The 70,110-nt window shown below is 51.6% G+C and overlaps 2 protein-coding genes and 1 long non-coding RNA gene across 4 annotated transcripts in view; 1 reads left to right on the top strand and 2 right to left on the bottom strand.

The window, feature by feature from the left end:
* RPL13 (ribosomal protein L13) overlaps positions 1-291 on the bottom strand; it is a 2,663-nt gene extending 2,372 nt beyond the window's left edge. Inside the window, exons 1-2 of one of the 2 annotated variants that reach the window (XM_006751767.3) lie at positions 179-291; positions 1-9 (exon numbers count right to left, since the gene is read on the bottom strand). The exon at positions 1-9 is cut by the window's left edge and continues 112 nt beyond it. The gene's annotated coding sequence lies outside the window, so the exon portion shown is untranslated. The other variant, XM_081806218.1, reaches the window with a different exon arrangement.
* Positions 292-5,298: 5,007 nt separating this feature from the next.
* On the bottom strand, positions 5,299-35,465 carry SPG7 (SPG7 matrix AAA peptidase subunit, paraplegin). Its single transcript, XM_081806217.1, has 17 exons — positions 35,257-35,465; positions 33,821-33,923; positions 32,520-32,609; positions 25,157-25,398; positions 22,915-23,054; positions 21,797-21,899; positions 19,826-19,951; positions 19,334-19,496; positions 18,834-19,007; positions 13,341-13,465; positions 12,624-12,726; positions 11,750-11,860; positions 10,089-10,204; positions 7,998-8,154; positions 7,419-7,585; positions 6,794-6,871; positions 5,299-5,677 (listed from the first exon to the last, which is right to left on the bottom strand). Exons 1-17 carry the CDS (start codon positions 35,437-35,439, stop codon positions 5,477-5,479), a joined length of 2,382 nt encoding a protein of 793 aa, XP_081662343.1. The 5' UTR covers positions 35,440-35,465; the 3' UTR covers positions 5,299-5,476.
* Positions 35,466-35,585: 120 nt separating this feature from the next.
* On the top strand, positions 35,586-42,237 carry LOC145717498 (uncharacterized). Its single transcript, XR_014140729.1, has 9 exons — positions 35,586-36,178; positions 36,413-36,522; positions 36,867-37,075; positions 37,506-37,712; positions 39,223-39,407; positions 39,664-39,886; positions 39,976-40,135; positions 41,307-41,396; positions 41,895-42,237. It is a non-coding gene; the product is annotated as an uncharacterized LOC145717498 (long non-coding RNA).
* The last annotated feature ends 27,873 nt before the right edge of the window (positions 42,238-70,110 follow it).

Below are 70,110 nucleotides of genomic sequence, written 5' to 3' on the forward strand. Positions count from 1 at the left end.
CCTACGGGCCTGGGAGCGCGGGGAGCGAGTCAGGGCCCGGGCCACGGCCCTCTCCCGTCTGCGGCGCGGGCCCGGAGCCCCTCTGTGGCCGCGCCCGGCGCAGCCCTACGCCGATGGCAGCGGATGGCGGCGGATGCGGCCCGATGCCGCCAACGGCGCCCGGATCCCGCACACTCACCTCCTCCGAAGGAGAACGGCCAGCGGAAAAGAACGGGCGCCGCAAAGCACCCTGGGATGGTACTGGGCTCAGCCAATCAAAAGCGCCGACGCTCTCTGCCCAATCAGAGCCGGGGGTCGCGGAAGTGACGTGCACGGCCTCCCGGCCCTGGGCGAACATGGCGCCTCCCACCCGCAGCGCTCTGGAAGCGGAGCCGTCCTGGGTCCAAGGCGGGCGGCTGAGGGACTCCGCGGCTCCGAAAGAGGAACGGCCAGGCCAGAGGAGAGCAGCGGCGCTGTAAGTGCCGTCTTTCCGGCGTCCGCGCGTCACGGGACTCGGTACGTGCCCCAACCCTAAAACGTCGCGTCCGCGTCCCGGTCTTTGCGCTTTCCATCTTTTTCGAACATTTGTACTTGTCTCTTTAAAAAAAAAAAATTTTTATTTATTTACTTATTTGAAGAGAGAGAGAGACACTGTGAGAGAGGGAACACAAGCAGGGGGAGTGGGAGAGGGAGGAGCAGGCTCCCCGCCGAGCAGGGAGCCCGGACCGGGGCTCGATCCCAGGACCCTGGGATCATGACCTGAGCCGAAGGCAGACGCTTAACCGCCGGAACCACCCAGGCGCCCCTTGTGCTTCTTTCTTTACACGGAATTGACCCTTGCCGAGCTTTTTCTCTCAGGGGGCAGAGTACTTCACATGCGTTTTCACGCAGCGCCGCACAACCGCCTCCTCTTGGCGGATCCCCGAGGTCGGGCGGCTGGGGCCGAATGCGGGGTCGGCCGCAGACGGCCGCCTGCACGAGACGAGCGTCCTGAAAAGATGCCAAGTTGCCAGGTAGACCTCCATGACCTGTGCCCCGCGCGTCTCCTCTTCTCCAGGGCGCGTCTAGGAAACCGCCTTTCCGTCCCAGGATCCCTTCTTTCCCACCCTCGCCCCAAGCACCAGGCTTCTAATAAAACTGAACATTCAAGGAATTTCATGACACTAAATGAGACATTTGGGGGCTTGTGTGCTGCTGATAAAGAGTTTTTCCCTGTTGAGACGCCCTTGGTGTTAGAAAGATCGGTTGGGATGCACTGAGGGATTACAGGGTTGGGCCAGGGACACAGAACGTGTGTCATCTATGGGGCCCCTTGCGGTCTGTTCAGACGCACTGAGCCTACGTGCAAAGTTCCAACCCTGGCCCTGCCTTTAATAAATACCTGCTCAGTGAGGAAACAAGGACTAGATCAGGCCTGCTTTAGCGGCAGTTGTTAGCAAATGCAAGGCTGTTAGCGAAAGCACCTCTCACAAACTTGGAAGCGTATGTGTCTGTGAAGTGCAGGGGAAGTTTAAAATCTCTTTGGTCTCCGCCACTTTCGTGAACGCAGATGGGCTAAACTGGAGGGTCAGTGACCAGTCACAAAGAAAGAGGCTGTGCGGTTGGCTTGGGTTCTACGTTTGTACTAGTTTCGAGGCGTTGGGCCCATTATTTAACTTTTCCCTTCTGTGAAGTGGGACGACTGGCTGTGTTCAGGCCACGGAACACAGCACAGCACCCGGCACGGGATGAGAACCACACACGGCTCTGCTTCCGTGTGATGTATTAGGAGCCGCTGTGGCAAAGGGGTGCAGGAGAGGAGCATGGAAGAGAGCGGATGGTCCCTCATTCAGTGCTCACAGAAACCTTGAGACGGACTCTTCCCCCATCTCATTTCACTTTTTTCTAGTGGCACTGGAGCTTGAACCCACACTCTGTTGTGGCAACGTAACTGCAGCAGAGTGATGCTGGAGAAAACACTTGTTGAATAAACACTTGCCTTGGCCCATGCCGTATTTCTTTGAACACGATCTATCAAATGGTAGCCTGCACCTCCCATGTCTTTCTCAGACCCCTTTCAGTGGATCATTGCTCTTACTAATCTCCAACACATTCCTGTCCCTACCTGCAATTTCTCTTTCTGGACAGACTCCCAGACTCATGCAGTTCCATCTGCCCCGACCCACATCTCCACCTGTGCTCCAGCCGCTCATAGTTGAGATGTGGCCATGGGTCACTGGTTGGGGGACAGAGGTCTGAAAATAGAAACACTGCTCAGAAATCAAGTTAGTGGTAAGAAAGTGAAGTTGTAATTCAAAAATCTTGGTCTCCAGCACACACCATGCCAGATTGCAGATTCCTTTGGAAAGTGTGCAGAATATTGAGGTGAAACTGGTTCTTTTTTTTTTTTTTAAAGATTTTATTTATTTATTTGACAGAGAGATAGAGAACACAAGTAGGCAGAGGGAGAGGGAGAAGCAGGCTCCCCGCAGAGCGGGGAGCCCGATGAGGGACTCGATCCCAGGACCCCGGGATCATGAGCCGAACCGAAGGCAGCCGCCTAACCGACTGAGCCACCCAGGCGCCCGGTGAAACTGGTTCTGATGTGAAATCCTGCTGGGGACGGGCTCGGCTTTCTTGTTGGAAAAGAAGAGTGAACGTTGTCAACTATTAAGCAGGAGTCCTTCTGATACAAAGACTTGGCTGGCTCAAGCATTTTAGAAATCAGTAGCTATAGGGACAGGCCCTGTCCTGGGCACAGAATTCCACAGCCACGGCTCTGCTCCAGGCTTTTGTCCCCAACTTTGGCCTGTAAGGGCCACTGAAAGAGCTTGCTAATACCCCTGGGAACTGCACTCAAGGTGGCCAGCGATTCCTGGGTGGACATCCCTGAAGGTGTGGGAGGAGCTCAGGACAGCTTCCCAGAATTTCCTTGCAAGACTGAGCCCGTTCCTCACAGCAGAGCCTGCTCATTCAGTACCTGTACCTGACTGGCGTCCTCCCACCGATGCTGTGGGTGTTGGCTTCAAAGAAATCCCACTTAAACAGTCAGCAGTAGTGTGTGGAGCCCTCTCAGACATACACCTTGAGTTCTTAAATTAGTATCATAGCAGCAAAGTGATTTTATTGTGTTTTTTGGGGCTAAAAGATATATCCCAAAATACTATGCAAAAACTAGCATGCTATGTCGTATTAATATGGCATATAAATATGTTGAGTTAGGAAAAGCAGTAGCCCAGTAACAGCTAGGACAGGATAATGTTTGCTGCTTAATCACAGAACCCCAACTCTCCAGCATCTCAGCTGTCCAGAATTGTGGCCTACAGAAAGATCAACTGTAGGCTAACTCAGAGATCCCTAACCTGAAGGAACGCTTGAGGTCAGTGAAAGGCGACAGGAAGAATATTAGAATTATAATCATAAATGTTTTATTTAAAAGTTGCTTAGAGTACGATCTTAAAAGTTTTCACCGTAGAAAATACCTGCATGACGACAGATGTTAACTAGGCCTATTGTGATCATTCTGCAATATGCATGAATGTTGCATCGTTGTATCGTACACCTGAAACTAATATGATGTGTATCATTTATACCAAAACAAAAAATAAGCCTTGAACGAGCATAACAAAACAATCATAAGTGTGTGTTGATGAGTATACATTACAGTGGAGAACAGTTTGTATTATTTAAGAACATATGTTAATTTCTCTTAGTACTTTCCTGTCTTCTGAGGAGGATTGTGTTAAATATACGTGTTTACTTAAAAAGCATTTGTCTTTCTCGGGGCGCCCGGTGGCTCAGTCAGAAGAGCATGTGACTTTTGATCTCCAGGTCGTGAGTTCGAGCCCCACGTTGGGGTGGTGTAGAGATTACTAACAAAAATGTGTCTTTCTCAGTGTGTTCCAGAAGCTACAGTCAGGCCATGTTATACAGGCTGTGCCAGGGGGAGGGCAGAGGGTCAGGGCTGCAGCTCCAGCGTTGAGCACACAGGCTGCCCAGTGTGGTCTGGCTGCTCAGGGACCCACGTGCAGTTGGAGAAGGCTCCTTATGGGAGGTGAGAGGCAGGCTCAGTCCATGAGGAGGTAGCGGGGGAGGTAGAACTTCTGGCACTCTTCTTGAGTACTAGATATCTGATGACCTGGAGGTGACATCACTCAGGACCAGTTGGAGGACCAAAGTTGGCAAACACCTGGCTTCTACCTGTCAGCACAGAGAGAGTCCCTCCCGGTGTGGCTGTGAGCCTGCTCACACCTATGAGTGCTAGGGAGACAGGCTGCACTGGTCTCCACTAGGGTGAGGGGGCCACTTTCCATGCCATTTACATTCGATTCCTAAGTATCTTCTGGCACACAGCAGAGGCCACTTCAATGGTCAAGTACAGCGGGGATGAGCTTGACCACATCCACCGTTAGGGTACCGAGGGTGCCGCCCTGGGCACAGAGACCAGAGCCCTCCTAACCACATGCCCATCTTTGGAAACGAATTTGGGGAACTGGGGTCAAAACACGAGTGTGCTGTCGGAGCTGCCCTCCCTCAGGTGTGACCTGTACCTGCCCACATGCTGCCATTGACTGTGGGACGGGCAGCAGAACACCCCATTCTGTCAGGAAGTGCCACTGCAGGGAAGGCAGAAGCAATGAGAGCAGCAGGTGCGAGCACCTGAGTGCGTGCTGCACACCCCTGGGAACAAGGAGCCCAGTGCACCCCACTTGCTGCAGTGAGGGGGTGTCCTATAGCCTTTACCCCAGATTCCTACAAAAGGGGCTCTTCAACCGGTTATCATGTGGCTGAAATTATAAACCGAAACACATGACCCTTTGTTGGGTTACAGCTGGTCGTGTGGTGCAAAGATGGACTTTCCACCCACAGAATTGCCTAGAAAGTACCGCAGCAGGTCTCAGGATGTCTGTCCCCTCCCCACCAGCACGCGGAGGCCAGACCCACGAGGAGAGGCTGTCGTGCTCGCATCCATACAGCAGTAGGTGGCAGTGTTTTCATGCTCTAGAGCCCACTGCTGTCCCCAGCGCTGACCCCGTGGGTGCGTGAGCACAGGGACGGGGCCCAGCGAGGGAGGATGGCAGCAGGCAGCTCAGGGGGGCCTTTCACTGCAGATGCTGTCAAGCACTCCGACGAAGTCAGAGGAGCTGAAGACACAGCCCCTGCACACGCCCCAGGCAGGAACAAGCTGCTTGGGGCCCGGATGCTGCGCTGCCCCTGGATCTCTCAGCGCCCACAAAATGACAGTGTCACCAACCTGGGAGCTTGAGATCCACATGCGCACCTGCACCCAGCACGGATAACCCTCCCCACGGGGAAAATGATCTACAAACCAGAGCTAAATCGTCTGCAGGGACATTTACTACTCACAGGGAGGGAAGTCAGTAAATAGATCTCAGAAGCCTTTCAGAGACCAGTGAGGGCTACGAGGAGGTACAAATCTCAGTGGGTCTGAGTAATGTGTTCCCCTCCTGCGTCCGGCAGGAACGGCACATCCCGAGGCACAATCAAGGAGGTCTAACTACTTGGGCCAAGACGGCTCCTCCCCTTGAAGTGGGGGCTGCTGAGGTGCCTCCTCCTCCCCCACGTCTTGCTTCTCCCTCTCTGCGTCACTCCACCTCTGAGGAGCGATCATCTTCTTGGGCCCGTGAGGTGGTGGACCGATGAGGGCCTCGATATCCTCGTAGTTTATCACTTCCTTCTCCAACAGGGCATTCGCCAGCTGAGGGAACAAACAGGGCAGTGTGTGAGCCCCAGACAAGGACACAGAAGGGCCTTTTGAGAGCGGAGCACCCAGGAGAGAGGGGGTGTCTGTGAGCAGGATGCCCCAGGCAGGCCACTTTCCCAGGGAAGCAGCGTAAGCAGGCAGCTCAAGTAAAGAATCCCTCCCTGTCTCGACCTTGGAGATGTTCTCCCAGCTGCCAGCCTCATTAATTTTTCTGCTTCCCTTCCAAGTCTGTTTTCTGGGGCAACTTCAACTTCCTTTACCAAACAAGGTGTGTGTGTCTGCACGTGGGGGAGCGAGGGGAGGCTGGACTGTGGGGACAAGGGAGCTGGTGTGGGAAGGGAGCCTCAGCCTCTCTAGATGTAGTCGTGGAGAACATGCTGAATGAACTGTGTGTGCGCGCTGCACGAGCAGCCCGTCCTGACGGCTCAGTCTTGGACACAAGGAACTAAGTCCCAAGTACCCTTGATGGGCGCGGCCGCTTTGTCCGCAGGCCAGGTCTGGTATGTTGCTCAGCCCTGTAACCCACCAACGGGGCAGAGGCGGGACGTCCTGGGCCCCTGCACAGGGAGCCTGAGTCCTGCACACGTGTGGCACTCGGGCCTTGTTAACAGCCGATTCTGGCTCAGTCCCTGCACTGCTCACACACGCCCTGGGGAGGCAGGTGCTGCTCGTCTGGGAGCAACCCTCTGAGGACACAGCATGCATGAGATCATGACCTGAGCCGAAATCAAGTCAGACATGTAACCGACAGAGCCACCCAGGCACCCCTGAACCTGCAACTCTTGATGTCGGGGATGAGAGTTTGAGCCCCACGTTTGGCACAGAGATCACTTAAAAAATAAAAATTGTAGGAAAAACTTAAGAGCTGGGAAAGAGTAAGTGAGGGCGACCACACACTTAGTACTACGTTCTTCTGCCTGCTTCAAGGGACTGGCTTGACGTGTTCACAGTAAGAAGCTGAGGACGAGGTATGAGAAATGGGAGATTTCAGCTGAGCTGGGTGGAGCACACAGTGGACACGTTCTCTGCGGCTGTGTGTGCCGGGAGGACTCCCGTGAGGAGCGTGTAGTGACGACTCTGCAGGGACAGGCCCGGCGCCCAGAACCTCACCGCCTGCAGCTTGTCCAGGTTTTCCTGCAGCACCTTCTCCGTGTGCCTGTAGGCCTTTGCCACCAGCAGCTTCGCTTCCTGCCAACGAAAGACAGCAGCTGGGTCATGCGCAGGGTGGCCCACCACACTCACCACGTCCTGTGTAGCCGGATCCTGGTGCCAGAGCTCACAAAGGAGCCGCAGGGACAGGAACGCAGCTTTTCTCTCATCGTGGCCAGGAGAGCTCGGCTGCCCCTACCCCGTGCCCTGGGAATGCCCCTCAGCTCTGTCCTCCGGGCCCGAGGCCCCCTCCCACGTGCACCCGCCCTGGCCCCGTCTCCCGTGGAGCACGCAGCGTGTCCTGCAGGTGCAGCGACCATGGGGCACCGCGGTATCACTGGGGCGTCTCTTCTGTTTCCTTCCTAGTGTCACATCACGGACAGTTTCACCAGAAGCCACACAAGTCCTCACCCAAGAACAGACACTCACTGAGTGTCAGGACTGGAACGCCTTTGATGAGGACCCCACGACAGCGCACTCTGCTCGGTGTGGCAGAGGGCACGGTGCCAGCACCCAAGAGAGACCCATGCCCTAACCCCATCGCAGTATGGACGCAGCCCATGCCGAGCAAGCTGTGCAGACTCACGTGGTCCATCATCTGCTGCAGGCCCTGGCTGAAGGGGCGCCGTCCAATGCCCGTGAGGCCCTCCTGCGCCTCGGGAAAGGAGACGGGCCCGATGCTTGGCGCCATCCCAAACTGCTTCACCATGGAATAGGCAATGCGTGTGACCTTCCTCAGGTCGTCCTGAGCCCCTGGAGTGTGGGGGTCAAGAAAGAGGTTTCTTTCCTGGAAGGGCCAAGTCAGGGCACCCCCCCCCCCCCGGCACAGGCAAAGGACCCAGGAGACAAGTGTATCCTGTCTTACGACTCTGAGTTACTACCTGGGATGCACATGTGGGTTCGCTCCCCTGGCACTCTCCAGCCCATGTCCCACTCTGCACCAGCATAGCTGTCAACACTGAACCCCAGTGTCACTGGGAACAAGTGAGGAACATCTCGACTTCCTCTCTGGACATCCCAGTGAAGTAACAGCTTGAGAACGCTGACTGAAACTGTCCCACTATTCAAATTCCTCCCTCAGATTCGCCCTCCCACCCCCACGCAGGAGACAGTGGGTGTGAAAGCACTTGGAGAACTCCAGGACCCGCACGGGCTGGCTTCTCACCAGAAGTGACTTTGTTGAAGGAGATATTTTCGGACACGCGGCCGCCCAAGGCCATGCACATGCGCTCAAACAGCTGCTCCTTGGTGAAGAGGTGCTGGTCTCTCGGAAGCATCTGAGCAAAGCCCAGTGCTGCATTTGTCCGTGGCGCAATGGAGACCTGCAGAGTGTCACGCGGCCCGAGTGAGCGGGCAGGATTCGCACTTTAAAGATGAAGGGGGGGAAGGTATGACGGATCTTTAATGGGAGGCTTTCAAAGCAGTTAGAGCAAATCTGTACTGGCCCCATTTTTTATAGCAAAGGAGAACCCTGTCACTGAAGAAGGACAGCTCACACGCGGTTGGGCACCCCAATGGGTACATGAAGTAAAGCACAACGGCACAGATGGGCACCACACGAACCCGCGGAGACGCCGGCTTGGGGACACCAAGGACAGTGGAGACTATCCTTGCCGCTCTGCCCCCCCGGCAGCCCAACAGCAGGTGCACACACGGCGGGGGGGGGGGGTGGGCAGCAGAGCAGGACCTGCCGCACGAGCAGCCAGTGGGGCCCCGGGCAGCAGGATGACCAGCTCCTAGTGCCCGGAAAATTTGAAGAGGAAACTTAAATCCAACACTGAGGTAAATTACAATGTAAACGGCTGTAAAGAATGACCATATCAATAGCTGGGACTTCACCACCTTCCCCTGAGTAGCCAGCCTCAGGGCCGGGGGGTGGGGGTCTCATTACGACAGATGTATTTTTTTTTTTATTTTTTAAATATTTTATTTATTTATTTGACAGAGAGAGAGAGAGCACAAGCAGGGCAAGTGGCAGGCAGAGGGAGAAGCAGGCTTCCCGTGGAGCAGGGAGCCCGATGCGGGGCTCGATCCCAGGACTCTGTGATCATGACCTGAGCCAAAGGCAGATGCTTAACGACTGAGCCACCCAGGCGCCCCCAACAAATGTATCTTTTAGACATTACATGCAGTGAAAATTCTAAGAACAGCAAGTTTTAAGTTATATTTATTTCATTTGGGATTTTTCTGCATTAATTTTTTAGTTTTTGAGCTACTGCATTAAAGTACCTACCTTGAACCCTGCCTTCCTCACCCTCGGCCTGACCCAGATCATCAGTGATGGCGGCATCCCCCCGTCTGTCACCAGACACTGGACTCCCCGCCCGCCGCTGAGTGTAAGAGGAGCTGGCCTGATCAACAGGCATTGTCAGACACCGGCAGACTGTCTACATGGCTGTAATGAACCCTTCTGAAAAGAAGGGCGTAAACGCCAACGTGCCAGGCTGGTGACTGCCACGTCCCACTGCTGGTGTCAGGGACGAGCGGTGCTGTGGCCCCCTCCCCGCACTGTGGGAGCAGAGCACCTGCGCGACTCTTCTCCGGGCCGTGCGTCAGGTCTGTGTGGAAGGCACTGTAAAATCTGCACCCACATTCTCGGGGAGTTGTTCTGATGTTAGCAGCGGATCCTAATAAATTTTCGTCAAATCACAAATGCCTCCAAGAGTGGTATTTTTTTAACGTGAACCAAACTCACTGATTTGACCCCTAAGGTTAGGGGTCACCACATCAACACTTTTAGTGAACACGGCAATTCTTAATTCCGAGAGTAACTGTGTAGATGGCAGAAGGAGACCCCAAGTTATTGTGTGACTGCAATGGTCACATCCCAAAACTAGAGCCCACTTAAGACCTCCTGTCCTTTGCTTCTGAGGATGAGGGGATCCCGCACCATCACCTCCTGCCCTGTGCCCATGTCCAGCTCACACTGCGCTTTCTCTTCAAGTAAAAACACACACGGTGCGGGGTGCCTGGGTGGCTCAGTCGTTAAGCGTCTGCCTTAGGCTCAGGTCATGATCCCAGGGTCCTGGGATCAAGCCCCGCATCGGGCTCCCTACTCGGTGGGAAGCCTGCTTCTCCCTCTCCCCACTCCCCCTGCTTGTGTTCCCTCTCTCGCTGTCTCTCTCTCTGTCAAATAAATAAATAAAATCTTTAAAAAAAAAAACCACACACGGTGCTTCCAAAGTCAGCTTTGTTCAAGGGTGAGTTGGGCTTACAGCCACCGAGACCCCAGACCCACCTGACGCGGACACCCTACCTTCATGACGGCCTCGGTATGCTCCAGCAACCAGCCGACCAGGGCATGGCCCGATTCATGAAACGCAACCACCTTCTGTTCTTCCTTTGACAGGATCTTGCTCTTTTTGGCAGTCCCTGGAAGGATGCACAAGGATTTGAGTTTGGGCACACAGGTGATCCTAGGTAAGCGTGCCGGGCACTCCCTTGGCCTCACAGAGCTGCACCCCGTGCCATCAAAGCAGTATGGTGCCTGACATTCACCTCCTGTGCCTCCGCCCCAAGCCAGCACCCCGAACTGTTCCTCGTGAGGGGAGAGATGCTGGACGGTCCCTGTTTGTTTCTACTTCTGTGAATGCCGGGGAGAGTAGACCAGCTCCTGCAGGCTTTACGAGTGCCCACCCTCAGGGGCCCACGGGGCACAGGGCCGCTGTGATTAGATGGGGTCCCCACCCAGGTCCAGGCTTCGCAGAGGCTCTTCCCCCGGACTTGCTGGAAGCTGCAGGCCCTTGCTAGCTGACCGCTTCCCACCTTGAGATTCTAGTCCATCTATCTCGTCTGAGCTACTGGGGAGGCTTCTCTCCGCAGCCCAGGGTCCCCAAACCTTCCTGTGTTCCCGTTTTATACAGCCTGGACCAGCTCTGGGTCTGGCTGTGTGCTTCGAGGGTCATCCATCTCCGTCTACTGCAACGCTGGTTCTGAGCATCTGGACCAGAGGCCACAGGCTGCGGGATGGGCTGTACGTGAACCCGAGTGCTCGAGCTCAGGTAGGCCGCACCAGCGTGGGCAGCACTTCCGTCTTTCTCGCTTTGACACTATCAGTGTGAGTTTATCAATTTCCATGTAAACAGAGTGGCTTATATGAAGACAAGTTTGTAGTACGAAACAGCCACTTTCGTTCCTTCTGTCCACACAGACTCCTAAGCTGCAGCCTGGACACCTGGTGGCATCTGTACCAGATTTTAGCTCAGCCGAGAGTGACAGGGATGAGCCCCTTGCAGACGCTCCCCACCCACACGCAAGGCCGGTGCTTCTCACACTTCCATGGGAATGAACAGTTTCCCTCTTTAAAAAACTCTCAGTGTCTTGGACTGAACACTGCTCACAAGGACAAGACACGTGGGGCCGTGGAAACTTCTGGAGACTCTCAGTTTCAATCCCACTCTCCTGACAGAAACCCAGGGACCCCACTTTGAGTAGCCACCGTTGAGCTCTGCTGGAAGGCCCCCCTCCCCGCCCCGCTGCCAAGACCCCTCCTGTCGCTACCCAGAGCAGAGACGGGCCAGGCAGCAGAGCGTAGCTCTTAGGAGACCCTCTGTACCCCGGCAGTGGCGGCCGTGACCCCACAACGTGGATGGTGCCCTGTGTGGTCTGCTCCGAGGCACCATTGACAGCTGAGGGGCTGAGTGCCACTCACACTTGCGTGTGCGAGATCCTTGTGTTTTTACCTGAAGAGTGTGTCTGCTCTTCAGCATATGCCTGGTATTTTAAACTAAGGAGAAGTCAGACACATTGGAACAACCCGACTTACAAAAATAGAAACACTTTCCTTATAGTTCTCTTGTTCAATAATTCTTCGCTGATCACTTCTGTCATGTGTCAGCCTGACCTGGCTCCCTCCACCCCCTCTTCTGTCTGGGTGCTTTCGGGGATCCAGCCCTGCTGAGAACATGCCCCTCGTACCAGCAATGACCCGTTCCACAGCGTACTCGAAGTTAAACGTGTGGACGGACGTGTGCCCTTCCCGTGCGGCGTGCAGCGCGGCCTCGTTACAGATGTTGGCGATGTCAGCACCTGTCCGCACAGTAGGGGTGAGAGAGGAGGGCGGGGGAGGGGGGCGTGGGCAGGAGGCTGAGAGCACGCAGAAGGCGCTTCTGTCCTATGCTGAAGCCACTCACACCACTAACAGACCTGGAGCACAGCCTTGTGTGGTCCCACCTCCTGCCACCTCCAAGCTCTTTCCTGCTCAGGGCCCATCGGCATGCTCAGCACCACCTGCTGTCTCATTCTCCCTGGGAATTCACGCTCCAGTACCCATGCAATTCTAGTTAAGGGCATTAAAGAAAAATCCAAAGGGAAGAAATTATAGTAAAAGGGATTTTGTTTATATTACCCTTTAAAATGAGAGCCATACAGAAAATATCTTGATTTGTGACCTGTCTCTGCTCAATGAGAACAAACCGTGAGGAGGGCCGTGGTGCGCTCGGACAGCCACGAGGCCTCGGATGGCATTGCCTTGCAGGGAGCAGTGGTACACAGCCTGAGCGTGGAGAGGCACTGAAGGGCCAGTGTGCAGAGTCCCGCGGGCAGAAGTGCCCGGAGCGCCCATGGGGGCACAGGCACAGTGCGCCCTGTATGCCGCAGCAGAACCAGTCGGGTCTGGCGCCACTCACGCAGGAAAAGCAAAGTGTAGCGTGGCTCTTTTCTCCTCTACGGGCTCTCTGTGCACGACCTCACTCCCGCCCCAGCTGTGCTGACCGTGGGGCCCAGAGCAGGGGGTGTAGGGCACCGGGGGGTGGCCTGCACCCTCAGGACTAGCAGGAACCAGCTTCCATACCGCTGAACCCCGGCGTGAGCTCTGCCAGACGCTGTGAGTAAAAGCTGCTGGCCTGGGTCAGCTTCAGGCTCTTCAGGTGCTGCTCAAAAATCTCCCGCCTTTCCTGCAGAGAAAGGACCAAGTGTGGGCTCACTCCTGCCCCGCAGACAGGAACCATGGGCTGTTAGATCCCTTTCTTTGTCTCCCGACCTACAGCAGCATTTCAAAAATGGAAGGTTGAAGAAGGAAACAATGAAGCACATCATGCACATAAGGCTTATTTTGTAGAACATCTGGTTCATATACATTCTCAGTTTCCTAGACCCCTGAGTCAGAACAATGGAAAGCTGCTCTGGAGTGCAGCGTCAGAGGGGAGCCCCGCTCTGCTTCTGAGAGAGCAGTAATGGTCTGAGTGTCAGACCCAGGAGGACTGCTGGCTGGGGCACGGGAACGGGAACCATTACGCACACGCTCTGAGCCCTTTCCCCACCCATCACTGCTTGCTGGTTCCTGCTGCCTTGGGGCACCGAGGATGCTGGTGGGGCTCAGAGACCTACAGACTCGAGGGGGTCAGGATGAGAATTCTGAGGCTCTCCCAAGATTCTTATAAAACTCAGCCCCAATGTTTATGGATAAAGAGAAAAACTATGGGTGAATGAAACAAGCTGCAAAGCCACACCAGAGCCGTAAGCCAAAGACAAGTCGGACAGACGACAGCCAGCCCCCGGCCGCACTGACCTGCAGCGTGGGAAGGTCAATGAAGACGTGTCGATCCAGTCGGCCAGGCCTCAGCAGAGCGTTGTCCAAGATGTCAGCTCGGTTGGTAGATGCCAGGACAATGACATGGTCGGTGGTGCCCATTCCTGAAGGGAAAGACAGCTGTTCAGGTAGAGCTCGCCGCTCAGGACACAGGGTGGGACTGATTTCCCACTGGGGTCCGTGAGACAGGAACACACACGGCGCTCTGAATGAGGAGATGTGGACTGACCCAGGATCAAGCTCCCCATGAGAGCAAGGATTCGCCTGTCTTCCCGAGGCTGCCACCCCAGATGCAGAACCACAGATGGTTCTTGGGGGAGCCTGCACGGCCATCCAGACAGCATCCTGGGGGGATTGCATTTCTCCTCAGTAACTGCCCAGCAGACCCGGGGAGTGAGGGGCACCGTATCCACGCTCCTTTGGTGCAAAGACGTGGGCCAAAGCGGACGTTTCTGAACACTGGTCTGTGGCCTGGGTTTGGAGGCTCCAGGTTTCTCAGAGGAATTTAAAAGTGCAAAAAGTACCACTGGTGGCCCAGATCTTCGTGAGAACTTAGACTGGACCCTAATCTGGATAAAGCAACACCTGCAGAAATGCATCCAAGAAGCAACTGGGTGATCTGGGCCTGACTGGGCATCAGAGGGTCATATATGTATTTTCAGAGTACATGTTACAGTGAGATGGTGGTGTTTCTCTGAACGTAAACAAATACGTCCAAAGCACGTAAGATTCAGAACTTTAGGCTGGCTTTAAAATCACCCACCTGGGAAGAGGATGGGAGGAGGTGTGGATGGAACGGGGCTGGCCTGCGACGTGGAGGGTTACTGCACATCTCTCTCTGCACTTAATGTATGTGTGATAAGGTCCAGACACAAAGTTTAAAAATTAAAGATTTCAGGGGCACCTGGCTGGCTGGGTCGATGGAGCGTGCAACTCTTGATCTCAGGGTCTTGAGTTCAAAGCCCCACGTTGGGCGTGGAGCCCACTTAATTAAACAAACAAAAATACCATGATCTATCTTTTGCTAATGAAAAAAATCCCTAATAAGCGGACATTGACAAGTACAACTTAAAACTACCTGTGAAGTGTTAAGTGATATTTAAAAGAAGTGTTCGAGAATTAGGCCCTGAGAGTGTGTGGGGCACCTCCCAGCAGACTGTCAGTAACGCCACCCCAGGACCCTGTGACGGCAGTGAGGGGCCTGGCTGAGCGCACGGGCCAGGGGTGGGGGGGCACTTCCTCACCAAGGACCTGACACCCGAGTCACCGAGCAGCAGCCACCAGGACACCCAAACCACACCCCACTCCCAAGGAAGTCCTTGGAACACTCCTGTGTGTGTGTGTTCTTGCTGGAATGCGATAAGCCAGGACACCGTGATGAGTCCGGTCCCATTCATGTGTCGAGCGGAGACTATGGCTCGTGATAACCGTGACTTCTGAAGTAACCCGGAAGCAAAAGCAGGCCCCACCCAGCAGGGGCAACACTTCTGACCCCATGCTGCATTTGCCTGCACCGTGGTTTTAGGAGACGTCACTCTGACACAGGAGGGCTGACTGGAGGGAGGGCCCTGGGACAGACGCAGCTCCGCTCCTCGGACAAGGCGGGGAGCCAGAGCCCTGGTCGGGGGACCTGCTGGGACTCCCTGCTCAGACTTCCGAAATGACCTCCTTCCCAGGCCAAGGCTGAGTCACCGACGCCGAAAATGACTGTGGGAGAACAGCGGTCCACTCTCTGTCTCTGATGATCTCATGTGAATGGCACTGTACGACATGGAGCCACGATCCCGAGACCCATCCAGACAGTTCAGTGTGAGAAGTTCATTTCTTTCCCGGACAAGGAAACACCGAGTTTACAAGCTGCATGCGCTGGTGGACATGCGGGCTGCTTCCAGTCTTCAGCTCCCACAGGTAAGGGAAGGTCTTGGGTAAACTTTTCTCTAGGATCAGCACGCAGGAGTGCTAGAGCTGGGTCAGACAGTAGGTGTGTGTGTGTGGTTTTGTCTCCCAGAGAGGCTGCCCCACTGGACACTCCCACCAGCAGCGTGTCCGCTCACGCCTCCCTGGCTGCTTTATTAACATTAGGCTCATCGAGGTTCACACGGGGACCTGGGTCCGACCTCTCTGCGCACTCACCAGCATCTGGCGTTGCCCCCATGCTTCCTCCTGGCTCTCCTGTGATGTGTGTGTTCCTTTCAAAAACTCAGCAGTATCTTTTGGGAGATGTGGACAAGCTTGTTCTAAAAACTATAGGAGAAAGCAAAGCACAACCACCGCAAGAGTTTCAGCTGAGGGAACCAAGCGCAAGGAGCCAGCCCACCTTCCTCCAAGACTGCTGCCCGAGGAGGGCCGAGTGCTGTGGCGGAGGGCAGACTCGTCGGCCAGCGCGGCAGACTGGGCGCCCAGAGACTCTCAGACACGCCCAGCCAAGCGCTGGCAGAGGCCCAAAAGCCATTCAGTGGAGGAAGCAACAGCCTTTTCAACAAACGGAGCTGGAGACCTGGACATCCACAGGCATAAAAAGGAGCCATGACCAAACCCTCCCATCTTTGCAAAAGTAACTTAAAACAGATCACAGATTAAAATGGAAAACGCCACGTGGATGGGAGCTAGGACTTTCTAATGACTCCGTGTCAGGCCGGAGCTCATGACCCCATAGGCTCTTGCTTAACACAGAGGCTCAGGTGAAGGCATCCACCGCAAGGGGCACTTGGTGCTATTAAAGATGTAGAAAGGTGACTGTCCACCGGTAAGTGGCCTGGTGGGACCCCAGCGCTCCGCACAGGTGCCCATCTCATGGGGCCTGGTCGTCTCGTAGTGCAGCCTCGTCCTGACCCGCGAGTGGGGGTTTCTCTTTCCAGTGAGCTTTTCCCACGACTGGCACAGCGTCTGCTCTGTGCCCCGCACTTCAATGAAGCGGCACTGCCCTTCCCCAAGGACTAACAGAGACTCCTCAGATGCATCTGAAGGGCTGAGAATGCCCGGCTGTGTCCGCACACAAAGGGACCTGTTCTCTGCAGGCCCAGCCCAACAAGGGCCTTCAGTCTGGGGGCCTGGGGGTCAGGGGCAGAAGCAAGTGCTGGGTGGAAGCACCCCATTCATGGCAGCACAGAGCGCTTTGGCTCAGAGGAAGATGCCATTTAGTAAATGCTTCCTGGTGGGCTCAGTCTTCAAGTGCAAACAACCAACATAAGCAGGAGAGACGCTACTTCCCATGGCCTCCACGTTCAGAGAGGGAGTCGTGCGGGAGTCTTGAGTGCCTTCACATCACCTGGAATGACACATGGTTGCACACAGAAGGCCACAGAGTTGCAGGTGAGGTCACACACCGACGGTGTCAAAAACCCAGAGCTTGGATGAACGAACGGGGGCCATCGTGAACCCCACGGCATCCCTCCCGTCCAGGAGCCTGAATGCTCGCGCGCGAACTGCTGTCTGCAGGAGCCGAAGGACAGACACGAACTTGAGGACACTTGAAGCCTGGACAGCCAGTGAGTCATCTGAGGACTTCTGATAGCCTGCTCTCCCTTCTCCCCTCCATAGCGCAGAGGCTGGCCATCCTTTTAAAGAGACAACCAGACGCCATCATTAAAATCTGGTACTTCTGATAGCAGAGGCTCATCAAACACATGGTCCCGGGTCTCAGCAGGCGGACGGACCTCAGGCTCGGGCACCCACAGGCCAAGCCGTGAGACCTCGTGACCAGAACCCGAGGGGACCTTCCGGATCTCTGCAGGACCCCAAGATCACTAGAGCCACACTGAGCAAAGGTGGCACAGCATTAAGAGGTCGTGGAAGGCCGTTCAAAGGAGGAGCACTGAGTGTGGTTTCTTGGGCGTTGGGAGACTCCCGAGGGTAACGGCAAAATCATGCAATAACGGCACACTGCCTGCCCTCAGAAGCGGCGTGAGGGGTTGGGGGCTTCCTGCCATCTGGCCTGGAAGGCCCTCCTGGAGGCCCCCCTGTGACAGTTTCTCGACAGCTGCGTTCAGAACCGGGGCCTCACTCTACTCACGTTTCCAAGGACATGGAGTCCGTGGAAGCTTCCTTCCCTGGAAACTTGCTCTTGAGAACAGTCCTGGAGCAAATGGTGCCAGGCAGCAGGGTCAGAGATGGGACGCAAGGGTCTGCGGGGCAGCTCCACATGCTCGCTCTTCTCCTTACGGCCTAATAACACAGCCCTTACTGCAGACTGGTTAGACAGGACACTTTGGTTTTTCATCTGTAGAGCTTGCAGGGCTTACAAAATTCATCAGTGCATCTGACTGCACATCAGCGTTTGAGGAAAGGCCTCGCCTTGCCGCCCACAGCCACGCCAATGCAAACCCCAGCACCAGGGCTGAGGAGCGTCCATGCTGTTCGCCATGACAGGCCCGTGGAGACAGCAGGGCTGCCAGGGGCCGGGGAGTCAGTGTTTAAAGGGGACAGAGTTCCAGTCAGGGAAGAGAAGGTTCTAGAGACGGACAGTGGTGGTGGATGAACAATGAGAACGTACTTAACATCACAGAAGTGGACACTTATAAGTGGTTAAAATGATAAATGTGTTACGTCTGTTAACGGGCACCTGGCTGGCTCAGTCGGTTGAGCGTCCGACTCTTGGTTTCAGGTCAGGTCGTGATCTCAGGGTCGTGAGATCGAGCCCCACATCAGGCTCCGCCCCCAGCTTGGAGTCTGCTGGAGATTCTCTCTCACTCCCCCCCCACCCCCGTTCATGCTCTCTAGCTCTCTAAAATAAATAAAATCTTTTTTTTTTTAAAGATTTTATTTATTTATTTGACAGAGAGAGAGAGAATGAGCACAAGCAGGGGGAGTGGCAGGCAGAGGCAGAAAGAGAAGCAGGCTCCCCACAGAGAAGGGGGAGCCCGATGTGGGGCTCGATCCCAGGACTCCGGGATCATGACCTGAGCTGAAGGCAGTCGCTTAACCAACTGAGCCACCCAGGCGCCCTAAAATAAATAAAATCTTAAAAAAAGAAAAAAACCATTCCCCATGTCACTCACAAGCCTGAGATCACGAGCCGCATGCTCCCCCGAGGGAGGCAGCCAGGCGCCCCAAGTCCCTTTACTGCATTGGGCAGCAGAGACAGCACAATCCCCTGGGTTTACCCAAGACTGGGAACAGTGTCATGACCTGCCCTGCCCTTTGTGCTCCCAGGTTTTTTTTATGTCTTTTCTACTATTACCTTCACTCTTTACAATTAAAACCTGTGTTTCTTGAGTGGCTCAAGGTGACAAGTACCTCTGCAACTGGCTTTGTCTCATTGCTACCTGCGGGGAGTGCTGGGCACACTCACACCTCTGGCAGGTGCTATGGTGCAGAAACGCAGACCAGTCACTGCAGGAAAATGAGATGCCAGCGAGCATCAGGGCAAGGTTCCGGAACAACACACATCAGCCACGCGGTCTATCCAGAAAGTGGATCTCAAGAAGAAACCCTTCCCCGCCCAGGAGCAGACTGGGGGTGTGGGGCACCCACCGTCCATTTCCACCAGAAGCTGGTTGAGCGTCTGCTCTTCCTCTGTGTTGGAGAAGCCAGACATGGTGGTGGAGCGCTTCTTGCCCACAGCGTCGATCTCGTCAATGTAGACGATGCAGGGAGCCCGGGCCCGGGCTTCCTTGAAGAGGCTCCGCACGCGGGCAGCGCCAAGGCCTGAGGTGACACAGAGGACCAGGAGTTGGACAGATACTGGGAGACGAGCCCAACTCTTGTGCTGGGGACCAGAGCTGCCCACTGAGGATGCCGAGGTCTCACAGAGTCACCCTGGTGGACGCTCACCCTCCTGGACTCCCCAGGCCACACATGGAAGCAGCCTCAAAAGAACATCACTACCAAGTTCCCTCCATAAACATGGCCAGTAACACGGGTTTCACGTGTCCTTCCCTGTCCCCCCAGGTCCCCGTCTATCCGGCCACCTGAGGAAGGGCCCTGCACAGATGGTTGGGCAAACTTGTCCACAGCCCCCAGGCAATACCAACCTCCAATGACCTCCACGAACTCCGGACCGGCCATCGCCAAGAATGGCACCTGGGCTTCTGTTGCCACCGCCTTGGCCAGAAGTGTCTTCCCACAGCCGGGGGGCCCGAGCAAGAGTGCACCTTTTGGGACTTTGGCGCCAAGCTGAAGGAAGCGCTCTGGGCTCTGGAAAAGCAACAGATCATAGCACACTAGTCACAGGTGTTTGACAGAGAATTTCCAAAAGAGGACTCACGTGGAGATCAGCTCCTGCACTGTCACGAATCAGCTGTGGTTCATGTGGTTTGGGAAAAGCAGAGAGCTCCGGCAGTGACCAGGTGTCCCAGATGGCCCGGGGTTAGGTCAGCAGCGGGCTCTCGGCCCTACTACTGGCTCAGGGCTGTGCACTCAGCCTGCCCTGCTGGTTTAGCAGATACGGCACACGCCTGACTGGGGCAGTCCCTCCCTCAAGGAGGGCGCTCGCATCTTGCCTCCTGCTTGGCTTGCGCACCCACCTTCAGATAATCCACAAACTCTTTGACTTCCAGTTTGGCTTCGTGCATTCCTGCTACATCTTTGAAGCTGACTCCTTTCCCCATCTTGCCATCCACAATTGTGAAACGGGCCATTTTAAGCTGATTCTGGGCAGAAAAAACAAAGGGCAGGGTGCTGTGACTCCTAGCACAACAGGGAAGATTAGCACCCGCAGGTTGGGTCTGCAAGCGCAAGGGGGCTTCGTGTCCCAGGGGCCCCAGCTCCCCTCGGCCCGGCTCTCATCTCCCACACCCTCTCCACGTATTCAGACAGATGGGACCCAAAGTCACCTTCCAGGCAGCCAAGGGGAAATGTTTATTGTGCATCGCTAACAGTAAGAAAATCATCTAGCGTCTAGCAATTTGCCTTTAAAAAAAACCAACATAAACCACCCCCCACCCAAACGAGGTAATTTAATATCTATTGCACAAAAACTATATTTTTCCATGTGATTTTTCCTACTAGTGTGGAACTCTCTGATTATAAAGGTAATGTAATAACACTCAGCTCTAGGAAGGTTTGGTAGAAATGTTAGCTGGTAAATTTCTGGAGAGCAATCAGGCAAGATAAAGCTCTCGGTGAGGGGTGCAAATGAGCTAAATTCGGCCTCAGGAGGCACACCAGGCAGTCAGGCACTCCAAAGACACATGTGCATTAGGTTTATCACAGTACTATCTAAATACCGCAGGGAAAATAAACAGCCCCTGAGATGCCAGGGTGGCTCAGGTGGTTAAGCGTCTGCCTTCGGCTGAGGTCGTGATCTCAGGGAGGGTCCCAGGATCAAGTCCCACATCAGGCTCCCCATTCAGCGGGGAGTCTGCTTCTGCCTCTCCCTCAGCTCATGCTCTCTCTCTCAAAATAAAATCTTAAAAAAAAAAGTGACTATAGGGGCTCCTGGTGGCTCAGTCGGTGAAGCGTCTGCCTTCGGCTCAGGTCATGACCTCAGAGTCCTGGGATCGAGCCCCGAATAGGGCTCCCTGCTCAGCGGGGAGCCTACAGCTCCCCCTCCTTGTGCTCGCTCTCTGTCAAATAATTAAATAAAATCTTTAAAAAAAATTTTTTTTAAGTAAATAAACAGCCCCAAATATGCAAGACTGGTGAAACTGGCTGAGTAAAACACAACATAGCCCCACAATGAGACACCGTTAAAAGGGTGTGAGTCTTTAGCTACAGACAGGAACACGATCCTGGTCTCAGTGGAAATCTGTCTCTGTTCCCAGGGAGGTGACCAGAAGGTACCCTCTGCAGACCTGTTCCAAGCAGGCCCTGGGCCCCTCCCCAGCTCCTCTGCTGATGGGCTAACTGGCCATATGCAACCTGCCAGGGAGGGAAAGTTCATGTTACAATGAAGGTTACCACAACAGGAGAATTTTTTTTTTTTTTTTTAAGTAATCCTTACATCCAACTCGGGGCCCAAACTCAAGACCCTGAAATCAAGCACTACATGTTCTTTTGACTGAGCCAGCCAGGCGCCCCAGGAGAATGCTTTTAAAGTGTATTAAGGTTTGGGGCACCTGGCTGCCTCAGTCGGTAGAGCATGTGACGCTTGATCTTGGGGTCTTGAGTTCAAGCCCTCCATTGCGTGCAGAAATTACTTAAAAAAAAAAAATCTTTAAAAAAAATAAAAATAAAATAAAAACATAAAGACAACCTTTAAAAATTTCTCAGTGTCTTAGCTAGTAGGAGAAACAAAAAAGTAAGTCATGCCCAGCTCCTGAAAACTGCAGAATTAATTGGCCTACACACCTGCTTGGCTCAGCTGCCCCACGAGTCAGGGAGAGAGTCGGGGGATAGGGGCTAAGCAGAAAGAAAGAGGAGCCGCCCGGGCCATGACTCCAGGCTGGCCTCTGTGACAGGTGAACATTCACTGTGATTTACGTGAAGCATGTTCCGCGAGCACGAGCACAAACCCTAGACCACGGGTTCAATGAGATGGGATGTTCATAACTTACAAAAGCACTGAGTCCTCCTTCCCTTCCCGTCATTCCAGCCAGACGGAACACGTACCACAGGATGGCCAGGCCCACTGCGGTCATCCCCAAGGCGTAGAGGGCACTAGCAGGAGAGAGGGGCAGTTATGGGCAGGCAGTGTGCACACGCCTCACGTCAGGGGCCACGGACCCTTCACAGATGACAAGAGCAACCCCCACTCTGAGCCCAGTGTGCAGAGCGGATGGTTGTGGAAATGGGTTTCCTCGTCCACCTCTCGTCCTGTGACCTTCCCCAGGCTGTCCCATGGAGCGTGTAAAGGCCCAATACAGCGGCTCACCACAGTGCGAAGCCAGACCGCGGACACCGCGCACTGACCGGGTCATCGAGAGCCTCTTGATAATGCCCGAAAGAACAGATTTTCATGTGTGATATATTTTGTTTTCAAAAGTAGGCCATCAGGGGCACCTGGGTGCTCAGTCGTTAGGCATCTGCCTTCGGCTCAGGTCATGATCCCGGGATCCTGGGATGGAGCCCCGCATAGGGCTCCCTGCTCAGCAAGGGAGCACAGCGGTACAGAGTAAACCCCAGGGCTCCAGCCGTACCTCCCGCCATTGCCGACAGCCCCTCGGCCTTGGAGGCCCTGCACCCTCAAGAGAGAACGGCCACCTCTCAGGAGTGCCTGCCGTCACTGGCATCCTGCGTCTTCTCAGTGTGGGCACGTGTCCACGAGTGAACCTCTCTACACACGTGTGTGCCGTGAAGCCCCCCAGGACTCTGCGAGTTAATGTGCTCCCGCTAAGGAGATGCAGGTCCCACAGGGTCCCCATTTCCACCTGCCACAAGGAAGCAAGAACTTCTACTGGACGTCCCTGCTTCTGCCCTTTCTGTTCTATTTTCCCATTTGTACAAGATGGCAGCCCCACAATGTACTGAACCAACAAGTAAGGAAAGTGAAAGACGCTCCAACAGGCCCATGATGCCCATCCCCACGCGTGGTCACCGGCTCGCACTCCTACTTACCCTCCCACACGGGGGCAGCTTTACTGGAGGCAAGGCCAATGTGAGATGTTGGTGGTTTGTTATCACATTACAAAGCCAAGCCTGGTTTAGTTCAGGAGCCAAAAAATGACCAACATACTTTCCAAAGAATCCTGTCCGCTTATAGGAAACCGGGATCCTGTCCTTGCCTTCAATATTCAGGGCGTCTTCAGCAGCTCGGAGCTTCTCCTCAAACCTGTCGATGTTTGCCACCTGCATCCGGTACATCAAGGCCAGCCGCTGGGGGCAGAGAGCAGACGCGGTGCAGGTGACACGCGGGCTGAGGACAGCTGCGAGACACAGCACCCACACCCCACAGTGCTCCAGAAGCTGAACTTCCACCTGCCATTCAGAAACCACGTCCAGATCCCGACTACAACACACCTTCCATACGTGTGCTTGCTCTGTTTTCACTAACAGGAACATTGAAGAAAACAGAGGGTGTGCTTTAGGCTTCAAACTCACCACCCAGCCTCAGCTGTGTGTGCAGAGCACAGAGATGACAGACACGAGCTATTTGCTGGGATGCAGGCAACTCACTAAGGCAAGAACACAGGTCTGGTGCTTCACCACTGGCTGAATGTGACACTCAGCTAAGTGGATTTCTCTCTTCTCAGTAAACCCCTCCCGGGTAGAGAAGAGGCTCAGGGATTGTGCGCAGGTGGAATGTCCTCCACGGGTACAGGCTTCCCTGAGAGGAGGCTCCAGAGCAAGCCAGAAGTCCACGCTGGGCCCCCAAATCCCTGCTCTGTGAGCTGACCCGAGCCACCCACCAAGGGGCCATCCTGATCTCCACCAACCTGGACGGCATCCTGCCAGTCCCACATCATTCTCCTAAGGGCCTGGTCCAAATGCTTTCTAGAATGAAGCTGTTCCAAGCACAGCTTCTAAACGCACTGTGGAATCTACATGGAGCGACCAGACTCTCCCCTGGCGCTGAGAGACTCAGAAGATTCTGTGTGGAATGAGAGGCTGGCCAGGCTGCATGTCACGGGGTCACAGGGCCAGATGCGAGAGGCAGCTGGGGGCACCCACCAGCCATGACACACTGATCGTCATCTGTGTTGGAATGCCCAGGGGCCTCAGTTGCTGGATTAACCTAACAGACCCCGGATGTCTGATCTGGACTTCATCCACGCCTCTGTCACTCAAACACCTGCCCAGCCAGGTGAACAGACTGGAAACACGTGGCAATGACCTTCTTTGTCTGCCGGAAGCCAAAAGCAAAATGCGATTCCAGACACCAGTTCAACTCCCACATCTCTGACCGCCTGGGCTTCTGCAGGGTCACCCAGCTCACGCAATACGCAGGACCAGGGGGAACCTGTCACCCCAACTAAATTACAAGCTCTTGTAAACCAACAACCAGCTGTAAACAGTGCTTGGCACTCAGCCCAATCCAGAACCTGGGCAGGGGCTGGGGTGCGTGAGGGGCCCAGTGCTATGCCCAGGAGTCCACCTGTGCTCCCAATGAGCAGAGTGTGTCCACACTGGACACCTGTCTCCCAGCATTTTACCTGGTCCAGTGTCTCCACCACCCAAACCTCTAACAAAAAATGGAAAGGAGACTAAAGAAACATGACAACTAAGTATAATTCCTGGTCCTTGATGGGACCCTGGATTAGAAGTACTAATAAGGGGCGCCTCGGTGGCTCAGTGGGTTAATCGTCCGATTCTTGATCTCAGCTCAGGTCTTGAACTCAGGGTCGTGAGTTCAAGCCCTGCATTGGACTCCATGCTGGTGGAGCCTACTTAAAAAAATAGTAATAAAATAAAATAAAATACTAATAAAACAGCTCTTAACGTCAGTCTAGAGATGACCAGGGAACAGGCTCAGGGGAAGTGCTTTGGAAAATATTCTCGCGTCGCTACCTCTCCTGGGCCTGCCGCTGCTGTGGTTACGGGGTAGGGAGGATGGTGATTCCTTCCACAGCAGGTATTCAGAGTCAGCTTCTGGGACCCCCCCCATCCTCCCACCCCCAATGCCCAGCCCTCTCCCTGGGACCAAATCCCACCCTCCGGACCCCTCCTCTGGTGAGCGCGCTGGGCTCCCTCCTGGGGGCACCTGAGGTGGGGAGGTGAGCAGGCCCTTGCCCGACCCCAACTCTCAGCCACCCTCACAGAGCGCACAGTTTCCTGCCCTGGGGCCCCCAGGAATCCCCTCGACTCACCAGCAGCTGCCCAAGCTGCCCTGGGTGCTAATCTGCAGCCAGGACCAGACCCACAGGGCGGGACCTCAGAGCTGCCGCTGCAGGCCCCCCAGCTCCTGTCCCTGATTCAAGCACATTAAGCTCGGCTCAGGGCAGTGGGGACGAAGGAAAAGGGGCTCCGCCCTCACTCACAGGCCGCCCGAACACCACAGCTCCGGGGTGCAGGTAGACCTCCACCACGTCGCTCTCAGGCACCACCTGCACGCGCTGCACCTCGCCCTTGGCCAGCATCTCGTGCACAAAGTCGTTCCAGGAAATGCTGCCCCCGCTGGTGCTGAGCGCGTTCAGCAGGCTCATGATCACGGCGATGACAAACAAGGTGCGCAGCCGCTCGCGGTACATCTGGTCCTCTCTCTCCTTGCGTCTCCTCTCCTCTGCAAGCAGGGTGACCAGGGGGAGCGACAGACACGGGAGAGATACTCATCACACGCCAGTCAAGGCCGCCAACACTGCACTCACCGAGGTCGCGTCTACTCAGAGCACAAAGCCAGTTTTACGGTCAGAAGCTTCCCCGCACCTGCCTGTGCTGCATCTCGGCAGTAAGCCCTCCCCCGGAGGCACATTTGACCCCTGACCTCGTACGGTCACCCATGATGCATGTGACACACGTGCAACTCACTGATGACAAAGAAACACCTTTTAGCACCATCTGCCCTCCCCTCCCCAACAGCTGCCTATCCTGGACATATTGGGGGGGACCACTTAATTCAAGAATGTTCCCAGCAACCAACTCTTTATCCAAACCATCAGATAAATAATCACATTATTAGAATACAGACTGCACCGTGCCCAGTTCTTGGGGGACGAAAAGACACAAGACTCAGCCCCTGACCTTGGGGCGCATGAACACCTGGGAGGTGACACGGGAGGCCATTAGCACACAGCATAAGGAACTGCGAGAAGCAGCTCCCAGCAAGGCCACCATGGGGAGGCTCCGGGCGGGAAGGACGAGTAAGCACACCGGGAGGACCGGGAGGACAGCAGGAGTCGCCTCCCTCAGGCCCACAGCACAGACGGGAGAGTCCTGCTTACAGCCGCCCAAGGCCAGGCCACAGTCTTCTCCCAAACCAGCCGGTCAGATAAGCCCCTCCCCTGCTGGGGACAAAGGGCAGTCTCCACACCGCATTTCCATGATGCTGTGTCTCCTCGCTGGCCCACCCGCCAGTCCTTAGAAGCATCTGGCACCTCCATTTCCACACCAGAAGGCCTGGACTATGATGTGGCCCTCACCTGTGTGGTACGGCTCATCCTCCCGACACTCCGTCCAGACTCTACCGGGCCTGTCATTAATGACGCCTTTTGAGAAGTGCATGTACCGTCCTTCTCCAGTCCTGCCCAAGATGGCCCCGACCGATCTGAGCAACCAAAGCTTCCACCATTTACTTCTCCTGCACAGACACAGCATCCACTCAGGGGGAGAGCAGGGAGGGCCCCGCACAGGCACGGGGCTCAACCCAAGCTGCACGTGTACGTGTGGTCCTTTCTCCAGGGACAAGAGTGCAGCTGGACCTCCGTGTCCACCCACTTCCCTCTGCTCTGCTTGCAGGCGGACTGTCCACAGACACACAACCCTCCTCTCTGGCCATCCGTTTAGAGGAACTGAAAGGCATTTTTTTTTTTTAAGACTTTTAATTTATTTATTTGACAGAGAGAGGGAGAGCGAGCGAGCACACAAGCAGGGGGTGTGGGAGGCGCCCCTGAAAGGCATTTTAAATCAGCTTAAAAACACAAAATGAGGGCGCCTGGGTGGCTCAGTCATTGAGCGTTTGCCTTCGGCTCAGGTTCTGATCCCGGGGTCCTGGGATTGAGCCCCGCATCGGGCTCCCCGCTCAGCGGGGAGTCTGCTTCTCTCTCTGCCTGCCCCTCCCCTCTCATGCTCTCTCTCTCTCTCTAATAAATAAAATCTTAAAAAAAAACGCAAAATGAATCTTACAGAGAAGGCTGTGTCAGCAATCATTCTGAAAACATGAAAGCACATTTCAGATGTTACCTTATCTGAGAATAGACAGTAATAGCAAATTTAATATTTAAAGCTCATAGTCACAAGTGGCAACAAAATAAAGGTACCCTTGTCTTGGAAAGCAAATTTTTTTTTTTTTGAAGATTTTATTTATTTATTTGACGGAGAGAGAGAGAGCGAGAGCAGGAACACAAGCAGGGGGAGTGGGAGAGGGAGAAGCAGGCTTCCTGCCGAGCAGGGAGCCCGATGTGGGACTCGATCCCAGGACCCCGGGATCATGACGTGAGCTGAAGGCAGACGCTTAACGACTGAGCCACCCAGGCGCCCTTGGAAAGCAAATTCATGTTCTCAGGTGAGTAAGTAATTATTTAGAAACCATGTATTTCATTTAATTTTCTATTTTGCCCCCAGTATGTGTTCTCATTAACAATGGTGGCAGTCATCACACTTGGCAAATGGGACGCTCCACCAGCAGAAGCTTGTGTGACCGACTGGAGACCCTCAAATGGCGCATGCACCCCCATGCTCTTGGCAGGTGGCTGCGGCACACAAGCCACTGGGAGGATGTACAAATTTGGGCCCAGGCCGCGTGGCGACATGGCCTTTCCTCACTGCTCTGACCGCCACACAGCACACCTCAGGAGAAGGGCTCGCAGCAACTCTGTAACTCATGCGTGTCTGCTTGCAGAATGCGAAGCAGGTCTACGATTTTTAAAAGATACGGCTTGGTTTCATTTATTTATTGATTTATTTTAAAAAAGATTTCATTTCTTTAAGTCAGCTCTACACCCAACGTGGGGCTCGAACCCACAACCCTGAGATCAAGAGTCATATATTCCAGCGACGGAGTCAGCCGGGTGCCCCAGATATGGCTTGGTTTTAAATAACAAATAGCTTTGCACATTTTTGTAAGAATTTCTGAACAATAAAAAGACAGCTTTAATTTAGGCTCCAATAAACACCTTTCTTCACAAATCCAACGCTTTTCAAGTAAAAACCAGCCAGGTGTCCTGTCACACGTGGAACTGCCCCCGTCGGCCTATTTCAGGGAGAAGGATCTGCCTGGCCAGGCCTGGAGGCCGCAGACCCCACTATGAGAGGATCTCCTGGTGCAGGAACAGGGAGGCCCCAACCCAGAGCGGTTATTGCTCTGAAGCTCCAGGACGTATCGCGGAGGTCAGGTGAAAATCGTTTGCACGTCTCAACAGATCTCCTACTCTGCTTCTGAGCCACAATCACCCTGAGTCCTCCTCCCTCCCCGGGCACCAAGGAGACAGATACAGCACGCCCCACCACGCGGGACCCATCCAGCAAGGAGGGTGTGCGCACACGCGCTCCGTCCACTCGCACTAGCCCAGGCCCACGAGGTGCGGAGAGCTGGTGCCGCACACGCTGTCCAGGGGTACACAGGAGGAAGCCCTCCTGAAAGCAACCTGGCTGGTGTCCCAAGAGCCACAGAAAACACTGTTTCCTTACCTCGCTAACTGTACTTCTGAAACTTAACCCGAGGACATCAAATGTGAAACACACATTTCTGGGGGCGCCTGGTAGGCTCAGTCAGCGGAGCGTGCAACTCTTGATCCCAGGCTTGCAGCAGTTACTAAAAATAAAATCTTTTATTTTTTTATTTTTATTTTTTAAGGATTTTATTTATTTCACAGAGAGAGACACAGCGAAAGAGGGAACTCAAACAGGGGGAGTGGGAGAGGGAGAAGCAGGCTTTCCGCTGAGCAGGGAGCCCGATGCGGGGGCTCGATCCCAGGACTCTGGGACCATGATCTGAGCTGAAGGCAGACGCTTAGCACCCAGGCGCCCCCAGAATAAAATCTTTTGAAAACAAAGGAAAACCCCACATATCTGTAGTGTTGGTCAGGTATGAAATTACGAGGGCCGGTCTGAGAAAGACAAAAGGGGAAGGTGTGGGTGTGAGACAGAGGATTGGCTCCATGAAAGTAAGATGTGTGAGGTCTGAGACATGAAATAAAATCTGACCCTGAGAGTCTAACTGGAAAATGGCCTTTCATCAGTCTGTTCCTCAAGGACCCCTTCCTCCACTGCCCCTCCCTGCGGCTGCATCCCACCGCATCTGTGAAGGCTGCCCTCGGGCGCAGTGCTCCCCGCAGCTCCTGCATCTACTTTGGCTCCTGACGCTAACGACAGGCTCACGGAGAGCTGAGGGCTAAGCCCGGGTAACACTGCTGCCTCCTGGCCACCTGACTGTCCACCACTGGACAGACCCCCCCCGGAAACTCTGGTGCCAAAATCCCTCTTCAGAGGGGTGGCCACCTACACACGGGTCAGTGACCGACACAGCAGAGTTTCAGGGAGACAGCTTCCAGAGCTGCCCCAGGTTTTCTGTCCGGAAGTCCTTCTGGAAGAACTTATTCCCACTAACCCTGAACGCGGGCACTGTGGCGAGAAGCTTATGAGGTTTGCAGTGACAGTCCGGTTCTTTCTAACCGTCAGCTGGCGCTGGGCCCACCCCAGATGGAGACAGCAACTCCAGAGAACACTCACGGCACATCCTCAACCTCAGGGACAAGAAGCACTAGCACCGGGCGCCTGGGTGGCTCAGTTGGTTAGGCAACTGCCTTCGGCTCAGGTCATGATCCTGGATCCCAGGATCGAGTCCCGCATCGGGCTCCCTGCTCGGCGGGGAGTCTGCTTCTCCCTCTGACCCTCCCCCCCTCTCATGTGCTCTCTCTCTCTCTCTCAAATAAATAAATAAAATCTTTAAAAAAAAAAAAAAAAGAAGCACTAGCACCAAAGTGGTCTGGAGACTCCAGCAACTGCTTTTTTAGCTACACTTTTACTACGTGATACTGTAGATTCACGTGTAATCCTAGGTAGTAACAAAAACTATCTGCCCAGTTGCTTCCAACAGTAACTTTTTACAAAACCGGACAGTGACGCAGCCCCCCGGCCTTATTCAGACCGCCCCCGCTGACACGTGCTCTTGTGTCTTAGTTTCGTGCACTTTTCCGCCGGTGAAGACACACAGGACTTCGTCCCTGCGGGGGCTGCCTAGCTCCTAGGCCCTGCCAACACTGTTCGCCGCCCCTGTGCCCGTGTCTCTGGAGAATGGGCTCTAAATGGGAACCACGTGGCACGCAAGCTTCTGGGACTGGCTCTTCATTCAAGACTGCCGCCAGCCCTGCGGGTGAGACCCTGCGGGCGAGACCCGGGCTGTGCCCGCTGTGTGCAGTCAGGGCGTGGGCGCTCCCAGTGAGCCAGACCCTCACCAGCACGCAGCAGAACCAGGGAGAGCCACAGCAGGTTCTCACAGAGAGGAAAACCCTCTGGTCAAGCAAGTCGTTACCCTCTCATGAAAATTCAGCAGACACGAGCTTCATCCCATGTTCTCAACTAACTCAGACTACCAACTACAAAGCAATCGCACGAAGAGGGCAGAGGCTGCAGACAACTTGGACACGCGCGGCTGCTGGACGGAGCGCAGGACAGAAGTGGGGAGACTCCTACTTCTGCCTCTGCTGTCCCTTGCGCCACACTGGCTGAGACCCCGCGCGCAAGGCAGGCCCAGCGCGCCGCCCACCACCTCTTCCTTCACCGGAAACCCTTCTTTATCGTTACCGCTGTCTTCAGTTACAATTTTGAGATAGGAAATTTTCCCCCGAGGTTCTTCCTGATTCTTTCATACTTGGCTTTTTAGATTTAATGACTTCATCCATGCAGGACTTATTTTGGAACACATGAAACAGTCTCTCTCCAAGTAATAGCAACTCTTCCACACCGTTTCGTACACAAGCCTCCCTTCTGCTACCGCGTGAAATGCCACCGCAGCTCCGTATGAATTCTGAGATAAACCAGACTCTGCCTCTGGGTGTCCTGTTCGGTTCCATTACGCTTCCTACCTATTACTGGACCAACCCGTTAATTTTTGGGGAGAAAAACATCTTAGTATCTGCCACTATCAGCCTCACTGATATTTTTCAAAATCCTGTAGATTTTCTATGAACCAAATCCTCATCCTCCACCCCTGAAAACCTTTTAACTCAGAAGCCTTCTGAGGAAGAGCCAAGTTCCCCAGGAGCTCTGTCAGCAAAAGAAATGACTGACTGCCCGAAGGGATGCCCCATGAAGCCTGAAACCAGGAATAACTAAACGGAACCCAAGCAATGGCTACTGGTTTCCAGTTAAGACCTATTCCAAAAGAGCCTGAAGCTGGGGGCACCTGGCTGGATCAGTCGGTGCAGTGTGCGACTCTCGGGGTTGTGAGTTCGAGCCCCACGTCGGGCAAAGAGATTACTTTAAAAATAATAATAAAAAATAGGGGCGCCTGGGTGGCTCAGTTGGTTAAGTGTCTGCCTTTGGCTCAGGGTCATGATCCTGGGGTCCTGGGATCAAGTCCTACGTTGTCAGGCTCCCTGCTCAGCATGGAGTCTGCTTTCCCCTCTCCCCCTGCCCCTCCTCCCCCAGCCCCGCCCCCCATGGTCATGCTCTCTCTCTCTCTCTCTCAAATAAATAATAAATAAAAATAAAATAAAATAAGTAAAGGACAACAAAATCAGCACCTAAGTTTGAGGCAGTTCCTTGACAAGACAACCATTTCTCTACCTGTGTGCCCTTCCGGAGAATCCTCACAGGACAGGGGACCGTAACAGGGTAATTATGAGGACAGAATTAATGGAGAAGACATATGAATCACTTAGTACAGTGCTGAGCACACTCCAGCTGTTGCAGTGGGTTAGCAATTTCCATTGTCATTAGCTCCAAGCAGCCAGCTTTTACCTTAGAGTCAATTCAGTTTAAACTAACCTTTTTATTGCCCTCACCCTTTGCTTGATCAGAGTCCTAATTCTACAGATGAGACTCAAGATTTGCAAGTGAGGTTGTTGTGAACTGGGGTACACAGAGGTCAATCACACAGGACAGCGATGTGTCCCACTCCTTCCTCAAGGCCACGCACCGTACCAACCTCTCGTCTGGGGGCTGCTTCTCAAGTCTACACATCATCAGGAGCCTGTGTGGGGTGGGTCCGACCAAGTGCCTTCCTCCCCACCCCAGAACACTTGAGTTCAAGGCAGATCGGAGGTTCACCCTTTGCACACAGAGGACTATAATTCTGCCTACCTTCAGATGTCTGGACAGGACAAGGGACCCATGTGCTGATGGAAGCACCTCTAAAGGACAGGCAAGGAAAAGATCCAGTAATCACATTAAAGACTGGGGGTAGGTGTGCTCACAGTGAAGGAGACACAGGGGCCTAGGTGCACCCTACATTTGTTTTTAACTTTTTTTTTTTTTTAAAGACTTATTTATTTTATTTGAGAGAGTGGGGGCACAGAGGGAGAAAGAATCTCAAGTAGACTCCCTGCTGAGTGTGGAGCCCGATGCGGGGCTCGATCTCATGACCCTGAGATCATGACCTGAGCCGAAACCAAGAGCTGGATGCTTAACCGACTGAGCCGCGCGGGCTCATGCTACTTTTAAGATAGGTTTCCTGTTGCTGAGACCAGAACGCACATGTGCAGACAACCAAAGTAGCCATTATTTAAGAAAGTCAAATAGATATACCTTCATCATCTTCAGGGGTCCTCCCCTTAGATTTATCATTGTCCTTAGTCTTCTGCTTCATCCTGGAGGTGTTAAAATAGTAACTGCCACCTGCAAGGAATAGGGAACATGTTTAACAAGATCTGCCCCTACAGAGAAGCGCTCAGAAGAGGATATTCTTCAGTAACCAAACCAAAACAGAAGCCATCTGAAACCTACATTTGTAAGATTTAGAAGTTTGGGATGATCGTTCTTAGTATAGTAACTGCCAATTATAGAATAATAAACTATTTCAACTTACGGAGTATCTTTGTAATTCAAATCAGCAATGCAAGGGAGTAAAACTTCCTTATGAAGGTATACTGAGAAAGTCTCCTGAGCTTGTTGGAGAACAACCCCTTCAAGAACCACAGTCACTCTAAGCTAATTTAAACTAATGAGCAACACGGTGGCTCTGACACGTGCGTCAACAGCAACCCAGTGGCCACCACCACCAAGACACAACACTCCTCCCACCAAAGGCACGGGTCTCGTCCACCGTCTAACTGAACTAATGTTTAAAAGGAGAGGAAGGAGAGTCTCACCAACCATGACAGCTGTACCTCTCTTCACAAGGTTAACAGAACCACCAGGGAGACTACAGTGATGGCCCCTGGACACGGGATCAGGCTGTCTGGAGAGTGAGGTGTGTGCCACCAGGCGCATGCGTACACTTAAGTGGGGAAACACACACAGGAGGTGAGCGCGCGGCTGACCACATGTGGGCACCAAGCCACGTAATGTCCTTTAGGAATTGGGAGATTCCACTTTTCCTAGTTCCACCTGGATAGAGGGGGGACGTAAGGTCACATTGTCAATCCTGGAGGTCCTAAGTCCTTTGAGCTAAGATCTCTCTTGAGGATGTCACGGTGTCTCACCAAATGATAAAACCATTGTTAAACATAAATTACTTGTAGGCTGTTTGTAGTTACCTTCTGGATATAAAACATACAGAGCCACTCTGAAGATCCTTACTAGACGTTCTTGCAGCTGGCTAGAGAATATGGAAAACCTTGTAAGCAGCCCAATTACTGCCATACGTCAGATTTTTTTAAAAAGGGGAGGGGGACGACTCAGGTAAGCACACGTGGCCTGTTCAGACCTTATTCAGTCTATCTGTCCATAAACTGCACTTGAGAGCATCTAAGGGCTTACAATAAACAGAAGCCAAAGTCCTCTGAGTGATTTCCTTTCACTATCAGTGTCAAACCAGCAGTTTTATCCTGATTTATTTACAAATGTCACAGGATGTGCCTACTACCTGTGTTTCACAAGATACACACCTAAGAGTTTCCAGAGTCTGACTGGATTCTGGACTAGATGCTGTTTCCACAACAATCCACTGAACCCTTCAGCAGTTGGGGTCGGCAGGCACAGCTGCAAACTCTGAAAAGAAACAAAAAATACAGAGGACAGCCAGGATTATAATTCAGACCGGTCCTCAAGTTATGGTGAAATAGAACAACAATAACAAATTATGACCTAAAATGTGCGTGTTGAGCCCCAGCCAAAACGGCAGCAGGATTTGGGGTCTTTGTCTTCTGGATAGTTAACCTGAGCTAGAGCCCGGAGCGCACCCTCACTGGGCAGTGCTCAGTCAATGCAGGTCCGTAACGCGTGAAGCTACGGGACACAGGTAAGATACAGCTATATGGTACTTTGCTCACACAAAACCGTCACCCCCCCTTGGAGCAACGGCCAAGTACCATGGGGACTCATCTTCATGAGGTCTGATCCACCTGAGCCAATTGTGAAACAGTTCTCCATGAAACTCTTAGTGGGTTCAATTTTTAAAACTGTTTTGCGGGGAGCACCTGGGTGGCTCAGTCGGTGAAGCGTCTGCCTTCGGATCAGGTCATGATCCCGGGCTCCTGGGATCAGTCCCGCATCCAGCTCCCTGCTCAGCTGCAGGTCAGCTTCTCTCTCTGCCTCTGTGATATCTCGCTCTTTCTCAAATAAATAAAAAAAAATAAAATCTTCTTAAAATATAAAACTTTTTTTTTAAGATTTTTATTTAGTTATTTAAGAGAGAGAGAGCACAAGCAGGGGGAGAGGGAGAGAGAGAAGCAGACTCCCCACTGAGCAGGGAGCCCGACTCGGGGCTCGATTCCAGGACCCCGGGATCACGACCTGAGCCGAAGACAGACGCTCCACCGACCGAGAGCCACCCGGGAGAAGCAGAGGGAGAAGCAGGCTCCCCACTGAGCAGGGAGCCCGAATCGGGGCTCGATCCCAGGACCTCGGGATAAGAGCCACCCAGGCGGCCCTTAAAAATATTTTTTTAAAGATTTTATTTTTAAGTAAGCTCTACAGCCCACGTGGGTGGGGCTCGAACTCACAACCCAGGATCCGGTCGCATGCTCCACCGACTGCGCCAGGCACCCAAGACGCCAGGAAGGAAACCACAAGGCAGAAAATATCAATACACCAAAAATGGGCTGGAAAAATGCAGGCTGGGACCTATGAGGAGTCTCCTCCGGGGCTGCCCGGGCGGCCTCTCCGCACGACCGGGGGTCCCCGCACCCGACCGCGCCTCTCTCGCTCAGGGTCTGCCGGGGCCGGGGGCCCGGGGATGGGGGGGGGGGCGGGGGGCGGGGAGGGATGGGCGGGGCCCGCCCGGGGATGGGAGGTGCCGGCCGAGGGGTCGGGAGGTGGAAGCGGGGGCGGCAGCAGGTCAGGGGCTGGAATGGGCGGGGCCCGGCCAGGGGTCGGCGGGTACCTGCTTGGCGCGGCCTCCGGCCCCCAGGAGCCGGATCGCAGGCCTGTGGACGAAGTGCCGGCACCTCCTTCCGGCCCCGAAGGAGAGGCTTAGGCTCCAGCCCGAGCAGGGGCTCCGCAGTGGCCCGGACCCCGCGGCCGGGCCCGGGCGGAGGGCGCGCAGCAGCAGCAATGCGGCCGCCATGTTGGCCCGGAAGCGGCGCCTGCGCGGTCGGACGGCCCGGGGGGCGCCTGCGCGGTCGAGGCTGGCCGAGCTGGTTGCCCGCGCCCGCTGCACCCCGACCGTCCCGGCGTTCCCTAGCGGTTGATTAGGTGCCACCCGGGGCGCAGCGCCGCGAGCGGAGCCCGGGAGGGAGGGAACCGGGACTCCGCGCCGGACTGCGTGCTGCGGCTGCGCCGTTCGGGGGCGTCGCCGCTGGAGAGGGTCGCCCGGTCGCGGGGTTGCGGGGCGGAGCGCGAGAGCCCGAGGGAGCCGTGCCGGGAGAGCGGGGACCCGGACCCCCGCCCCCAGCCCCACCCGGCGCCCTGGCCGCAGGTCTTGCCCTTGGTTCATGCTTCAGAGGAGCGAGGGTGGCCGGGCGCCGTGGCGCAGGCCGAATCCTCATCGTGCGGGTGTTGCATTTCGGAGAGTTGAACATCTCACCTGGTTATTTTCTGCTGGCGGCACGACGGTGTCAGAAGTCGTCCCCAGCGCCGGTCATCGGGGTCGTGGCCCGGGAGACTGTCCCTGCGCCCCGGGCCGCCGGGGCTCCTGCCGGTCCACCTCTATCCCAGCGCTTGAGCGCTCAGCTCTGAGACTGCTGACCGCTGGAGCTTTCGGCTCGTTTAGTAGAAAAATCAGAATTGGTGGATCCAGGTGGTAACGTGCACCTCTCCGTCGTCCACCAACCCCTCCAAGCGGTCCTGGTGCTAACTGGTGCCTGGTGCGTATCAGTCACTCTCTCTCTTTTTAAGATTTTGTTTATTTGAGAGAGAGCGTGAGCAGGGGTTGGTGGGGAGAGAGGGAGAAGCGGACTCCCGCCGAGCGGGGAGCCCGACAGGCTCGAGATCAGGACGGAACCGAAGGCAGGCCATTAGCAGACTGAGCCACCCGCGTGCCCCCATATCAGATACCCTTATATTCACAATTCTGAAGTACCTTTATGTCTGTCTTACAGATGAGGAGACAGACTCAAAAATCAAAAGCAGCCCGGCTGAGAAGTTATGGCACCGTCTCAGAGCTGGTCTGACTGGTTTCTGGGCCGCATTCTCCACCATTATTCCTTAGGTATTGTAAAAGTAACTGCATGTGTGAACCCTTCCCCTGCCTCAGTGCTGAAACTAGGAAGGTGTGGGGACAGTTTTTAAGCTCAGTGTCCTGATGACGGGTGCTCAGCCCTCCAGCAGCTGGTGTTTCTGCAGAGGTTCGTTCTTGTTTGTGGTTGGTTTGTGGAGAGAGCAGCCCCTAGGCCCAGGGCTGCCCGTGGTTCACACAACTGAGCTCACTTCCTTTGCTTCTCCTGTCCTCCTACCACCTTCCTTCACCATCAGTCCTTCCTCCCCAGCCCCCCACACTGTTCCTTCTTTCGCTGGTTAAATTGCCCCACCCACTTACTGCCTTCCCTCCTCCAGCTCGCTCTACCCTGCTCTCGCTCTGCCCAGACCAGTCCCGTGACTGTGACTTCCGAGAGAGTGGTTTCTCGCACCTTATCGACGCTTGTGCAGCGTGCCCTGACGGGAAGTGACCAAGCCCTCCACCCTCATCCCTGTTCCCTCATCATCCACTCCAGAGGATTCGTGACTCAAAGCCTCTAAGAAATGTGAACGTGTTTGGGAGGAGTGTAAGATATGCTCCTACTAATACTGCTTGAACTAAAATTGTTACTGTGGTCTGACTGGCGCTTCAGTGGGAAGCAGTGCAGGGTGATGGCAAAGGGCCCACCTCTGTCAGAAGAACACTGGCTTCTGTCCTCAGCCTATGACCTTGAGCAAGTTGCTGCCTTCTCCAAGCCTCAATTTTCTCATCATTAAAATGGGGATAATAATTATCTGCAAAGTGAGGCTAATAGCAGCCCTGGGTTTCCCACGGGGTTGTCGTAACGATAAAATACAACAAAAGTACGTGAGAACGGCCCGTGAAGCTGGCAGTCACTTATATGTAGGAGTTTATTCCTGGGATGTCGAGGCAAATGAGATTGTGGGAGAACACATTATCAATGCATTTATTCAAATGTATTTTTTTTTTGAAGATTTTATTTCTTTATTTGACAGAGAGCGAGCACAAGTGGGCAGAGCGGCAGGCAGAGGGAGAGGGAGAAGCAGGCTTCCCGCTGAGCAGGGAGCCCGATGTCGGGCTCGATCCCAGGACCCTGGGACCAGGACCTGTGCTGAAGGCAGGCGCTGACTGAACTACCCAGGTGCCCCTATTCAAATGCATTTAACAGCTGCTCTGGAGGTTGGCTGTGTCTAGGGCCTCAGGTGACTCTGAACCCCGCCCAGCTTCAGTGCCCCCTGGACACTAGGGCTCTGGTTTAAGCATTCAGGTGCCCATGACCTGGACCCTAGAAAGATGAGGCCTAGGAGAGCTGGCTCACTGGACCTTCCTCAGCCCTCAGGCCTTCCATCACCGGCTAGCTTTATTCTTTCTGTACTTCTCAACTTCTGCTTATTCATTTGTCCTTCCTTGGCTCTCTGAACTCTGTGTACATCAGGACAGTTTGGCGTGGCTTCCCATAACCATCTGAGGCGATCTCCGGGTGAACTCTGGGTGTGAGTCAGGGCATGTCTTAGGTCTCTCTGCATTCACACCCTGATAGCGGGTGTGTGTGTGTGAGCTAAGCGCTCCTCAGGAGCCCACGCTGTGGGAAGGAGGGGGAGAAGAAGAGATCCGCCCACTCCCACCCTGGGACTCCCCCCTTGTTCCTTGGGTGGTGGGGGTCCTGGGCTCTCAAGTTCCTGCTGCAGGCACGCTGCTCCCGATAAGTCCTCCTTGTCTGTTAAATAGGAATGACATGTTAGCAGCTGAGACAGGAGTTGATCTTTGGGGCCATTTTTAGTTTTCATATTTAGGTTTCCTTATTCATATCAGAGCAAGTAATTATTTGCTTCTTCCCAAGTTGGGCAGGTTGGCAGCAACTAAACTTTTACTTATTTATTTTTTTAAAGATTTTATTTATTTGACAGAGAGAGATACAGCCAGAGAGAGAACACAAGCAGGGGGAGTGGGGGAGGGAGCCCGACATGGGGCTCCTGCGGTCCTGGGACCATGACCCGAGCCCAAGGCAGACGCTTAAGAACTGAGCCACCCAGGTGCCCCTCAACTAAACTTTTAAACTTTTTTTCTTTTTTTAAGCACGGTTGCTTCTACACTTAACCCTGGCCTTTGAAGCCCTTGGGCTGTTGATCACTGTGATTGCTGTTCCCACAATGGTATCGGTGAGCTCCTCCTCGGAGGCTAAGTCTCACAGCTTTGAATGGCCTGCTCCACAATGACGGATTTGGCTAATCTTAGGATGTCTTCTATAAGATACACTCCTTTGTAGAACGTCAGAGTAAACTCATTCATTTCTTTGAGTTTTGGTAAATTTTGTTTCTGAACTAGAGATCTTTTTTAAGAAATTATTTCTTCTTTGGGCTGCCTGGGTGGTTCAGTCGTTAAGCGTCTGCCTTCGGCTCAGGTCATGATCCCAGGGTCCTGGGTTCGAGCCCCTCATCGGGCTCCCCACTCAGCGGGGAGTCTGCTTCTCCCTCTCCCACTCCCCCTGCTTGTGTTCCCTCTCTCGCTGTCTCCCTGTCAAATAAAATCTTCAAAAAAAAAAAAGGGAATCATTTCTTCTCATATTGCTTGTTAGCTGGGTTTTAGTCATCATACGTATGGGATTTTATAATCACTGATTTTGTTCTTGAAAGGATAAAAAGTCATTTCTACTAGCAAAAAACCTGTACAGAAATGTGTGTGTGACTGTCTGTAACCTCTGTGTTTCTCAAGATGCTGGGTGTGAGATTTTGGACCGATGTCCAGGGGGCACCCCGAAGTGCAGGGGCTGCTTCCTCTCCAAATTCCATTACCTCCCAGAGCTCTGGAGAGCACACGCCAAGTTCATTCATCATCTGTTCTGTTGATCGTATCTGCTACCCACTGATACGGAACAAATGACCCCAACACTTGGCAAGGTAAACCAATGTTCATTGTGTCACACAGTTTTCTGAGGATCGGGAAGCTGGGTGTGGTTGACCAGGTGGCTCAGGCTCAGTCTTCCACAAGGGTGCGGTCCGGTCGTTGGCCAGGGCTGCGGTCATTTGAAGCTTTCCTAGTGTTGGAGGCTGGGTTTCCAAGGTGATGCCTTTGCCTGGCTGTTGGCAGGAGCTCAGCTCCTCACCACGTGGCGTCTCCGTGGGGCTGCTCACATGACATGGTCCCATTTGGCAGGGACGGCCCAAGAGTGTGAATACCATGGGGCAGGGGTCATCGAGGGTCTCCTTGGAGGCTGCTGACCACAGTGATGATTACAGAAGATGTCTGTTGTTCACCTCTGCTCAGCAAAACCCAACCCTTGGATACTGACTTCCCCTGGTCACATGACCCCAGGCCTTCCTAGTGCTGTATTCATCCCTACAATGATTGGTCCAGGAACAGAAAGTCAGCCTATGAGGTCCTTCCTTGAATCATGTCAAGTAGTTGTTTACATTTCTTGACAAAATAGGAACTATGGCAGCAGAATCAAATTGGCAAGATCCTTAGATTAAAAAGGCAAGCTTCTGTTTGAAGGTGAAGAAGACACTTTGCCTTTGGGGTCATGGAGTAGAAGGATGGATTGCCTATGCCCCTTTCCCACCATGTGGAGAGAGCCAACCACCGCTGCAGAGAAGTTGGCCCACAGATAGAGAAGAAAAAGCTGCAGGTGAGGCTTGGGACAACCTGGTTTGCGTCCCTGGATCCGGTCATGGCCGGTGGGAACCCCCACTTCATTCCTTATCATGAGCCAACCCCTTTCTTTAGATGCAAGTTTACATTGGGTTTTTGGGTTTTTGTTGGTCTAAGCTGGGGTTTGCCTGTCCAGGTTCGGTAGCTACGGGTGAGTCGTCACTGGCCAGAGCACTGGGGTCTCTCCTTAACCCCTCAATGTGAGCTCAGAAGCTGTCTGGGATCAGCTACCAGAAAAGAGGGACCATGTTTGGATGTCCAGTTTACAGCCTATTCCTGGAAGTTACTGGCTTGCTATCTTCCTGGCCCCAGGGGTTACTTGTTAGGTGAACGATAAGATATTCGAAGGAAGAAGGCGTTCACTTTTTGTATATGGTCCCCCAGACAACTTTCAGTTGAATGTGCCGTGTAGCCAACAGGATCCTCTGCTTGCTCGTTTCTGGGGTGTAGACAGGGATCAGATCAGCTGTATCTCCACTCTGTAATCCACAGCCAGCAATCATCAGCAGAGCATCCCCATTTCTCTGGGTCGGACAGGACACACTGTCCCCCGAAGGTCTCTGTGTCCTTCAGTGAAGGCATAGAGTATTCACCAGCTGGCTGTCCTAGATCCTAGAGGTCTATGGCTATTATGGCTCGTCAGCAAATCAGTGATGGACGTACTTCTGTAGAAATTCCATGAACCACATTGAATTTGGACAGCCACAGCGTAATAGGAACAAGACGCAGGGGCAACCAAGTGTTCCCAGACATCCCTGCCTTTTCTACCAGCTGCTGAAGAAAACCTTGCTTATGTTCACTCCGAACTTCCAACTCCCTGTTCTCAGAGATTGCTAGCTCACTCCCGGATGTTCTGCAATGCAGAACAAAAAGAGAAAGGACAAAAAGAGGTCAAAAGAAGGGAGGACAGATCCAGAAGGGTGGGGAAAGACCCCCAGAGCTGTTACTGGTCCCAGAGTAAAGATGATGGAAAGAGGGGAGGAGGGGTGAGAGGGGCAGGTGGGGATAGTTTCTGAGGGTGAGTTTTTGGGGGGATTGGTGAGAGGCCCTCAAACAGTTGCAGAAAATGAAAGAACTGGAGAAAAAAGTCTATTGTTAAGGGATAAAGTGGCATTTCCCTTCACAGACACTCTGTGGCCATGTCCTAGGTGCTGGGGACACAGCAGTGAACAAACGCTTGTCCTCGATGAGCTTCCATTCCCACGAGAAACGAGTCAACCAGAGCAGCAAAGCACACGGTACGGAGGGCAAGTAAAGCGTGAGCAGGGTGGAGGAAAGCGAGTGTGCGGGCTGGCTCCACCACCATGGTGAGGACCCTGCCTTTGTGCTCTCGGTGGAGGAGCCTGTGGAGGGTTTTGAGCTACAGACGGATTCGTCTGTGTTACAGCATCCTTTTGGCCAGACTGGGGTGGGGCAGGGCAGGGCTTGCAACAGCCCGAGCAGGAAGGTGCGCTTGGACGTGTGGGACAGGCTGAGGCTTCCCAGAGGCACAGGGCAGCCGGCGGTGGCTTCATGTTGATCTTGGAGGCCGGCTGATCACGGGGTCAGCACACGACTGCCCTCACCCCGATAAGGGCTGAGCACCCCACCAGGCCCCGCCAGGTGCAGGTGTGAGAGGACCAGTTTCAGGCGCTGGTCCTTTTCACCATAATTTACAGGTTGATTTGACAGAGGCAAGGTGGCTGCCTCTACAAAGAATTTGAGCCAGGGCTCACTTAAGCCCCCTCCCCCCACAGATCATTGGCTACACAGACACACACCAGCAGATCGAGGCGCCAGGACCTCCCTGTGGTCCACTTAGCCGTTTTCCCCAGAGGATCCGTGTTTCTGGAATTCAGGGCCAGCCCTGGTGGGAGGAGGCGTCAGAGCTGATCAGGTTAAGTCGGAGATTATCTGGAGAGGGGAGGGTACTTTGGCTTTATACTGGCCTCAAATCAGAGCATGCGATATGGGTTTGGCCACATCTCTGTCCGTGCTGTTTTATGTTTATTTTGTTTGACAGTTTATTTGTGACTTGGGCCCTAGGCAATCCCACAGCCGGTTACAGTTTCATAAACAGAATAAACAAAATGAAACAGAGCCCATAGACTATGTTTACAATCCTTCTCTGGGCAGAAGGGAGGGACTGAAGCACTTGTCTGGGAGGTCTGGGGTACGCAGGCACGAGAAGCCGGCCTCGCTGGACGCTGTGGGTGCTGTGCACAGGGTCACTGGAAGGTGACTCGCAATATTCAACACTGGAACCCAGGAGCAGCCGGGTAGCGTTCCTTTATTTCTCTCAGATGACATCTATCCTTTTATCCTCTGAATACTTTTTAAAGTTGCAAAGCTGAGCTTCAGTGACACAGTTTACTAATTCCTATAATCCCGAGCATCACTGCTGTCCCCAGTACTGTGTATCGTGTTTTGAAAGGTATGTGTGCCCATAAAGCACGGTCTCTGCCCAGAGGTGGTGAAGCAGGGAGCGTGAGCTCCAGGAAGGAGCTGAGGGACTGACATCCGGGTTCCTGTGGCCCGGGCCAGGCTATCCCCCACAGCAAACCCATCTCCAAAGGTCTCTGCTTCTCCCCACCAGGCGGGTGCGTAAATGGCACGCAGGACAGCTCCAGGGGCCGTCCGTGAGCTCCCAGGCTGCTCAGGCTGGCTTCTTCTGTGTCTGGGCCCACTGCTTTCCACCATTTCCCCACACTCTGCGCACTCCTACTGAACGGGACCACTTCTCTCTCCCTTGTTAAGTTGTACACCTTCCAACAGTCTAGGGACATCTAACTCAATCTTCCAGACCCCAGGGCCCTGTATCGCCTTCTTCAGAACAGTTACCTTCTCAGTAGCCTGCGGCCATGACATTTCTCCAAGCTGCTGGACCTTTGCTGACCCCCACAAAGGGTTTTGGGGGGCCCCCAGGGTTCCTGGACCACACTTGGTGAAACTATGGTCTCAATCATGGCAATTCTGATGTCATTAGAATGATTTTTATCAAAGATATGTGAGTTTGGGGCACCTGGGTGGCTCAGTCAGTTAAGTGTCAGACTTTTTTTTTTAAGATTTTATTTATTTGACAGAGCACAAGCAGAGGGAGAGAGAGAGAGAAGCAGGCTCCCCGCAGAGCAAGGAGCCCGATGTGGGACTCGATCCCAGGACCCTGGGATCATGACCCGGGCTGAAGGCAGCCGCTTAACCAACTGAGCCACCCAGGCGTCCCTAAGTGTCCGACTCTTGATATCGGCTCAAGTCACGGTCCTGGGTTGGGGATCGAGCCCCCAGGGTGGGTAGGGCTCCCAGCTCAGCGGGGAGTCTGCTTCAGGATTCTCTTTCCCTCTGTCCCTCCCCTTGCTGGTGCACTCTCTCTCTCTGAAATAAATAAATAAATCTTAAAAAAAAAAAAAGCTATGTGAGTTTTATTAATTTAAAAAGGGAACATAGGGGCACCTGGCTGGCTCAGTCGGAGGAGCATGTGACTCTTGATATCGGGGTTGTAAGTTCGAGCCCCATCTTGGATGTAGAAATTACTAAAAAAAAAAAAAAACAAAAAACTTAAAAAAGGGAATTCAGATTAGATTCAAGATTATCCTTTGTGAGCCTCTCTTTGGCTAAAGACATCTTGGCAGTCTCTGGGGACAGTTTGGAGAATTTGTTACTAAATCTTCACTGGATTCAGCATTCGTGAAAGGTTCTGAATCGACCGTCCTGGGTAGTAAGCGCTGGGGTTGCTCCCAGGGCTGGCATGGGCCACAGGCCTGCTGTTCCAGGAGAGCTCAGCTGTATTCCCAGGGGCTCCTTTCCAGGGACTGCAAAGAGCAAAGCCTCTGTGGCGGTAAGTCCGTGACTCCTTCCCCAACCCAGGAGAGGGGCTGCAGATGGGCGTCTGCCATTGAGGGGCCGTGGCCGCCCACCAAAGCTTCTGGAATGTCGGGTGCAGCTGCAGAACCCCAGGACGGCCTTTTCAGCCCCATCCGGGCCATGAAAGTGTGTGAGAGAGTTGTGTTCTGCCCCGCTGTGACACTGTCCTGCACATAGCAGGCGCCCCGGCATCTGTTGAATGAGAACACGATCCATCTCCCAGCTGAGTAAGCGCCTTGCTTTCCGCAAGCTGACATTCATTACATAAAACACATTATGCAATATTATGACACCCTCACTAGCAAAAAAGTCTTAGGAAGATTTGTTTTTTTACTCTCAACCTTTCTAGTTGGATTTGTGAGAAACTGATTGAGGAATAGTTCGTATATTTAGATTTTAAAATTACATAAAAACTGATAGGCTAGGGGCGCCTGGGGGGCTCAGTTGGCTGAATGAGGGACTCTTGGTTTCTGCTCAGGTTGTGACCTCATGGGTGGTGGGATCAGTCCAGGTGGGGTCTGCGCTCAGTGGAAAGTCAGCCTAGGGATTCTCTCCCTCTGCCCCTCCCCCCACTCCCATGAATGTATACATGCTTTATTAAAGAAAATAGATAAAATCTTTACGAAACAAAACGAAACAAGCTGGTAGGCTACAGAAAAAGTACTGGGTGAAGAGTGTTAAAAATTATGGGGTGGTTTTGGTGGTTTTGGGTGAGGGGTCCCAGGAACATCTGAATCTTGCTTTACACCACAGTTCCTCCTTCCCTTGAGGTTTCGGAGGGCAATGCATCACAAAGCTATGGTAACTGGACAGCAAAGCATGCAATAATTTATTGTGAAGCCAGCTTGTGTTTCAAATTCTAATGCTAAGCATGCTGGTGAGCTGAGGTTGACCAAAGGGCTGAGGGTGGGCTGGCTTGGCCCAAACCCAGATGACAGTTCTTACCCCATGGTCATGAGGTAAGAGACAGAAAGGAAGGTGTCAGAATGTGGGCCTGCTCTGACCACTTCTGCCACTTGTATAGAAGAGGAAGTAGAGGGGCGCCTGGGTGGCTCAGTCGTTAAGCATCTGCTCTCGGCTCAAGTCATGGTCCCGGGGTCCTGGGGTCGAGCCCCGCGTCGGGCTCCCTGCTCGGCGGGAAGCCTGCTTCTCCCTCTCCCACTCTCCCTGCTTGTGTTCCCTCTCTCGCTGTCTCTCTCTCTGTCAAATAAATAAAATCTTAAAAAAAAAAAAAAAGAAAGGAAAGGAAGTAGAAAGTAGAAAGAAAGCAAGGTGGCTGGGCCGCCTCCCTTTCAGCAGTAACCTCTGGAATTCTGCAAGGGAGAGAAGAGCCCCACCGATGCCCCATCACTCTCCCAGGCCACAGCAGAGGGGTGGTGTCCAGGGGAGTATGGACAGTCCCTTCGAGGACCTTGGCTCAGGAGCAAAACAAAGTAGGACACATTGATTCTCCGGGAGGGCATTCAGCATCACCTGGGCATTAGAGTTTTCTGGAGCCACATACGGCTTATGTTTAATCAACAATTAGCTTCTTTTGGTTCTAGGGGAACACAGACATACTGCAACGTAACTGCTTTTGGCAGGAACTTGGTTTCCTGAATCAGAATCGCCCCATGGGTCCAGGTAATTGCATTAAAGAAAACAGGCTTCCCTGGAAAGCACTGGAGAACTACCCTGTGGGGATCGAGATAAGGAATTGATAGACCTGATGTGTGTTCTTTGGCCACACGTTTGACAAATCGTTTTTATTGAAACTTCCCATGAAAATTTAATTTCCAGTTTCCATGGGAACACGGGAAGGTGTGGCACGGCTGGTTGTTTGGCAGCCTCCTTCAGGCCCCCCAGGCTTGTGGATGCTGTTTGTCACCTGCCCCTGCTCTCCTACACTGCCATTTCTTCACCACCCCCCCAGCCACTTTCCTGTTTCTCTTTCCTCTGCAGCTATTGCAACCACTTCCCACCTGGCCTCTCATCACAGGCTCACCCTCACGCTGTTTTAAACAGGACTCTGGGGGCGCCTGGGGGGCTCCGTCGGTGAAGCATCTGCCTTCCGCTCGGGTCATGGTCCCAGGGTCCTGGGATCGAGCCCCGAGTCTGGCTCCCTGCTCGGCAGGAAGCCTGCTTCTCCCTCTGCACCTGATCCTGTGCTCTCTCTTACTCACTGTCTCTCAAATAAATAAAATCTTTTTTTAATGTATTTATTTGTGTGAGAGAGAGCACAAGCAGGGGGAGTGGCAGGCAGAGGGAGAAGCAGGCTCCCTGCTGGGCAAGGAGCCCCATACGGGGCTCAATCCCAGGACCCCAGGATCATGCCCTGAGCCAAAGGCAGATGCTTCACTGACTGAGCCCCGCCCCCAGGCATCCCAAATACATAAAATCTTTTTTTTTAAATTTTTAAGATTTTATTTATTTATTTGACAGAGAGAGACCCAGCGAGAGAGGGAACACAAGCAGGGGGAGAGGGAGAGGGAGAAGCAGGCTTCCCGCAGAGCAGGGAGCCCGATGCGGGGCTCGATCCCAGGACCCTGGGACCATGACCTGAGCTGAAGGCAGATGCTTAACGACTGAGCCACCCAGGCGCCCCCCCAAATACATAAAATCTTAAAAAACAAAAACAAAAACAAAACTGGACTCTGCTCCCTTGCCTCCTGATTAAAGCCCTTCACTGGCAGATGCCACTTGCAGGTGAAAGGTGATTTATCGGATGCCTGCGAGGCCTCACCTGCCCCTAGCTACCTCTCTGCTCTCTGTTGTTGCCCCCCCTCACCCCCATCCACCTGTCATCCACATGGAGGCCCAAGTATCTTGGACTTAACTATATAAAACTAAACTCCCAGTTTTTCAGCCCAAAGCTCTACCTCTCCTGGAGTCCTTCCAGCCAGTGTTGACTTCATCCTGGAACTTTCTTTTTCTTACAGCCCACAAAATCTTGCCAATTCTATCTTCAAAACACATCCCAGATCCAACTGTCTAACGAGTCCGGATGGCATTGCTACCCCACACCACCTTCTCTGTGCTCTGGCCATCTCCAGAGCGATCTGTGAACGGTAGGTCAGGTCATGCGTGGTTCATCTCCCTGCAACCGTACAGTGGCTGACCTTTGCACTCAGGGTGAAATCCCAACTCCAAGTCAGGACCCTTGCCCCGCCACCTCCTTCATCTTGTTTGCTTGGACTTTGCTCTCTGCTTGTGGGGCTCCTTCCCACCCCATTTGGGGTGCTCTTCCCCAAATCGTGGCTTGCTTCTCTACTCTGTGGTTCTCCTCAAAGGTCATCATATCTGAGTTCTTCACCAATTAACTTACATAAAAGCACCACTCCTCTGCCCCCATCACCCCGTATTTAATACAGGACAGCGCTGAAAACACAGTGGGCACTTAAAAAGCCTTAAATACGTGTTGAATGCTGCTCTTTGAGCCACCATACCTCCCTCTGCCTTAAGGACGCCAGTTAGGTTGCCCCTTTGCCCAGGGCTGTCGAACAGAAACTGCAAGCAGCCAGGGTGTCCTTTAAAATTTCCTAGTAGCGGGGCGCCTGGGTGGCTCTGTCGGTTAAGGGTCTGCCTTCAGCTCGGGTCATGATCTCAGGGTCCTGGGATGGAGTCCCGCGTGGGCTTCCTGCTTCCTGCTCAGCGGGGAGCCTGCTTCTCCCTCTCCCACTGCCCTCCCCACTCATGCTCTCTCCCTCTCAAGTAAATAAAATCTGAAAAAAATGTCCTACTAGCAGTAATCAGAAAATGAGATAAAATTAGTTCCCACGGTATATTTTATTTAATGCCATTAAACCAAAATACGATCCATGTGTAATAAATACAAAAAAATGTACTTATATTTTACATTCTTTTCTTCTTCATGCTAAGTCTTTGAAATCTGGTATTTTATATGCACAACACATATCATTTTGGACTCGCCACATTCCAGTGCTTACCAGCCGTATGTGGCTAGAAGCTATCTTATTGGAGAGCAAACCTAGAATATTCTCCCCACATCTTATTCACCTGTTCCTTAACCTTCTGACAGCAGCTCAAGTGTAATACCTTACGGAAATCTTTTGCAAGCCGCTCTCCAGACTAGACCTGGTTTTTACTCAATATTCTTTCCTAACTCCTTACTCATCTCTTTCAAAGTGCTTATCAACAGTTTGTAATCAGGGCCTTGTGCGGCTATTTGATAAACATGCGTGTTCCTGATGCTGAATCCCATGCTGGCCGAGGAGACCTGCTTGTTCCCACTGAATTCCCGGTGCTTGACCCTAGGGTTTGGCTCATAGCAATAAACATTTCTTAATGGATGCGTCAAATGGCTTAATTCTTCCCTCCACTCTGCATTTCTTTTCTCTACTGTAGTTTTTACTTACAGGTTCTGTTTTTGTTAAACATCTTTGCTTTTACCTCGTCAGACTGTTTCCAAGGCAAATTCCCTGCCAGGAGTATTGGATTGGCTAGGGTCAGTGTTTTTCAAATTTTCCCAAGGAGGAGTACTGTCAGGGACCCAAACAGGAAATGCTGAATACTCATTCCCTGCCATTTAGATTTACGCCGGTGAGCGTGGGGTCTGGAGCCTGCATTTTATCCATTTTACAGGCAGCCCCGTAAGGTGGATCCGGGGGCCCTCGGGTCATCACCCCACGGGCTGGCTGCACCATCCGGTGCCCCGCTCACCCAGGGAGGTGAGTGGCAAGCCTGGCTGCCCGGGCGAGGCCGGAAGGCTGCCTGCTACGGTGCGGGCCCCGCTGACACGGGCTGCGCACGCTGCCCACGCTCCCCGCAACGAACGGAGGGTGCGCGAGCGCCAAGACGCTCCGCCCGCGGCGCCCCGGCGGAATCACAGCGCCGGTGGGCCCCGGCCGCGGTCTGCCCGCACGAGGGCGCGCCGCCGGTCCTCCTCATGCCGACTCTAGGCGGGCGCGGGCGGCGGGCGGCGGGCGGCGGGCGGCGGCCTAGCTCTGGGGACCGGGCTCCGGGACCCCGGCGTGGGCGATGCGGCCGTACGGCCGACACCTCGCCTTCCAGCTCAGGGGACGCCAGACACTGGCTTTCGATCGCCTCCCTCGTCGCTTCCGGCATTTGGAAAGACCAATCGTCACGTCTGAGAGCAAAAGACCCGCCCCTCCGCGACGCAAGCAGCCAATCCAGCTGCTCGTTACACTAGCATGCCGTGCGCCCGGACGCACGACCTAGACCAATCCGTTCCGGGCGTCCTTCTAGTCCCGCCCCAGGCCTGTCACCGCAGCTGTCCCTCTCGCCGCCGCCCCTTCACCCCCGCCGGCGCACTTCCTCCCCGACGCCGTGACGTGCGCAGCCCTGTGCCCGGCCGCAGCGGGCCAATGGCGGAGGCGGATACGGCGGGCCAATGGGCGGCGGCGTCTCATGCGGCCGGCGCCCGCCGCAGCCGCCGCCGGGTCCCGGAGCCAGAGGCCGCCGAGCCGGAGCGCGATGGAGCGAGGGCCCCAGGCGGGGAGGCGCCGCCGCCGAGCGCGCGGCCCGACGTCCCCTCAGTGAGCGCCCGCGCCGCCGCGGCGCCGCCCGAGCCTGGCCGCGCCCGAGGGGCGGGCTCGCCTCCCGCCGGCCTCGCCGCTTCGCCGGCGCTCGGAGCCCGCCTCCGCCGCCGCCGCCGCCGCCGCCTTCCCGCTCGGGCCGGGAGACGGGCCGGGGCTGCATGGCCTCGCCCGCGCGCCGCCGCTGAGCCCGCGGAGCCGTGCAGCCGGGAGCCGGTGAGAGCCGCCGCGGGCCGGGGCGGGGGGCCGGGGCGGGCGCCGGGGCGTGGGGGCCGCCTTGCGGCCTGCAGGCCTCCCCTCCGGGCGGAGCAGCACGACGGGCGCCGGTGGGCCCAGGGGCCTGAGGGGCCGACATGGGGCTCCGGGGGGCCCGGGCAGCTGTGAGAGGCTGACGCGGGGGCCTGGGGGGCCCGGGGCAGCCGTGAGGGCCCGACGGGGGGGCTCCGGGTCGGCCTGGAAGGCCCGGGCAGCCTTGAGGGGGCTACGGGGGCTCCTGGGGGGTCTGGGGGGCCTGGGGGGCCCGGGGCCGCCGTGAAGGGCTCCGGGTGGGCCTGCGGGGCCAGGGGCAGCCGCGAAGGGACTGACTGGGGGCTCCGGCGGGCCTGGGGGCCCGGACAGCCGTGAGGGGCTCCGGGGGCTCTGGGTGGGCCTGCGTGGCCTCAGGGCAGCCGTGAGGGGCCGGCAGGGGCTCCAGGTGGGCCCGGGGGGCCCGGGGCAGCCGTGAGGGGTTGAGGGTGGGCTTGGAGTTGGGAGCTCCGGGCGGCCGTGAGAGCGCGGCGGGGCCCCGGGCACCGAGGGAGCGGGTGCGCCGACCTCTGACCCGAGGGAGGGGTGCCTTCGCGGTGTCGGTTGTAGTTGTTATTCCCGGCGTCCCTATTATTATCGCTGTTTTGAAATGGTAGCAGGCGGCTCTCGGGCTCCGAGCCGGAGGGGGCGGGCGAACCGGAGTCGTGAAGGGAGAGTGGGGGCGCCGGGGGTGCAGGAGGCGCGCGTAGGCCCGCGGAGGGGCAGGAATGCGGGGCAGCGGCGCGGGGGTGTCGTCCCGGGGGGAGGGTAGGCGGGCCTGGGGGGCGGGTGGGAGGGAAGCGGTGGTGGCGGCGGCTGCAACAGCAGCCCTTGGCCTCAAGGAACAATGTGAGACGTTGCCTGAAATGTTAATTTCCGTTCCTCATTTCATCATCCCCTGGCAGGGCGGTAGCTGCGAGTGTGAGAGAGAGAGAGAGAGAGAGAGGGAGAGTGAGTGTGTGTGTGTGTGTGTGTGTGTAGGGTTGGCCTTGCCACATGGATTCAGTACCCTCTCAAAGAGGGATTGTGCTGTTAAATCTTGTGTCTTTGCTGTTTGGGGGGTGGAGAAGTCTTAGTTTTTCTTGAGGTCTGCTCTTTTGCTGGTGCCCCATCAAGGTTTTCTGCTTCTCTTGTTCTTGTGGAAAGCTAGTCTTGTATCTCAGCTTCCAAGCTTTTTGGAAGAGGCTTTGGAAGATTAAGCCAGCCTAAGAGGGCCCTGTGCTTTGAAAACCATTTTCTCTCCAGCAGTTAAGATGCATCATGCCTAGGTTTCGTGATTTCTACAGGTTATAGGAAGTTTTATATTCCTTTGCAAGAATAGGATGGTTTTGCAGATTTCCCGGTAGTAAATTAAATTTCAGGCTTTCTTGTGAGAGTTTTTAAAGAGATCTAAGCAGTATACTTAACATCCCATTTCAACTGAGGAGTGAAAGTGTGCACAGTTGTTGAATTGCAAAACTTAGAATATTTCGGTATGTATGGGGGATTGATGAGAGGCATTCAGCAAAAACGATGTAACATGATATTGCTGGTGGAAAAAGTGCCATTGACACAGTTGCTATTTTTGGTTTGTGCAAACCCAGTCAATGGCATAACTTGAATAGTTCTAAATCAGAGACCCTGAGACTGTTTATTTGATGCCTTTGGGACCTTGATTTCTCTAACTAAATGTTGCTGTCCTGGAAGACTTGTTCTGTTTTGTGTCTTTTGAGACTGATTGCACAAGTACTGTGATATTACTTTGAAACTGTAGTTAAAAAAAGAAAAAGGAAAAACATCTTGCTCAACTTTGATTGTGACCCTTGAATTGGATCCCTATCTTGGTGTTTCCTCCCCCACCCTCCATTCAGCTGTTGTTCTCTCTTTCTGTAGTTTTGTGCTGAGGAGCAGGATCTCATTTGATAGGCTGGCCCTCCTGAATGGGATGGGAGGAAACAAAGACCAAGTAACTATGACATTTTTCTGTGTTCTTTGTGCATGCCTCTTGAGTTAGTTAAAAAGCTGCCCCAAAATATTGCTAAATTTGATCCAAATTTGAAACTTTCAGAGGTTTTTAAATTCTGAATATTTTTGATTGTGGCAAAATATAGATAAAATTTACCAGAAGTTTGTGTTTAAAGGTGTCCCATAGTCTTGAGTTCCTCATTTTCAGTTCTGACTTTGTGTCTGCTTCCTTACTTGCATCGCGCTGTGGGATGTTCTTCTTTAGACCCGCCGTGGACCAGCCATGCTAATCACATCGCACTGGCAGCGCCTTTCATCTCCCGAAACCAGATGGGCTGCTTATGACTAGTGGCTGTCATGTTAGCTGTAATTACAGTGTTGATACAGTGACAGTAGAACTTTCAACAGAGTTAAAGAAACCATGCTATTTGTATTTGAGAATATTTTTCAAGAAGCTTTGTGTGCCTTGGGTTTTTAAGTATATTTAACATAGTAAGATTATGTTTTATCCAATATGTGGCTATTTTGCATATGGGCAGTGAGCCCATTATCAATTAAATAACATAATTAGATAGTGTCAGTAAATGCTGGTTCAGAGCATAATCTGCATTTGTTGCCAAAGTAAGTGTTTTGATCTGTCCATTACCCTGTGTAAGTCCCTTCATCCCTCACGTGGTAAGTGTAATGGATGAACTTTCTTTAATAGCAAGATATTTGCTAGTTAATAGGTGAAAATGAGGATGCATTGCTTGTCTGACTGCAAGCTGTGTCAGTTTATGACTGCTCTTTAGTCACTGCCTTGAGGGTTTGAGCTTGGCCTGTTCCATAAACTTCCTAAAAAAATTGGATGAACTCAAGTAACTAAAAGTTATTGTCTTGAAATTTTTCAGTATGTGTTCTCTTAATTGTATTTCAAATAAAACTTTTGTGCAAGTCAACTTTTCTAGTTTTACCTTAAAGCTGTATGAAAGAGGGTGTCAATCCTCAGCTCCTGGAACTCAGGCAGTTAGAGCTAATCAGCATAGAAAGCCTAAAAGGCTTAGGAAATGATCCACGTTAACGACTACTTTGTTAATTCTGATGAAGACATTTCTATTAAGAAGTGACTCTTTTTCTGTTTGATGGATCTTATTCATGGTATCTTTTAAGCTGAGTCAGACTGATTTATGTGTTTCTGTGTCTTTTTTTGTTATTCTTCTGTGCTTAATTCTGCTCCTCCTTCCCATTTAATACTCTCTTTAAATAGTGTTTTATATATATAGTAGAGCTGCAGATGTTCTTTATATGGTAAGGTCTCAAGTGATTATTAACAACCTAACCCTGATCTGATTGTATGATATCCCCCCCCCCCCCAAGCCCGCTCTGTGATCCCCTGTCACTCTTGCCTTAACTCCTGATGCTCTGGCTACCTTGGCCTTCCATTTCCTAGATTGGGACATGTGCTTTATTCTCTCGTGGCCTCGACACATGCTGATACTCTGGGCCAGGGTCCTGCTGCATGTCCATCACTGCCTCCCCTGCAAATCCTCCCCCCTCCACATCTACAAGGTAACTCCCACTCAGCCTTTGTGTCTTAGTTAAATAATGCTTCCTTTTAGCCTTCTTAATCATCGTTCCCAAGGAATATATGCCACCCCACCTTGTTAGGGCCACCGGAACTTAACACATCTGATCAAGTGTCTAACAGATGGTTTTGGTCTGTCCTTGTGAAAGAAGGGCTGGATGCTTGGGCGCCTGGGTGGCTCAGTTGGTTAAGCGACTGCCTTCAGCTCAGGTCATGATCCTGGAGTCCCAGGATCGAGTCCCGCATCGGGCTCCCTGCTCGGCAGGGAGTCTGCTTCTCCCTCTGACCCTTCTGACCCTCCTCCCTCTCATGCTCTCTGTCTCTCATTCTCTCTCTCTCAAATAAATAAATAAAAAATCTTAAAATACATTTAAAAAAAAAAAAAAAAAAAAAAAAAAAAAAGGGCTGGATGCTTAATGACAATAAGGATGGTCTCCGATCACTCAGGGCCCAGTCTAGGGTATGACATTAGTCATGGAATTGGCTCAATAAATAGTTGTTGAATTGTTTAAAGACTGTATTCAGAAGTATTTGAATAATTTTGTCAGGAGAAACTTGGGATCATGAACTTTGATTTATTTGATTGACTAGGAATAATGCTATGTGATTTCAGTCACTTTCCCATTTGTTCTCATTATAAGTTTTCCTTTACAATTGAGGTAAAGGTGGGGGACATGGCTTTTACAATTGGCACAGGACAACAGATAAAGGAAAATAATTAACGGGAAAGTTGTCTTTGTGGGAAGGAAAAAGAGAGCCTTCTGGAAGCAATTTTAGTAGGGCTGCTGCTTTTGGGGGCCAGGATGAAGGCTTACTGAGTGTAGTTTGCTGCTGCGGTATTTCGTTTAGAACTTTGAGCACCTCCTGGCCCCTTGTAACATAAGCAGTGGTTTAGTGTGATAGTGGTGTACTTGGAAAGTTTGAGCATTTTATCTTACCTTTTTTTTTTTTTTTAAAACCTCCCAAGCTATTGTAATAAGAAAGTACTGGAGCTTTAAGACCATATAAATTCTCCATAATGGAGGTGGCCCCTTAATATCCCTTTGACCTCAGTTTTAAAGCATTTTTTTAAAAAGATTTTATTTTGAGAGAGAGAGACCGACCGCAAGTGCGAGGAGGGGGCAGAGGGAGAGGGAAAGAATCTCAAGCAGACTCCCTGCTGAACACGGAGCTCGAAGAGGGGCTGGATCTCATCACCCCGAGATCATGACCTGAGCTGAAATCAAGAGTCAGCTGCTTAACCGACTGAGCCACCCAGGTGCCCCCAGTTTTAGCATTTTAATGAAGAAAAAAGTGATCTCTCTGGAGGGAAATACACCAAAATGGAGTTGTGTGTTATTCCCCCCCCTTATGTTTTGTGATGTTATGTAATTGGCAAAAAGGTTGCTTTTGAAAAGACTATGGGTATAATTTGGGTGATAGAGAGTTGAGTTTTTGGTTTGGATAACAGGGTTGAATTTGTGGTTTTAATGTTTTAGGTAGTAAGGGCTGGGTGAGGGGAATTGGTTGTGGTTGAAAATATTTAGAGGCACCATTCTAAAACTTAAGAAATCCCACAGTTTTGAAGCTGGTTCAGTGACTGAAGAGTTAAGTGGGTTTTCAGTGTGAAAATAAAAGAAGTCTTTCCCATTAATAGAGCTGAGGTTTTCAAGGACTGAAAGGACTGGAAATTCTGTCGCTGGGCTGAGGCTCGTTGAGCACTCCCACCCCCAGCCTAGGTTGAGGTGGTTGTGGGAGTTACAGTGTCCTTACCGGCTGGCTGAGGGCAAGACCCAGGTTGCCCGCTCTGCCCTTGGCATCTGTGCAGTGAATTATTTATTATCCTGAAAATCTGTAGGTTCTCTTTTTTCCACTTGTAGAGACCAGTGTGCATCGGTTCACTATATAAAAATGTTGGCCTTTTCTCAACATAAAACATTTTTTGATCACTTAGATCAGAATTTTTTGTCAAAGTTAAATAAAATTCATGAAGACCCTCTGTCTTCCAGTTACTTGTTTAACTCTGTACAATGGGACCTTTTATTTTTTATTTTTTTAAAGACTTTATTTATTTGACAGAGAGAGAGACAGCGAGAGAGGGAACACAAGCAGGGGGAGTGGTAGAGGGGGAAGCAGGCTTCCTGCTGAGCAGGGAGCCCGATGCGGGACTCGATCCCAGGAACCTGGGATCATGACCTGAGCCGAAGGCAGACACTCAACGACTGAGCCACCCAGGCGCCCTAGAATGGGACCTTTTAGAATGGCTGGAATTGAAATTATCTTGTAAATGCTTAATAACTTTGTGATGTCGGAGGTTAGTTTTCGTCTAAGATGTAGCCACTAGAGTTCTTTCCTCAGGGCGTTAATAGAAAGTGCCCCTCCCTCCCCTTCTCCTGATGGCAGGCGCCAGAGCCAGAGTGCAAATGTCCTGGAATGGACATTTCTGAGTAATGAGAGGTTGCATAGGGTGCTTGGTTCTTAAGGTTTTGGCCAGAGTTGTGATTGTTTTATTTTCCACTGCATTCATACCTAGCAAAGTAAGAAGACTTTCACTTAATTCTGGGTGATGATGTCAGCTTGAAATCATTATGGCTATACTGTGTAAACTTATCCAAAATAGAGAAGGTGAGAGAAGCAGTGAAGAACCTTAATACTCGAGCGGTGAGCCTTGCTGGCATGTACCACGTTTCTAAATGTGGTTTTACATCCTGTAAAACAGGAAGTAAAAATTAAAAACAACAAAAAAACAAAAACCCAAAGCAACACTCTTGAAGGAATTTTTTTTTTTTTTTTAAAGATTTTATTTATTTATTTGACAGAGACACAGCGAGAGAGGGAACACAAGCAGGGGGAGTGGGAGAGGGAGAAGCGGGCTTCCCACCGAGCAGGGAGCCCGATGCGGGACTCGATCCCAGGACCCTGGGATCATGACCTGAGCCGAAGGCAGATGCTTAACGACTGAGCCACCCAGGCGCCCGAAGGAATTTTTTTTTTTAATTACAAAAACGCCTGGCTAGTTAAAGATTGTGCAGAACATTTAAAAACAAACAAACAGACTCATCTTTTGGATTATAAAAAAGCAAGCCCAGCCTTATGGGGTCTGGAACTGCCAAGAACCTGCAGTGTCCTAAGTGCTCCCCAGCCCCTCAGGTGGTTCGGATTTCAAGGACTGTTTAGAGCTTGTGTGAATTCTTTGCTAGAGGTAGAGGATTTGGATTACCTTCATAGGTATTTCCATTACTTTGAGAGTAATTCATCTGAGATTTGAAGTTTTTTAGTTTAGAGATTAGTGTATTAAATATGCTAACACTCAAAACTTTTTCTTGTAGGAACATTTTTCTCCAACACTTGAGAAAGGTAATCTTTGAATTGTGTCCTTTGTCTTTTAATATGAAGCTTAGAAAAGTGATATGTGCTTTTACTCAGTTTGATTTTCGGCAGATGCAACCTTAATGGGATTTATGTGGGAACTTTGTTTCTCCTCAGTGAAGTGGTTAGATCGGATTCTGCTAAACTTGGCTTCTCATCGGATGACTGACTTGTCGAAGATGACTGTGATGGAGCAATTTTAATGTTTTGAAAAAGGACCTTGAAGTAAAGACTAATGGTACAGTGAAGTGTTAGGAGGTTGGGGAGAACATCTTTGTTCTAGAATTTAACCCGTAGCATCCCCTTTTCCTTTCCTTGATAGTTTTCTCTGCAGCCCCCAAGTGTGTTGGCTCAAGGGGGCTGGGGGGCAGAAGGCGATAGAGGGTGTGCTCTGTTGGAGAGGTGACCCAGGAGGCTGTGAGGGCTGAAGGAAGACGCGTGCACTCAGAATTTGGACACACGCTCGTGTATGTGTATTTCACTGGTGCCACTGCTCACTTTCTATAGCTGTTGTAACAAATGACCACAGACTTAGTGGTTTCAAACAATACAGCCTGATTATCTTACAGTTCTGTTGATTGGAAGCCTGACGTGAATCTCCCTGGGCTAAAATCAGGGTGTTGGCAGGGCTGGTTCCTCCTCCGGGCTCCAGGGGGGAGACTGTTTCCTTGCCTCTTTCATCTTTTAGGGGCTGTTCACATTCTTGGGCCTATGACCCCACTCTCCATCCTTAAAGCCAGCAGTGTTGCCTCTCTCTGACCTTCCAATGTGACTTCTCCATTCTACTCTCTCTTCTGCCTCCCTCTTCCACTTTTGAGGACCCTTGTGATTACATTGGGCCCACCTGGATAATCCAGGCTGTGCTCCCTGTCTGCTGATTAGACCTTAATTCCATCTGCAACCTTAATTCCCCTTTGCCGTGTGACCTAAAATACCCACAAGTTCCAGGGATTAGAATAGGGACACTTTGGGAGCACTGTTCGGCGGCCACACTAGGTTCCCCATGGATGCGGTCATAACACATGAGCCTGGATCCGGCTCTTGTGCAGCTGCTCTGGTGCTTTGTTCGGCTCGCCGAACACTCTGCCATCAGCCCCAGCCAGTGTAGTCTGGCATCGATGGGGATTTAGTGAGTGAGGTGGGAATACATGTCCTGCACGAGGTTTTGCTTTTTTTTTTTTTAATTTTTATTTTGGAATAATTTTACATATACAAAAGTAGTGCACACGGTAGTAGAATTGGGAGTGGGAGGAGTTCCATTCTACCTTTTATCCAGGCTCTTGAATGCTGACATCTCACATAACACCGCTGAGGTTGTCAAAGCCAAGAAGTCAACATTGGTACATTACTATTTTTGTTTTGAAGATTTTATTTATTTATTAGAGAGAGAGCGAGCGAGCACGAGTGGGGCCGCAGAGGGAAAGAGAGATGCAGACTCCCCGCTGAGCATGGAGCTCGAAGACTCAGGGCTCCATCCCAGGATCCTGAGACCATGACTTGAGCCGAAGGCAGATGCCCAACCGACTCAGCCATCCAGATGCCCCTGTACATTACTATTAATTAAACCCCAGACTTGGGGCACCTGGGTGGCTCAGTCGTTAAGCATCTGCCTTCAGCTCAGGTCATCACCCCGGGGTCCTGGGATCGAGCCCCGCATCGGACTCCCTGCTCCACGGGAAGCCTGCTTCTCCCTCTCCCATTCCTCCTGCTTCTGTTCCCTCTCTCGTTGAGTCTCTGTCAAATAAATAAAATCTTTAAAACAAACAAACCAACCAACCCCAGACTTCATTTGGATTTCCCCCATTCTTCCTCTGAGGTCCAGGATCCTACATTACATTTAGTTATGTCTCTTTAGTCTCTTCCTGTCTTCCTTGTGTCGTGACTTCCCTGGGCTGTAATAGTTTCCCTGTAATAGTTTCTCAGGACTTTCCTTGTTTTTCATGACCTTAGCAGTTTTGAAAAGTACAGTCTTTGTTTTTATGTCTTTGTAACCATTCACCTATTTGGCACAGTTACAAAGCACACTGTACAACTGACTTCTGGTTTATCAGACTACTTTTCCAAATGTGGACTGCTGTATAGTAGGAGAACAGTCTTGTATCTTTTTTGCAACTGGAGTGAATTACCCGGTTTATGGAGGGGACTCCCAAGACTAGATGAACCTAGCCTTTCCCACGTTACGCTCATTTAGTTGCTGTTATTCATTGCTGCCAGGCTGTGTGGTGCGATGTGCAAGGAGGACTGAGACATGGCCCTGCCCAAGGTTGGGGAGGAAGAGAGGCACTGGGCGGGGGGGCTGTGACACGAGGTAGGAGTACAGGGGAGAGAAAGCATGTCTGGCTCTGAAGTCTGGCAGATGTCATGAAGGAAGTGTTATTTAAGAATCGGTGAGATCTCAGTGTGCAGGAAGCAGGGTGAGGCCGTCAGAGACTGTGGGAAGCACTGGGAGATAGGCTGTAATGTGGGAATGTCAGTAGACCTGTTTGAACATGTAACCCTTGAAAAAAATAGTAGCAGATAAAGCTGGGAAAATGGACTGGACTCCAGTTGTGTAAGACTGGGCCTGCTGAGGAGGAGGCGTTCCATGACCTGTGGCAGGAGGTGGTGTGTCTGAGTTTGAAGGTGGTGGACCAGCCTGATGGAGGTCAGAGTGGCTCTGGGAGAGGGCTTTGCCGTGCTCCTTCTGTGTTGGGAAGTCACGACACAAGGAAGGATGGTGTCTAGGAGTGGGCTGCCGCTCTTGGAGGCAGGTGAATGCCAGGTCACCCTTGTGTCTTGTTTGCCCTTCACCCCACTGCCCTCCGCTTCACTTTTAAAAGAATTCTCACCACAGACACTATTGTAGAAAGTAGGAACATCATTTTCCAGGGAAGAATGTAGAACAGCTAGTTAGAAATGGATGATGGGGTTTAAACTTTGTTGTAGTAATAAAACTTGAATTCAAATAAGTAGTAGAAATGCCTGTCTCAGAAAAGTCACAGGGGAGTGAAGTGCAGGGAACAGAGCTTGGGCGAAGGCCTGTCGGTGAAGGGCAGCCTCCTAGGCGAGAGGAGGAGGCTCTGGCATCAGAGAGGGCTGGTATGGTCCAAGACACTCCTAAGAGGATCTGGAGAGCCTTGAAATGGGGAGGGGGCTCTTCCAGTGGGCTGTGCAAACACCGTGTGAAGACTTAGCAGTGGTGTTTGTATAGAAATGTTGGGAGATGAGAGGTGAGTTGATTCAGAGTGGATGGAATGGGGCAAACAAGTGATGGGCAGTCTTGTGAAGGGACAGCAGCGGTGATGGAAGAGAGGCAGGAGGGGGGGTTGGGCGTGGTCTCGTGCCTGCAGCATGCCCGCCTGGATGCAGCGGGCCCTGTGCACCTGTGACGAACCCACATGCTCCTCTTCTCACGGTGCAGTCTGACGGGGAAGGGCCAGGAGCCCGGGCTTCTCATGTCCAAGACAGAGTCTGGTCAAGACGGTATAAACTGCAGGCCAGGGATAATAGTTTTGGGTTCGTATAGGAGGGCCTGGAGATTTGGGGGCTGGAGAAATAGCCTGCTGAAGCTACTGGTGCAAGCAGCATGGAAGGAAGGTATATGCTATCTTGTTATTTGCCCAAATACTTTGTTAGACTTTTTTTTTTTTTTAAAGATTTTATTTATTTATTTGACAGAGAGAGACACAGTGAGAGAGGGAACACAAGCAGGGGGAGTGGGAGAGGGAGAAGCAGGCTCCCCGCAGAGCAGGGAGCCCGATGCGGGGCTTGATCCCAGGACCCTGGGATCATGACCTGAGCCTAAGGCAGACACTTAACGACTGAGCCACCCAGGCACCCCTATTTTTTTTATTTTTTTAAAGGTTTTATTATTATTTTTAAAGACTTTATTTATTTATTTGACAGAGAGGTAGCAAGAGCAGGAACACAAGCAGGGGGAGTGGGGAGAGGGAGAAGCAGGCTTCCCGCTGAGCAGGGAGCCCGATGCGGGGCTCGATCCCAGGACCCTGGGACCATGACCTAAGCTGAAGGCAGATGCTTAATGGCTGAGCCACCCAGGCGCCCCAAAGGTTTTATTATTTGAGAGAAAGAAAGCAGGAGCATGGGGAGGGGCAGAAGTGGGGAGGGAGAGGCAGAAGCAGTCTCCGTGCTGAGTGCAGAGCCTGATGCTGGGTTCCATCCCAGGACACTGAGATTATGACCTGCGCTGAAGTCAGATGCTTAACCGACTGAGCCTCCCAGGCACCCCGATTTTATTTTATTTTATTTTATTTTATTTTTTTTTAAAGATTTTTTTATTTATTCATTTGAGACACAGATACAGAGAGAGAGAGAGAGCATGAGGAGGGGGAGAGGCAGAGGGAGAGGGAGAAGGAGGCTCCCTGCTGAGCCAGGAGCCTGATGTGGGGCTTGATTCCAGGACCCCAGGATCATGACCTGAGCCGGAGGCAGACGCTTAACCATCTGGGCCACCCAGGCGCCCCTATTTTATTTTTTAGGTAATCTTTACACCCAAAATGGTGTACAGGGGTTACAACCCTGTACCATAACATTAACGGGGTTACAACTCCAAGATCAGGAGTCACATGTCCACTGACTGAGTCAGCCAGGCGCCCCTGTACTTTGTTAGACTTATGTTGGACTTGTGTTTGTTTTGTATCTTACATATATCAACACATGTATCAATAGCTATCTGATCAATATTTACATGACAGATCAGTATTTCAAGTTAGGGACTTAAAAAACAGGCTTAATGGCCTGCAAAAAGGAATAATACTTGTGAGGAGATCTATTCCATGTAAGAAGCATGTACTATGTTAAACCTGTGCCAAGCACATTTACTGGTGTGAGAGTTTTCCTGAGTTGAAGTTAGCAGAACGTAGCCTTCATCCTGCTCGATCACAGCACTATTTACCATGTGCTGGGCTAGAAGAACTTTGTCCTAGTGTCTGTCTGCGGTTGGGGCAGTAGTGAAACTCCGGGCATCTGGCTTAGGCAGCCTTCTGTTGGGAGGCTGTCTCTCTTGGCTGCCCTGTTTCTGTCAGGACTCTAAATTGAATGTAGTTCAGTTGCAGACGCAGAAATAAATGGAGAGCAAAAGTCAGTGTTTCGGACAGCCTGACCCTTGCAGGTGCCCAGGACCAGGTGCTCTTAAAGGGAGTTGCCTCAGGGCCAAGGATGGCCTGCCTGTGTGTGGTGTACTAACTTTTTTCTGTTGAGTTTTACTTAAACTCTCCACAGTGCTAAATCCCCTTGTTACCAGCCCCTCCGAAACACTACTGCATTTTACTGTTTCTCTGGTTGGCAGCTGCTGCTTGGATGGAGAGACATTATTTCTATAGTTGTTTACACTGTCACAGAGCTAATCCGGCCACTGCTTCTTTTTCCTCTTTTTTTCTCTTCCCTCTTCTCTTCTGTCTGTCTTTCTGTCTTTGCATTTAGAAGCTACAGAACAGTGCAGTCTGGATTTATAGATTACTGGTGTCCCAATCGCCAGTGTTTGATGACTGGGCCAGTCACAGCAGGGATGGGGGATGGGACTGGAAAGTCAGTGGTCAAGGCTGTTGCTCACGCTAGCTGAGGCTGGCTTGTTACTGTTTGTCCATGGATACTTTTGAGGGCTGTGATTTCAGGTGCATGGTGTAACTGAGTGATTTTAAGTTTTTGTGCCTGTATGGGGCTATTTCTCAAACGTTACAGTATAATTAAGCAATAAAAATTACTCTTTGGACTGTAAAATGTGAGAATCAAGTTTGTTCCAGATGTTAGTGAGTTTATGTTAATGTTTTATTGTTAGCATCATGTTATCACTGTGTTCTCTCTTCTTGTCTCATGGAGCTTTCTTTTTCTTTTCAAGATTTTATTTATTTGACAGAGACAGCAAGAGAGGGAACACAAGCAGGGGGAGTGGGAGAGGGAGAAGCACACTTCCCGCTGATCAGGGAGCCCAATGCCGGGCTCGATCCCAGGACCCTGGGATCATGACCTGAGCTGAAGGCAGACGCTTAACGACTGAGCCACCCAGGCGCCCCTCATGGAGCTTTCTTTCTTTTTTTTTTTTTTTTAAGATTTTATTTATTTATTCATAAGGGAGAGAGAGAGAGGCAGAGGGAGAAGCAGGTTCCCCGCTGAGCAGGGAGCCCGATACGGAACTCGATCCCAGGACCCTGGGATCATGACCTGAGCCGAAGGCAGACGTTTAACCATCTGAGCCACCCAGGCACCCATGAAGCTTTCTTTAATAAAGAAGTTCATGCACAGCAAAGGAAACCATCAACTCAATGAAAGGACACCTTATGGAGAGAGAAAATATTTGCAAACCATGTATTTGATGAGGGGTTAATATCTAAAAAAATATAAAAAATTCATACAACTGAATAATGAAAGAAAAGCAAACAAAGCAACCCCAAATAATGCAATTTAAAAATGGACAAAGAACCTGAATAGACATTTCTCCAAAGAAGATCAATGAAAGGCCACAGATACATGAAAAGATGCTCAGCATTGCTAGACAACAGGGAAATGCAAATCAAAACAATGAGATACCACGTCACACCTGTTAAAATGGCCATAATGAAAAACATAGAGATAACACATATTGGCATGGATGGGGGAAAAGGGAGCCCTTGTGCACTGCTGGTGGGCATGTAAATTGGTACAGCCATTATGGAAAACAGTATGGAGGATCCTCAAAAAATAAAAATAGAATTACCATATGATCCAACAATTCCACTTCTAGGAATATATCCAAAGGAAATGAAAATACTAACTCAAAAAGATACACTGCAGCATTATTTAAATAGCCAAGATGGGCAGACAATGTAAGTGTCCCCTCCGCAAGTGAATGGATAAAGAAGTTGTGTATATTGTATATATACAATGAAATATTATTCAGCCATAAAACATGAAGAAATCTTCCATTTGTGGCAACATGGATGGACTTGAAGACATTGTGCTCAGTGAAATGCCAGTCAGAGTAAGATAAATACTGTTTAGTCTCATTTAAATGTGCAGTCTAAAAAAACAAAAACCAAACCCATAGAGAAAGAGATCAGGTTTATGGTTACCAGAAGCAAAAAGTAGGGGAGAGGGACTGGAAGAAGGTGGTCAAAGGCACAGGCTTCCAGTCAGAAGATAAAAAAGACTAGGGGTGTGATGTACGACAGGGTGACAAGAGTAAACACTGCTGTATAATGTATAAGACAGTTGTTAAGAGTAAGTCCTAAGAGTTCTCATCACAAGGAGAAAAGCTTTTTTCTTTCTCTCTTTTTTAAAAGATTTTATTTATTTGAAAGAGAGAAAGCATGAGCAGGGGGAGCGGCAGGCAGAGGGAGATGCAGGCCCTCAGCTGAGCAGGGAGCCCAATGTGGAAACCGATTCCAGGACGCTGGGATCATGACCTGAGCTGAAGGCAAATGCTTCACCAACTGAGCCACCCCCATGCCCCGACTTTTTGTTTTGTTTCTTTTTTAAACAAGATGCCCCCCCCCCCTTTTTTTTTAAGATTTTATTTATTTGAGAGAGAGAAAGAGTGAGCATGAGTAGGGGAGGGGGCAGAGGGAGAAGCAGGCTCCTTGCTGCAGGGAGCCTGACGCGGGACTTGGTCCCAGCACCCTGGGATCATGACCTGGGCCAAAGGCACACGCTTACCTGACTGAGCCACGCAGGTGCCCCGTGAGATATTTTTTCTATTAAGTCACATTTGTTTTATTCAGGAGGCAGACCTCCCTGGTAATACGTGTTCTGATGACTCTACTCTGTCCTGAGGTCAGTTACCTGATACCCAGAAGTCATAAGGACTGTGGGAGCCGGGCGATACATTGTCCATACAGTTGTCAAAGGTGGGATGTTTACCTGGTTTGGGTCATTTCACGTGAGGGCCCGTGTATGTTTATGTAGGATGGCTCAGTTCTTGCACGTTTAGTTTTCCGTACTACCTCATTGCAGAAAACTGGGGAATGATCAAGGTTTCCTTTCGTTGAGGTGTGGGTCTTTGATGTGAGAGTGATGGGAATAAGGGTTTTCATTAAGCATGGAGACTTGTTTATGAGAAGTCCTGATGTGAAATTTCCTAGGAAGAAGCTGCTGGTTGTTGTTGATGGTGCCAGGTATGTGCTAAGAACTGTTCTCCAGCAGCCCTCAGGTGTGAGGAGAGAGTGTAAGCCCTAGGGAGGAGCCTCCAGCAAGGATGCAAGGATACGAGAACACTGCTTGTGTGAGAAAGACCTCCAGGTTGCTTCTTGGGGACGGTCCATGAGACCTGAGAGCTGGCCTCTTTGGGACACTGTGTGCTGACTTGGTGGGCCCGGGGAGAATGTTTTCAGGTGGGGTGGAGACATCAGGTTGGTTAATGGTGTAAGGGTCTTTCTTCTCTACTAACATGTTTGGAATAGGTTGTCTTATTTTTATATAGATTTGAGAGATTTCAAAAGAAAAATACACCCCAGGGGCGCCTGGGTGGCTCAGTCGGTTAAGCATCTGCCTTCGGCTCGGGTCATGATCCCAGGGTCCTGGGATCAAGCCCCGCATCAGGCTCCCTGCTCAGCGGGGAGCCTGCTTCTCCCTCTCATTGTGCCTCCCTGCCCCCGCTCATGCTCTCTCTCAAATAAATAAATAAAAAATCTTAAAAAGAAAAAAAAAGAAAAATACACCCCAACAACTTGGCGTTACTTATGCTCTACTTTTTGTCTCTCCCTGTTGGGGTGATGGTTCATAGGTGCACTCCTGTTTGTTGGACCCTGGTTATAGACACACAGCTTGACTCATGGGGGTGTTTCTTGGCTGCTGCCTGCCAGCCCTGAGGGCCTGCGTGTGTGCTGTTCCCCACAGTCCCAAGTCCAGGCTGGCTGAGCAGGTCACTGAGCTGCGCCCACTGGTCCTTCGTGTCCTGGCAAAGACTAGTTAGGAACTGTTCCTGAGAAAGTAAAACTTGGAGCGCTTGAGTGGCTCAGTCAGTTGAGCATCCGACTCCTGGTTTCGGCTCAGGTCATGATATAATGGGTTGTGGGATCCAGCCCCGTGTCAGGCTCTGGCACTCAGCGGGGAGTCTACTTGAAGATTCTCTCCCTCTGTCCCTACCCCCCTCCAAGGAAATAAATAAATCTTAAAAAAAAAAAAAAAAGTAAAACTCAAAACCAACTTACTATGCACTCCCCATGTTAAATCATTAAAAAAATTTTTTGTTTTTCTTTGGAAGCCATAATAAATTGGATATGTAGAAGAATACGTACCAAGAAACAAATGTGAGGTCTAATTTTTAACATTTAAAATGTATGTATCGTATTTAATAATTATAAAACTATTTTACTGTGTGCTCTTTTCCATGAAGCACAGTTAACCATGTCCCTCTCCCTCTGCCTGCAGCTCCTCCCCCTGCTTGTGCTTGCTCTCTGTCAAATAAATAAAATCTTAAAAAAAAAAAAAAAAAGATTTGGTATTTCTTCCTCATAGCTAAGTACTTCATATCAGGTGAGTCAATTTAATGAAAGAGGTGTCTTCAGATGTGGTAGAAATAAACTAGTTAAGAGAAGGGTGATCCTTACATATATATTTTTTAAGATTATTTGAGAGCAAGCAGAAGCAGGGGGAGGGGCAGAGGGAGAGGGAGAAGCAGGTTCCCTGCTGATCAGGGAGCCTGATGTGGGACTTGCTCCTGGGACCCCGGGATCATGACCTGAGCCAAAGGCAGATGCTTAGCCTCCTGAGCCACCCAGGTGCCCCAAGGGTGGTCCTCATTTTAAATACTGTAATACTTAGCCAGGGTTTTGGGGAATATTTTGGAAAGTTCTTACATGATGGTGTTGATTTTTGCCTTCTACAAGTCTCCCCTCCTGTCCCAAAGCAGAGCACTCCTATGAAGCTTTTCCTAAGGTGAAATGGTGTAAAGCGAGGAAGTAGTTACCATTAATTTGTATGGAAAAAATTTTGAGCATTCCCAGACCCAAAAAAACCTCTGTAGGCTTTTCTCATATCTCAGGATGCCTCTTGCTAATGGATACAAAAAATAAATGGAGATAAAGCACAAATGTGCAAAGATGCAGTTCAAAGCTCTGGAGGCATGCTGAGATTCTGAGTGTAGTTCCTGGGGAAGGAGTTGGCTGGGCCCCTCTGGCATCTAGGGGTCTGCCTCTATCATGGCTCGCTGCAAAACCAACGCTGAATTCTATTGTTGTTTTTTGCCCTCTTTTGTAAAAGTGAAAATCCTCTTTGGATTTCTTTTGGTTAGTGAAAACTGGTACTGAAGTAGGTCTTTAGTAACAGCTGAGTGGCCAAGGATAGCTACACCTGGTCGTTTTTGGCTGGAGGTTTCTCCAGGTGTTGTTTGGTGTAGGGTTGGGGGTTGTGACCTTGTTCTGTGTATTCATAAACTTTTCGCATCTTTTTTTTGTATTTTTTTTTTTTACTGTGATAGAATATGAATAACATAAAATTTACCCTTTTAACTACGTTTCAGTGTCTAATTCACTGGCATGTTAAGTACATTCACATTGTTGTGTAATAATCACCCCTATGTCCAGAACCATTTATCACTCCAAACGGAAACTCTGTCCCCATTAAATAATAACTCCCCATACCTCTTCCCCCAGTTCTTGGTAACCACCATTCTACTCTGTGTGAATTTGATGACTCTAGGTACTTGATGTAAATGGAATCATCAGTATTTGTCCATTTGTGTCTGGCTTATTTCACTCAGCATCATGTTGTCAAGGTTCATCCATGTCGTAGCAGAACTTTCTTCCTTTTTAAGGCTGAAGCATATTCCATTGGGTGTATGGACCACTTTTGTGTGTCTGTTGATGAACGCTTGGGTTGTTTCCATGTCTTAAACGTGAATAATGCTGCCGTGGACTTGGGTGTACAAATATCTGTTCAAGTTCCTGCTTTCAGTTCTTTTGGGGATATACCCAGAAGTGGAATTGCTGGATCATATGGTAATTCTATGTTTAACTTTTTGAGGAACTGCCAAAGTGTTTTCCACAGCAGCTGCACCAGTAACACATTTTTTTAAAGGAGCATTCGTTTTTGACTTTTTATTATAAAATACAGAAAAGTAGACAGAATGGTAAAATGAACATTATCATTAGACTTAAAAATTAGTATTTTGCTGTATTTGCTTTATTGTTATTTTGTTATTTTTAGAAAGATTTTTAAATTTATTTATTAGAGAAGGGGGGACACCATAGTGGGGGGATGGAGGGAGGGAGAAGCAGGCTCGCCACTGAGCAGGGAGCCTGATGTGGGGCTCGATCCCAGGCCCATGACCTGAGCCGAAGGCAGATACTTTTCCGACTGAGCCACCCAGGCACCCCATTATTTTGTTGAAGTATTTTATTATTTAAAGATTTATTTATTTATTTGACAGAGAGAGAGAGACACAGCGAGAGAGGGAACACAAGCAGGGGGAGTGGGAGAGGGAGAAGCAGGCTTCCCGCCGGGCAGGGAGCCCAATGTGGGGCTCGATCCCAGGACCCTGGGATCATGACCTGAGCCAAAGGCAGACACTCAACGATTGAGCCACCCAGGCTCCTCTGAGGTTATGATTTGAACTGAAACCAAGAATGGGACACTTAACCGACTGAGCCACCCAAGCGCCCCTTTTGTTGAAGTATTTTAATTTTTTAAAAGATTTTACTTATTTATTCCAGAGAGAGATGGTGAGAAAGAGCATGAGCAGGGGGCGGGTGGAGGGAGAAACAGGTTCCTCACTGAACAGGGAGCCTGATGCAGGGCTCAAACCCAGGACCCTGGAATCATGACCTGAGTGGAAGGCAGACGCTTAACCAACAGAGCCACCCAGGTGCCCCTTTGAAGTATTTTGAAGCAAACTATAGATCAGCAAAAAGTTCATTTAGGCCAGTTTCTTTCTTTCTTTCTTTTTTTTTTTTTTTTAAAGATTTTATTTATTTATTTGACAGAGAAGGAGAGAGCGAGCACACAAGCAGAGGCCGAGGGAGAGGGAGAAGCAGACTCCGCACCGAGCAGGGAGCCCGATGGGGGCTCGATCCCAGGACCCTGGGATCATGACCTGAGCCGAAGGCAGACGCTTAATGGCTGAGCCACCCAGGCGCCCCCCGAAACATTTTTTAAAAGCCATTTTGTTCCTTCCGTCCAAACCAGGATCCAAGCAAGGTTTCCTCATTGCGTATGGTCATTAATACAGACACAGGTTAAACATTTGGTAAGAATATCTCATAGATGATGCTATCAGTATTAGTGATGACGAGTTGGATCACCTGGTTAATAAGGTAGGGACCACCAGGTCTTCCCACTTATAAAGAAACACATGACCTCTGCAACCAAGAAGTAATCTCTAGGGTGATGCTTTGTCACTATATGAATACTCTGAACCAAAAATTTTACCTATGTAGGTAAAAATGTTTAATCTAACTTTAATCAAGGCTTTCAACCATACTGCCAGTTTACAAGAAACACGGGACAAGAAACAAGTGAAACCACACAAGCAGGAAAAAGCCAGACAACTCAAGAATGCCCTCCTGTCTACAGATGACTGGTCTGGACTCATGAAGAAAAACAAAGCAAGGAGGGTTACTTGACATTAAAAACATGAAAGACAAGCGTATGAATGGCAAGAACACACGTGTAGGTTAGCTAGGATTAGGGACCTAGTGGATTATACTGTATCAAATGACTTCTTGGGTGTGACGTGGTGCTGCAGTATGAAGGAGGTGGGCATTGTACAGAGAGGTCGATGAGGGCGACGTGTCCTGAGGTCGACGTCTTACTTTCAATTGTCAGACAACATGACACATGGGTATGTAAAGCAAACATAGCAAATGTTAACAAAGCCTGAATCGAGATGGTAGTTCACAGGTGATCACTGTACTCTCACTGCTTCTCCGTATTTCTGAAATGTTTCATACTAAAAGGCTGGGGACAGGGGAGAAAACACTGATCTGTTGCTCAAGTTTACTGAACTAGTAAGTGCTTACAAAATTGATTAATAAAAGTACTCTATAAACTAGGTATTAGATGATAGAAAATTATTGTTTATTCTGTTAAGTGTGACAAAGGTAATGTGATTGTGTAAGAAACTGGCCTAAAGGGGCGCCTGGGTGGCTCAGTCATTAAGCGTCTGCCTTCGGCTCAGGTCATGATCCCAGGGTCCTGGGATCGAGCCCCCATCGGGCTCCCTGCTCGGTGCGGAGTCTGCTTCTCCCTCTCCCTCGGCCTCTGCTTGTGTGCTCGCTCTCTCCTTCTCTGTCAAATAAATAAATAAAATCTTTAAAAAAAAAAAAAAAGAAAGAAAGAAACTGGCCTAAATGAACTTTTTGCTGATCTATAGTTTGCTTTAAAATACTTCAAAGGGGCACCTGGGTGGCTCTGTTGATTAAGCGTCTGCCTTCCACTCAGGTCATGATTCCAGGGTCCTGGGTTTGAGCCCTGCTCAGCGGTAGGCCTGCTTCTCCCTCTCCCACTCCCCCTGCTTGTGTTCCTGCTCTTACTGTCTCTCTCTCTCAATAAAATCTTTTTTTTTTT

Source organism: Leptonychotes weddellii, chromosome 16, assembly GCF_054177405.1.
Source record: "Leptonychotes weddellii isolate Sample4059 chromosome 16, ASM5417740v2, whole genome shotgun sequence".
Taxonomy (NCBI): Eukaryota; Metazoa; Chordata; class Mammalia; order Carnivora; family Phocidae; genus Leptonychotes; species Leptonychotes weddellii.

Coding starts and splice junctions, on each gene's coding strand:
- SPG7 (XM_081806217.1), bottom strand. CDS start 35,439: ATGGCGGCCGCATTGCTGCTGCTGCGCGCCCTCCGCCCGGGCCCGGCC. Junction 33,924..35,256: donor CCGGAGGCCGCGCCAAGCAG/GTACCCGCCGAC, acceptor GTTTCTTTTCAG/AGTTTGCAGCTGTGCCTGCC. Junction 11,861..12,623: donor GCTCACGCCGGGGTTCAGCG/GTATGGAAGCTG, acceptor CTGTGCGGACAG/GTGCTGACATCGCCAACATC.